The sequence below is a fragment of the Babylonia areolata genome, chromosome 8, assembly GCF_041734735.1.
Source record: "Babylonia areolata isolate BAREFJ2019XMU chromosome 8, ASM4173473v1, whole genome shotgun sequence".
Lineage (NCBI taxonomy): Eukaryota > Metazoa > Mollusca > Gastropoda > Neogastropoda > Buccinidae > Babylonia > Babylonia areolata.
In genome coordinates this window covers 39,495,186-39,567,274 of record NC_134883.1, presented here as the reverse complement: position 1 = coordinate 39,567,274, position 72,089 = coordinate 39,495,186, and the positions used below count along the sequence as shown (strand labels likewise).

General features: G+C 39.6%; 5 protein-coding genes across 5 annotated transcripts in view; 3 read left to right on the top strand and 2 right to left on the bottom strand.

Moving 5' to 3' along the window:
* LOC143284802 (caveolin-1-like) overlaps window positions 1-7,444 on the top strand; it is a 10,456-nt gene extending 3,012 nt beyond the window's left edge. The window contains exons 3-4 of the mRNA XM_076591833.1: window positions 5,412-5,489; window positions 6,950-7,444. Of these exons, the coding sequence (XP_076447948.1) occupies window positions 5,412-5,489; window positions 6,950-7,234 (363 nt within the window). The 3' untranslated portion in view covers window positions 7,235-7,444. The remainder of the gene's footprint in view (window positions 1-5,411; window positions 5,490-6,949) is intronic.
* An 8,313-nt stretch (window positions 7,445-15,757) lies between these two features.
* Window positions 15,758-21,052, top strand: LOC143284801 (protein kish-B-like). The gene is made up of 3 exons (XM_076591832.1): window positions 15,758-15,832; window positions 16,991-17,122; window positions 17,823-21,052. Exons 1-3 carry the CDS (start codon window positions 15,826-15,828, stop codon window positions 17,903-17,905), a joined length of 222 nt encoding a protein of 73 aa, XP_076447947.1. The 5' UTR covers window positions 15,758-15,825; the 3' UTR covers window positions 17,906-21,052.
* A 949-nt stretch (window positions 21,053-22,001) lies between these two features.
* Window positions 22,002-35,607, bottom strand: LOC143284800 (MAP kinase-activated protein kinase 2-like). Its single transcript, XM_076591831.1, has 10 exons — window positions 35,369-35,607; window positions 33,258-33,406; window positions 32,660-32,724; window positions 31,356-31,435; window positions 30,545-30,671; window positions 29,316-29,391; window positions 28,617-28,741; window positions 28,298-28,383; window positions 25,304-25,384; window positions 22,002-24,492 (listed from the first exon to the last, which is right to left on the bottom strand). Exons 1-10 carry the CDS (start codon window positions 35,519-35,521, stop codon window positions 24,337-24,339), a joined length of 1,098 nt encoding a protein of 365 aa, XP_076447946.1. The 5' UTR covers window positions 35,522-35,607; the 3' UTR covers window positions 22,002-24,336.
* Window positions 35,608-41,148: 5,541 nt separating this feature from the next.
* Window positions 41,149-50,710, top strand: LOC143284799 (RNA-binding protein spenito-like). Its single transcript, XM_076591829.1, has one exon. It carries the CDS (start codon window positions 41,296-41,298, stop codon window positions 43,591-43,593), a length of 2,298 nt encoding a protein of 765 aa, XP_076447944.1. The 5' UTR covers window positions 41,149-41,295; the 3' UTR covers window positions 43,594-50,710.
* A 21,154-nt stretch (window positions 50,711-71,864) lies between these two features.
* The window catches only part of LOC143285282 (uncharacterized), a 20,431-nt gene continuing 20,206 nt past the window's right edge, over window positions 71,865-72,089 (bottom strand). The window contains exon 15 of the mRNA XM_076592543.1: window positions 71,865-72,089. This exon is cut by the window's right edge and continues 1,477 nt beyond it. The gene's annotated coding sequence lies outside the window, so the exon portion shown is untranslated.

Here is a 72,089-nt window from a genome sequence, read left to right as displayed (position 1 = left end):
ACAGTGGTCGTTCACTGTACTTTCCTGCAGACGTTCCAACCACCTTAACGTACCCAGAACAATGTTCGTCCGCTATACATTCCTGAAGATCAAGACGTTCGCCCTCCTTGAGGTACCATGGATGATGTTCATTCTGCTGTGTTTTCCTGCAGACCTCCCTGATACCAGGAACAGTTTTCATCCTGCTGTGCATTGCCGTGGATGCTTAACCCTTCATAAGTACCATGAACCATGAACAATGCTTCATTCAGTAACCCAACACTCAGCTTATACCACAGACTGACATTAGTTTACATTTCGGCCAACAGCAAAGTGAGATCTGCATTATAAAAGGTTTCTCCATTGCAAGGGGAAGTCTTTTACAGCTTAGTCTTTTGTGAAGGACTATGACTCTCAAACTAGAAGGCCAAGTTGCACTGGCTCTTAGTGCTGCAGTCTTGGGGGCTAGTTGACCTTTGGGAACCATCCCAACGCCGACTGTCCTAAAACCCTCTTTGCCGAGAGAGTGGAGATGTAACTTGGGCAAGACATGCTCCACTATAATCAAATTCTAGCCCAGATAGTCGGGACAGCAGTTACCTCCTCTGCTGTTCTGGTGGTCATTGTCGAACACGACTGACTATCATACATACATTCCTGTAGATATTTAACCCACTTTGAGGTACGGCCACGGACTGTGTTCATTTACTACACATCCCTGCAGACGTTTCACCGTCACCAAGGTATCACGAATAATGTTCCTTCATTCTACATTCCTGTAGACGTTTCAACCTCCTCAGATGAACGTGAACCGTGCTGTACATTCCTGTAGACTTCACCCTCCTTAAGTACCATGAACAATGTTTATCCACTGTACATTTCGGTATACGTTTCACCCTCCTCAAATTTAACATGAACCATGAACAATGTTTCAAGTCACTTTACATTCCTATGAACAGTTTTTTTGTGTGTGTTTGTTTATAATGATAATAATAATAATAATAATGATAATAATAATAATAATAATAATGTACATTTATATGGCGCCCTTTCTCACTAAGAGCTCAGGGCGCTTTACATGAAAGAAAAATATTACAAGTAACATAAAACATTCATGACCACTCTTTCTCAAAACCCCTCCCCCCACTCACACTCTCCCTTTCCCACTCTACATTCATCCAAAGTGAGCTGACATGGGTGGTGTTGGAGACAAGGAAGCTGAGAGTACTTATAGATAAGTTTAAAAAAGATGTCTTTTGTGATGAGCGAAAAGCAGAAATAGAATCAGATGCACGGATATAATAAGGAAGGTTGTTCCAGATGTGAGGAGCAGCAAAGAAGAAAGAACGTTCACCATAGGTTCTTGTATTGACATGAGGAAGTTTCAAAAGGAAACAGTCAGAGGAAGAGCGGAGATTTCTTGTGGGAGTGTAAACACTGATAAGGTCAGAAAGATAAGTAGGTCCTGCGGAGTGGAAAGCAGAATAGCAGAGACACGCAACTTTGTATTTAATTCTCGCTTCAATGGGGAGCCAATGTAGTTTGTCAGTTATGTTTGTGTGTGTTTGTTTGTTTCTATTGAATCCTTCCGGTACCCATTATACACAGCTGTAGTCAGTGACTGTGCCGTGCTCAAATCCCCCCCTCCCCGTCCTCCCATCTGCCCACTCCCCTCTCTTTGTACTGTTTTTAATACCCTTGTAATTGTACAGTTGTTTTGATGATGACGATGATGATGAGTGATGATGGGGGTGATGAAAATGAGACTTTGGGGGTGGGGGTGGGGTTCCATTTAGGTTCGGGACAACTTGACAAGGCTGTACTCTCGTGAGATATTCGGATGTCAACCAGGCTGAGAGATGCTGACACCTGCAGTGTTGGTCAGGAACTTCGAACAACTCACACTCCCGAAGGCACACCCGTGTGTCAGAAACACACACAACTCTGGGTGGTAGCTGGCCACAGACCGAAAAAAAAAAAAAAAAATGACCCGTCTGTTGGTGTTTGCAAACCCGCGTCCTCTCAGTCGTCAGTTCCGCGACGCCAACCACTTTGCCACGGCGGCTGGCTGGTCCAGATGATTGTTGTTCTTCTTCTTCTTCTGCGTTCGTGGACTGTAACTCCCACGTTCACTCGTATGTACACGATTTGGCCTTTACGTGTATGACCGATTTTACCCCGCCATGTAGGCAGCCATACTCCGCTTTCGGGGGGCCAGAGGGGTGCATGCCGCTGGATATGTTCTTGTTTCCATAACCCACCGAACGCTGACATGGATTACAGGATCTTTAGCGTGCGTATTTGATCTTCTGCTTGCGTATACACACGAAGGGGGTTCAGGCACTAGCAGGTCTGCGCTTATGTTGACCTGGGAGATCGGAAAAATCTCCACCCTTTACCCACCAGGTGCCGTCACCGAGATTCGAACCTGGGACCCTCAGATTGAAAGTCCAACGCTTTAACCACTCGGCTATTGCGCCCCGGCGTCTGATGTTCAAATAATGTTGTTCTCGAGGTGGAGTCAGTGGATTATCATGTTCAGGCTGTGTGCATCGAAAACCCACCTCTCTCTGTCTGTCTGTCTGTCTGTCTCTGTCTGTCTATTTCAAATTAATGATACGGAATCAGATCACCACACATCGAACTGAAAAGACCTGAATGTTATTTCAGTCCTATTTACCCAGTCTGTGCAGTTTATCTGCCCTGTTTGACCGTGCCGGATAGATAGAAAAGAACCGTGGTCTTGGAGAAGGTTAGAGTTGGTTCAGTTTAACATGACAAGACAAGACTCGCAAGGCTTGTTTCTTTCTGGAAATCCAGTAGGGGTACATGAAAATGCTGTATGCTTCATACTAATACAAAATATGAAACTCATTTGGCAGTGTGTTAACAGTTATTGACAACTTGATGGCCACATCAACTGATCGGTTCATAGATAGATTTGGAGGTGGAGGGGGGGGGGGGGATACTGTATGTTTCATATTACTAATACAAAATATGAAACTCATTTGGCAGTGTGTTAACAATCAGTTATTGACAATGGCCACACCAACTCATCAGTTCATGGATAGATTTGGAGGTTGGGGGGAGGGGGGGGGCACCATCAACAAAACCGGCTGAGTAGAAATTCATAGCAACATACGAAATATTTAGTCTGAAAAAAAAAAAATCACAGTATTTGTATTCAACGACCTATTGCGACTCGCCCCCTTTAACAAAAGTCGTGTTGTTCAGTGTTTGGATTTTGGAAGCGGAGAAGAGGCGGAACTCACTTTTATCAGCGTCAACACTTTCTGCCTGCCTTCGCCTGCGTATCACGTGACATCATTAGTGTCTGGGCGTCATGGCTTTACGTGCGCGTTATCTGCAGCACTGCTGCGCTGTGGTCGTCTGGATCACAGACACTCCTCCGATTATGTTGGTGTCCATGTCAGGACGCACAAAGCGCGCTGAGGGACAGGCTGTCGTGTCCTTAATTATCTGCAGTGGTGTCACTAACTGCAGTGTATTACAATTACCTGAAATGGACAACGTGTGATTCATCAGTTGAGGCTTTTTTAGCGCCTCGCTGACCGGATACGCCGGTTGGAACATGAATTTCAGTTCAGTTCAAGGCGGTGTCAAAACCTTGGGACAGATCCATATATCATGCACCACATAGTATGCTGACCTTCGCATAACTGATGATCATGCCTCGATTATGTAAAATATTCTCCGTGCATAAAAATGAAATGAAAGAACTAGACAAAATAAGTAAATAGGTAAATACATTAGAAAGCAGTGACTGAAGAGTATGATTCTGCAGGATAGTGTCTGGAACAGTTGAAACCCAGGTGCTGATTTGTAGACAGCATTCACTGACGTATAGTTTAAAAACATACGTTTGTTCGTTTATTTATTTATAGTCTGTTCATCTAAGATGATGATATTAGACTGAAAATAAATAATATTATTAGTAGTATCATTTGGATTGTTATCATTCCTATCATAATGATGATTGTTATTATTAATTAGAAATCTAAAAAAGATTTTAAAAAAAAAAAACCTCTAAAAATCGATGAAAAATTCCCCAGAGCTCAAAACAAAGTGTAGGAACCCCGGTTGAAGTGTCATGTAAATTCCTAGGGATGGTCGCCGGTACAATGGTTTACCCCAGAGACACAGCACGATGTATATTTACAGTAAGCTCCCACCGAGGTCACCGCGCTATCTGAAGATATTGATCCTGAAATCCAGAGGTAAACTAACAAACCGAAGACACTAAATACATACATGTATCTGAAACACACACACACACACACACACACACACACACACACACACACACACACACATCTATCTATCTATCTATCTGATAGTCAGTCGTGTCCGACAAGGACGATCAGAACAGCAGAGGAGGCAACTATTGTCCCGACTATTTGAGCTAGAATTTGATTATAATGGAGAGTGCCGTGTCTTGCCGAAGTTACATCCCCACTCCGTCTCGGCTAAGAGGGTTTAAGGACAGTCGGTGTTGGGATGGTTCCCAAAGGCCAACTAGCCCCCAAGGCTGCAGCACTAAGAGCCAGTGCAATTTTGCCTTCTAGTTTGAGAGTCGTAGTCCTTCACAGAAGACTAAGCTGTAAAAGATTTCCCATTGCATTGGAGAAACCATTGATAATACAGTTCTCACTTTTGCTGTTGGTCCATCTGCAAACTCATGTCAGTCTTCATCGTTATTCATTGAACTGGTAGGAGTGGAAATCATTCAGTGTACATCCTGACGCTCATCACTCACAACACAGTCTCTCAGTCGACAGTCGCCGCACACAGGAACATGAAAAGACAAAGTTAACGAAAAAGTCAAACAGTAAACTGACCGTTGATTTATTATCAAATGACAGACCCAGTCCAAAACTCACAGCATTCCTGCATGCAGCAAGAGGGATAACACGAACGTTGTGAAACAGTGATCTAGAATGCTAAACCCTACTCCAATTTTGATCATTACAAATAGTGCCACGTATACAACACATACTTGAACAAATATGTACACTGTTTCTGTCTCTGTCTCTCTCTCTTTCTCTCTCTCTCTCTTTCTCAAACACACACTCACACACACACACACACACACACACACACACACACACACACACACACACAGATCATAATTTGATATTTTCCTTATTGTATTGTTGAATCTGTAACTCAGCTGATCATAAAGTTTGGAAAAGTTGATTCACACACACACACACACACACACACACACACACACACGCGCGCGCGCGCGCGCACTCATAGAATGATATCACCGCATATTGATTTTAGTATGTCAAAGTTGAGGTAACTGTTTCCTGTTAACTTCACTTCACTTGCCCGTATCGCCTAATGACTGAATAACCGTGTGTCGATTGATCAAATCATTCATTGATTGATCTTTTTCTGATGTGCAGCTGAATTTCGATGACATCTTTGCCGAGCCGAATACATCTTTCATCTCCGATGATCGTGTTTGGACTTCAAGTTTTAAGGTACAGTTATAACTTTCCTTTCCATCAATAAGACAATATCTATATCGCCATCCTGCAGTGCCCAACTTCGATGTTACCTGCTGTAGTTGTTGTTATTTTGCTGGCTTACGTTACATGACACAAATCTTGCTCTAGGCATATATTGTCGTATTGTATCGTAACGAATCGTATAGTTTCATATCGTATTGTATTGTGTTGTATCGTATCGCTCTTCGTCACAACAAAATTCTCTGTGTGGAATTCGGGCTGCAGTGCAGCGCCACCTCATATATATATATATATATATATATATATATATATATATATATAAGTGGAACTTTTCTTCAGAATTGTGTGTGTCCTTTTACGTGCTGGGCACATGCTACACATGAGACCTCGGTTTATTGTCTCTTCCGAATGACAGAACATACGCATTTAACCGATGATTTGTTGTTAGGATAGTCAACGTTTGTGAGATTTTTGGTATACAAATGCAGGTTCATCTTTGTTGGATGGATTCGGTTGTTGTTGTTGTTGTTTTATGTTGCTGTTGTTTTTGTGTGTGTGTGTTTTAGTTTGTTTCCGTTTTTTTCTGTCTGGGGTTCATGCACAGTTCATACAGTCCTGTCGATCCCCTTCACAACAGTTCATGAACGGTTCATACAGTTCTGTGGATTCCCTTCACAGCAGTTCATGCACAGTTCATATAGTCCTGTCGATCCCCTTCACAACAGTTCATGAACGGTTCATACAGTTCTGTGGATTCCCTTCACAGCAGTTCCAATGGACAGTTCATACAGTTCTGTGGATTCCCTTCACAGCAGTTCCAATGGACAGTTCATACAGTTCTGTGGATTCCCTTCACAGCAGTTCCAATGGACAGTGTGCCAGTCCACGGGGACGAGAGTCCTCGATCCTCTCCCTCAGCCTGGCTCCAGTCACATCATGCCTCGATGTTTTCCCCTGGTTCCCTCCACATCACCTCAGGCGGTAGTCTTGGTACCAGTCTTGCAGATGGAGAATAAAACGAAATCCAGTGTGCAGCTTGTACTTTGAGCACACTTGTCAAGGAACGCAAGACAACACGATTGTCTGTTGCGACAATAATAACAACAAAAATCTTAAATAAATATATATATATATTCATCAACACACGAAGTTACATACAGTCAGGAATAAAATGCATCTTTTTTTTTTCTTTTTTTAAAGATCTAATATAAACAGCCACTAACTGTGTGCAGTGCGACACTAGGCTGACAGACTCCACTTTGGTGAACATCCATTGCTCTTCTGTCATCTTTGGACCGCTCTCTCCAGAGATAGTACGTAACGCCACCATATCTGGGTGTAGGCTACCCACGTGTGCGTTTGTCTGTGTGTGTATACATATGTGCGTTTGTCAGTGTGTGTACGTGTATGCACGTACCTACGCATCTCATGATACGCTCTTCATGCATTGTTCGTTTTGAAATTTGCTGCAGGTGTATCGGTGTACGAACACGGTGTGTTACCGAATCCTGAGTTTTATCTTTGCTGTTCCGGCAACCATTTGCTGGGGGGTGTCCTTTGCCTGCCTGGCCTGCTGTTCCATCTGGTGCTGGCATCCCTGCATCCGCTCCTTGGGCGTCAAGATGCACTATGTGAACGTGTGCTGCTCCCTTTGGGTCAATGCCTGCGTCCGACCTATCGCTGAAGCCTTGTGTGTTTGTTTCAACAACATCAGAGTCAGTCATAAAAACGAAGCTCAGCCTGGGTTCAATATTTAGAACGTTGCACAGGCCTTTATGTTTTGTGTATTACCTATGGTCTTATTACGTAATGTCTGGGGATCATTCAATTCAATTCAATTCAATTCAAAATACTTTATTATCTGCTTCAACCAAAAACAGAAAATTTTCTTTAGGCTCACTTAAAATAAAATGCCCGTCAGCAAAAAAAACAAACTGACACACCCTTCACTTATCACCATGCACACATCAATTATTATGTAAAAAAAAAAAAAAAAAATGTGGCTAAGATACTATTACAGAGTGTAACAACTGTGTGTGTGTGTTGCGTGTGTGCCCGCTTGCGCGCATGCATCGTTTTGTGTGTACGTTTCAATCATTATAAAAAGGAGAATATTCAGTAAGACATTAATAATAACATTTAAAAAGACAAATGCTCATCAACAGATAAAACCGAAAAAACAAATGAGCAACTGGCACACCCTTCCTTGATCACAGCATACATATTAACTATCACGTTAAAAGAAAACATTTAGGTAAGAAAACAAAAATTACATTTTAAGATAAAGTGAAACATTTCAATGATATAATAAGAAAATATTCAGTAAGATAATTATACCATTTAAGAACATGAAATCACAGTTGAAGGGTCAACCGCCACCAAGACAAAAAGCATGTAAAACTCCTTTCCCGCCCCTCTGCGGCAAAAACAATAACTGAGCACGCGCTCACACACGCGCGCGCGCGCGCACACACACACACACACACACACACACACCCCTGCTCGCGCGCACCCACACACTTCTCCCCTCCTCATACTGATAATCAGTTCGGGTGATGATGCTGTCAGTTAGGATTATATCAAACGATAGTGCGATTTCCAGGTATGACCCAACGATTGGAGTTAGAGACAGAGACAATGCCATGGCGCGAGTTATGACCCAACGCTTGGAGTTAGAGACAGAGCCCATCGGCATGGCGGGAGAGGATTAGACGCTGAACTTGTGATCCAGCATCAGCGTTTGAGGCCCCCCGTTTTCAGCATGGTGTTGATTCCTTGGGAAAGACACTTTACTCCGATTTTCCTCACCCCTCCATTGGTTGGATGAGTACATTAGTTCTGTTGGAGAAGGTAAGAGCGGCAGAAGGAGGGTTTGGTTCCCGCGCCTTCCTATGATGCCCAGCCCATGACAAAGTGAGTAATATAACATGTAATGTGCTGCCTATGTAGCCCCCTTAGGCCGTAATAGCCCACTTTAACCATCATTTAGAGCTCAGCACACCATTTAGAACTACAACAGATCGGATGGAGTTACAGCAAATGGTGACGACGACAGAGTTAGAATTACAACACCTGATCAATACGAGTTACAGTCCAGTGTCAGTGTCAGTTAGGCTACAGCAAATGATTAAACGAGTTGACAGTTACAACAGATGCTAATACCAGTTAGAGTTACAGTATCAATGAAAATTAGAAGTTACAGCAGATGATCAAACCAGTAAACAGTTACAGGGGATGATATTCAGCCTGGAACAGCATGGAAACGACTGGCTTATTATGTTGCGTGGTAGTCTGGCTTTCAGACACTTTCGGTGTTCACGTGCATAAATTATGAACGTTTAGGACATGATAATCACAGACCTGTGTTAACTTATGTAATTTGGTGTGTGCTGTCATGACTCGGGTGTTCTTACATGTGGAGGAATGTGTGTCTTGTGTCATCAGTGCGTGTCTCCTTCATGAAAACTTAATCACCAGGAAGGGTTCAATAAAATTTAAAGGGACTTGACAGAGTTATAGAACAGGAAGATGGAATTTTGTGTTTTCGATTTGCACATGCGTGTGATTATATAGAATTGCTTTAATTTTGGTGGTTGAACTTTGACACCTATCTCTGATTCACATTACAAGTGCACGCATGCGTGGCGGCGCATGTGTACCCAGGTACGTATCTCAGTGCATGCGTGCATGCGCGCGTGTTTAGATAGTAGCCTGTGGTTGATGTGTGTGTGCAGGAAATATTACAAGAAATAGAACAGAATAGAACATGTCTTTATTACCAAGTGTACCGGGATCACCAGGAATATTGTGGGGGGGGGGGGGGGGGAGTACATAACAAGATACGAACATAAATCGAAAATCATACACAAACACAGATACAGTAGAAATTAGGATACATACAAGTGCATATCAATATAAAAACTTGTGCATACTCACACACACACACACACACACGCGCGCGCGCGCGCGTGCGCGCGCGTTTGAACAAAAGCTTTTTTGAACAAAAGCTGCATATTACATGTGGATGGGGCTGATGACTAGATCTTTCGGTAGATGGTTGTTGCACAATTCTATTTATCACACTGGATTTGTTCGAGAGACAGGGCATTGACTGCTTTTGGGGAAAAGCTATTGGCGAAGCGATTGGTTTTCGTCCTTATACCTCTGTACCGTCGACCAGAGGGGAGCATCTCGAAAATCCCAAAAGCTGGATGTGATTCGTCCTGGCTGATTGATTTTGCTTTTTTGAGTGTGCGTGTTTGCGTTAACATTAGAAATCTGATGTTTGATATTTAATCTTTTTTCTTTTTGTTTTAGTTTAAAGACATCATTTTCGGAACATTCAGTGTTGAAAGCATTATGAAAAAAAGAGCTGTTGCCTGCTTTCTGTGTCAGATAAAATGTTAAAACTAATACTAATCTCTCAGTAACTGTGTGTTCATCATAGTCACCACGACGACACTGTGTAACTATTTTTCTATGTTGTAGTTCTACCGTGACAGAACTGTTTATGATATTTCTTGTGACCCAAATACACTTGGTAACTGATGAACTGAGACAGTCATTTCTGCTCCATTTTGTTCAGTGTGAATATGTCTTTAGTTTGCTGATTTGCTAATGTATTAAAAACGGATGTCAGTGACATATTTCAGAGGCTACGTTTTTCAGTGAAAAAGAGGATGCAGTTGATATGTGCAGTTTTCGTGTGTGCATTGACATGCGTGCGCACATGTGCGTGCGTGTGTGTGTGTGTGTGTGTGTGTGTTGCGTGGGTAAGTGACATATTTCAGAGTCTACGTTGTTTAGTGAAAAAGAAGATGCAGTTGATATGTACAGTTTTTGTGTGTGTGCACTGACATGCACGCGCACATGTGTGTGTGTATGTGTGTGTGTGTGCGTGCGTGGGTAAGAGGGGTGGGTGGGTGAGTGTGCGCGTGTGCGTTCATGTCTATGTTATATTAAAACGATATCGCAGCATTGTAATGACACTGCATTTTCATGTATTAACCCTTTGCAAAATTCGGCGCTGCGTCCAAGGAAGATCGTCTCGCACTCACAGCAGTAACAAGAAACTGACTCCCATTTACTTTGATGCTGTTCTGCATACATGTCACCATGATCAACAACACAATAATAATTTTTTAGTCAGTTAATGTGCATGTGCTGCTGATGTGCTCGATAATTCAAGTCAAGTTGTCTATGTGGCGCTAGTCAGTGAGTGTGCACTCGCGACCACTGGCGTGTCTGTGTGCCAGTGTGTGTGTGTGTGTGTGTGTCCGGCGTGCCTCTGCCGGGTGTTCGCATGTGTCACGTGTCAGTGTATGCTTGCATGTCAGTACGTATGCGTACGTGCATGTAAGGATAAACATCACACACACACACACACACACACACACACACACACACACACACACACACACACACCGTAACCGTCACGGCAGGCATAAACACACACACGCTCACACACACACACACACACACACACACACACACACACACACAGCTCTCTCTCTCTCTCTCTGACTCGCTCCTGACTCTTGATTGAATGGATCTACATGCCGTGCAGTTGAAGTCTCATCACTGAATTACCAACGCCGTGAGTGTGTGTGTGTGCGCGCGCGCGCGTGTGTGTGTTATAAATTCTACTGATGTGTGAGATGTTCAACAGAACAGGTTTAAAGATTAGCGTGGTTTTATTATATGCATTTTATAATTCAGTAGTTATTTCTGTTGTATAATCCCGGCTGTTCCCCAGCACCACCCCTTCAATCTCCCTCCCCCTTTCTCCACCTGTGTCAATGTGTGTGTGTGTGTGTGTGTGCGTGTGTGTGTGTGTGTGCGTGTGTGTGTGCGTGCGTGCGTGCGTGTGCGTATGCGTGCGTGCGTGTGTGTGCGTGTGCGTGTGTGTGTGTGTGTGTGTGTGTGTGTGTCTGTGTCTATGAATCAACTTTTCCAAACTTTATCAACTGAGTTGCAGATTCAACAATACAATACATTCTTACTGACCTCATTCAACACATCAGTCTCAGTGAACAGACTCAGCTTCTCTTAGTACCAGCACGGCCAGCATGACAAGGAGATGCAACTGATCTCTGTACAGTGCCAGCAGGGCCCACTGAGCCACGTGCTTGGTCCTAACACTTTTCTCTTTTATTGACTCGAATCGAAGCTTGCAATTCTTTTTAATTGTTTGTTTTACATTACATTGAAATTATTCTGTCACAGTTAAGCAGTCCACTGATAAATGTGTCATCTTGTACCTATCAGAGTTGATTTCTTTTATGCCAGACTGAGGACAACACTCTCATTACCATGGGTTCCTTTTCAGTGCGCCAAGTGCGTGCTGCATACGTGACCTCAGCTGGTTTATCATCTCATCCGAAAGACTAGACGCTCAGTTTGATTTTCCAGCCGCGTTGGCGTCTTAACCATTCTGCCACCTTCCTCCAGTGCACGACCAGTCTAGGCAAGGGGATGCAATTACAAACATGTGGGGCCGAACCACATGCTTGTGTTGTTATTTCCCTTCTCTGATACAATACTGGTATGTTTTACTGGTAATTATTGATACAATAGTGTATTTACTCAATAACAATATTCAAAATAAAAATGTCTGCATTAAAAAAAAATTCAGTTAGTGCTTCATTTAAGTATCTCTTTTTTATATTAAATTAATTGAAGTAAATTGATATGATTAAATGAGAAAGTGGTAATTGCTTTGTACTGTAATTGTATATTAATGTTCGGTGACGTAAGCGCATACATTATTTTGGAATATTTATTGACGTAAGGGGGATTAATTAACCTCCTTCTGTAACAAAACCTAGCGAAAGAAATCACAATTTATAAGTTGAAAACCTGTACTACTTCCCCGATCATGATGACAAAAAAAGCAACTATTCATTCTGACTGACTTATGTTGGTTCATGTCGGTGCAATAACACAGGACAGCTGTCTTTAACATTTTTTATTTATATTTTGTTTTACCTTTGACTGAAGAATTTCTGTCGTTAAGGAATCCAAAACGGTATTTTCTGCATTCTGCCTTTTCTCTCTGTGTGTATCTGTATGTGTTCAACTTTCCTTTCCAAACTCTTTCGAACTGCAGAATAACTCATACTATTACCTTTGACACACCCGACAACGTCCTCAGATTTTCTCAATGCACGACAAGACAAGGGGACGCAATTATCTACATGTAGGAACCACATGCTTGTTTTGTTGCCTCCCTTCGCTAACAGACTATTGGGAGTTTTTGCAGTGTTACGATTATGTATCTAATCGATATAACTATTCAGAGCAAAAATGTTGAAATAAAGTAAAGCAATTCAGTGCTGCCGTTTTCATCATATCAAAATATTTGATAGATTGGATAGTGGACTGGAGCCTGGGTACTCTGATGCACGAGTAGAGGTGTCAAAATGAGACTGCAGATTGGTGGATCAGTATGCGTGTGGCTGTGTGTCAGTGTCTGTGTGTGTGTGTAAACGGACAAATTTCATTGTTATTATTTGTAATTATCTGCCTTCTATGTACGTTTCTTTTCATTTCTTTGTCATTTGTTTACTTATTGTATTATTTTCATTTTGTTTTATGTTCAGGCCGCTGAACTTGAGGAGATCAGTGAAATAGTACAAGACCATAGCTATATGGTGTCAGAAGACCTCACAACTCCCGTCCTCAATAACGAACCCATTCATATCAGATCAGTCTCAGAAGGACTCTCAGTCACTTTCAAACTGTATTATGTTGAAGTTATGTGGGCAATGGGCAGGTGCTTGCGCATGCCCAGTGCAAGCCGCGCGGGGAACCGCCGCCGGGCTGGACTGACGACCCCGCCCTGTGATTCTGGAGCAGGGGTGGATCGAGTGATTCTAGACCGACTGTTCTATTACAACTCTCTGCCGTTGGGCGCGTTAAGACACGTGCCCATAATCACCCCTCGGGGAGTACTAGTTTCAGTTCAGAACGGGGAGTGATTCCGGGACATCAGTTACACTGGGTTACCAAGGGCCGCACCTTCCGCGCGGCCGGTAAAAGCAGAACTCGGCCGTGGCCAACAGATTGGAGAGGGGTGGACCCCGCCAAGCTACCAATGCTCTTGTCACACCACATGAAGACTGATGTCAATCAACGTGAATTTCATATCGGATCAGTTAGCCGTCGCCCAACTCAGTGGTCACTGACCACCTCCGAGTCGGTCCGTCTCCGCGCATCAGGGTGGAGGTGGAACTGATGCAACTGTGACAAGCAGCCTACATGTCAGGAACAACATCACGATCGGCACATGGAATGTTAAAACACTAAAAGGCCCTGGGCCGATGATAGAAGAACTAGTCCATGCAATGGATTACCAATGGAACATCGTGGGTCTCTGTGAGGTACACTCGGGAAAAACTGTGGAGAAGCTACGACTCAGGAAGACCACAAACTTTGCTTCAGTGGACGACAGGACAAAATACTCATGGCGTCGCCACACGCTTGAAGACAACCCCATTCAACGCAAGTTACCATCAACCAGGCTTGTGCACCAACAAGCGATTATGACGACGAGGCTGTCAGTGGAAGATTTCTACGAACAAGTGCAAGAAGTTTTGGGTCAAACTCCCAAGAAAGACATCGTTGTTGTACAAGGGGACTGGAACGCCAAGGGAGTAGGAAAGATGCTTACAACAACTGTAAACTGAGGCGCTTGCGGACTGTCCTGCAATGTCAAATCAAACACCAGGCCTTAGGTGCCTGGAATTTGCCAAATACAACGACCTTGTTATGGCCAACACGATCCGCCTGCACTGTGACAAAGCATCCAGAAGGTGGACTTGGCACCACCCAGATGGACAGCACCACAACCAAACAGACTACATCATGGTCAAAAAGCATTTCCAATCAAATGTGAGCACTGCCAAGACAATTGAGAACTTTCACATGAGCTGATGTCGGAAGTGATGACCTTGTGATGACTGGTGATATTCTGCCTCTCAGTCCAGATTATAAAAAAAACAGGGCCGCACAAGAACCAGGTTCGACCCCAACAGATCAAAGGATCCTAAAGTAGCACTGCCATCAGTCCAAGCTATGATAGGAAGTAGACTGATTTGCTCCCCTCACTGACCATCATCTTCGACGTTGACACTGACACATACATGGATATGTACATCAGTCGACACCTTCAACACTGCAGTGACCGAAACAGCCAGTGACCGAGTTTCTAGGCAAACATATCGACCAGCAAAGAAGTCCCGGGTCACAGCAGATGTCCTGGACACTGAGATGTGATAAAAAATAAAATAAAAAAAGGGAACCGTGAAGAAGTTGAAGAATGCGGTAGACGAGGCGAAACAGAAGAGAGCTAGCTGTCAACCAGGAGACAAAGAAAAGCATGAAAAGGGCAGAAGAGAAATGGGTCGAAGAGCAGTGCTGAGATGTTGAAGGCAGCCTGAAAGCCAACAACAACAAAAACGGGTACAAGCTTGTGAAAGATCTGACAAGCACCACTGAAACAATGGCGTTTCACAATAATCCAAGACAAAGCAGGGAACGGTCTGACGGAGGAGCAGGATATCATGAATATTGAATAAACAGGCACTTATTCAAAGTCAAAGGCATACAACATAAAGACATTTACTCAGTGACTGCAGAAAACGCCGTTTCCGCGCCGTGATCACCTTGCACCGTGATACATGTAAATACCAACTTGGTACGGGGGTAGAGATCAGTGGGGGAGGGGGGAGGGCTATTGATGAATTCTTAAGTCAGTCCTTACTTTTCCTAAGTTTCCCGGCGCGGCAATGTACCCTAACTGACCCGGGGGCTTATTTTGATTACTCAGTAATTGCGGCGACTCGGATCAGTTTCCGAACTCAGCGATTTCCCGGCGATAACTGATGCAGCCACCTTACCCGCATGAATTGAGATGTTGTATGTGACGCATTTTCAATGATTTTCTGTTTCTTTTTCTTCTTCTTCCCCCCCCCCCCCCCCCCCCCCCCATCATGATACAGATGCAGTCGCGGCACCGGCCGCTCAGTGCAGTAACTATATGTTCCGAAGTCGATTAATTCGGCAGTGTCCAGAAATGCCCCGGCTTTCAACTGGAGAGAACGCTCTTTGACTGGTACGTAAGACGGACAGACAGACGGACGGTAGTGAGAGAGAGAGAGAGAGAGAGAGAGAGAGAGAGAGATCGGTGCGTCTTTGTGTGTGTGTGTGTGTGTGTGTGTGTGTGAGGGGGAGGTGGAGGGGGGAATTTTTGCCAAACCGATAGGTTTCTGTTTAAAGATGTTTTTACTTTTTCCGGTTGCTGACGACGCGACAGGCAGTATTCATACACATTCATATTTTCAACAAAATGAATGGTATGCTCACTCTCTCCCTCCCTCTCTCTCTCTCTCTCTCTGGGCCATGACCCATCATAAATAAGCCATTCATTCTCTCTTTGTCTCTGGGCCATGGTCCATCATAAAAATCTCTCTCTCTCTCTCTCAGGGCCATAGCCCATCATGAATAAACCATTAAATCATTTATTCTCTCTCTCTCTCTCTCTCTCTCTCTCTCTCTCATTCTCTCATCACATCTGTCATTGCTCAGTGTCAGTGGGACAGGGTCAGATTGTCAAGTGGCTATTTTGCTAATCAAATGCCTTCTTATTGTAAACTTTTGATATTTCTGATAGTTATTCATACATAATTTATATTACAGAGTAAATGTACATCATTGTTTTCACAGAACCAAAATTATATTTTTGGTTGGCAGGACTTTATTCAAAATAATATCATGAATATGATAATCAAATAAACACAATTGCACAATTTACATGTTGACATGGTGACTTCTTTACCATGTTGTATATTTGTAGGCTGCAAATCCCATGTTCACTTGTAATAGTTGTATACATGTGTGAGTGTGATTTTATGTGCTTGACTGTATTTACCCCACAGTGTTGGCAGACATGCTTTGTTTTGTTGGTGTGCATACTAGGTAGAGTATGTTCTTTGCTTCTTGTTTCTAACACTGACATGGACTATAGGATTTTTAATGTGCACATTTTATATTCTGCACATGTATACATACATGTATCTACACACGAATGGGGTTCAGGTACTTAGCAGGCATGCTGATCTTGTTGATCTGGGAGATCATAAAACACCTTTAACCTGCCAGGCACTGTTAGCAGGACTGATCCCAGGACCCTCAGATTGAAAGCTCAGTGCTTTGACTGCTCAGCTGTTGAGCTCATCTGACATGTTGGAAGTTCAGTAAGGTCTTGTAGCCTGGTGCCATGTTGAGTTGTTCACTGGTTACACATTCTTGTTTTGAACAGTACTGATCAGCAAGTGTGTGTGTGTGTGTGTGTGTGTGTGTGTGTGTGTGTGCGCGCGCGCGTGCACGCGTGTGTGTTGTTGTTGTTGTTGTTGTTGCTATCATTAAAATTGTCATTCTTATTAGTGTTGCTGCTGTTGTTATTTTGCTGGGACATAACATTCTTTGGTAATATTCTGTCCTGTCCTCTGCAGCCTACTCATTTGAAGGGATACTGATCTTCAGTCTCCTTGTCATCTGCACAAGCTCCTACATGAGGAGAGTGCCAAGACTGAAGCAGTGGTTTCTGACAGAGAGGAAAGGTCTCTTTGGAGTCTTCTATAAAGGTATTTTTGTTGATAACTTTATTTATTTACATGGCAGAAGCAAACTCGTAGCACATTATAAATCCAACACCCAAGAATCAAATCAATTTATTATTGTACAAAGAGACACATAGAAAGTTTTGTTGAAAAGCTTGAAAAGGAAAATCTGTTCATGAGTAATATATATCAAGTGAACCACACATATCAAGACCTCAGTGTTCAGCAAATAAAGAAGAGAATGTTCAAGTCAAGCCAAAGACTGACCATGTAAGGAATCTGTTTGCTGTTCTGAAGAATTTGTGGGGAAAAAAAGTATATCTACTAGAAGATGTATTTTTATGTTGTATATGTCTGGTCTAAACCTAATAATGTCAGTGCATGTTTCATGTATGCTTATCTTTGTGTATGGGGTATATGTACCTTAATTGTGTACATAAATGATTGTATGCACATGTGTGCGTGTGTGTGTGCATGTGTGTGTGTGTGTGTGCATGCACATGTGTGTTTGCGTATGTGCATATGTTTGTGTGTGTGTGTGTTTGAGTGTGGATAGAGAAATGGAGAGAGAGATGAAAGCTAGTTTGGCAGTAATTTTCCAGTTTAACAAATACACTAAACCAGTTTGTGTAAATCATTTTAACCGCTCACTTGAAAAAGACCGTTGCTGATGCTCGTTAAGTTATTGTTAGCCACAGTCACAGTTTACATCCATGTGTTGCAGCCTCAGTGATTGGCACACGACTGCCCCTGCCAGTGGCTCTTGCCTGTACCTGTATGGGGATGTATGTTCTGCTGATCAGATGATCCATGAACTGTAGGGCAGTCTTAGCAGCCTGCCTGTGCACAAAACAGATCTGACTCTTGAGATGCTATTGCGATCCTCTGGGCCTGTGATTATTATGTGTTCATAAACACATTGTGTGGTGATCTGCCCTTGGGTTTTCTTTTCTTATGTGTTCTTGGACACAGTGTGTGGTGGTCACCGCTTAGGTGGTGGTTTTTCTTTTTCTTATGTGTGTATAGACATAATGTGTGGTTGTCACTGCTTTTTTTTTCTCTCTGATAAATGTGTTTTTAGACACATTGTATGGTGGTAACTGCTTGGGTGTTTTTTTCTAATGTGTTCATAGACACTTTGTGGTAGCCACCATTTGTGTTTTTTTCCTGTGTTTATATAGACACATTGAGGGGTGGTCACCGCTTGGGGGGTGTATTTTTGTTGGTGTTTTTCTTCTTTACCTTCTATGCGCATTTTTCATCTTATTCTGATTTGATTTATTTGTTTGTTGATTTTTTATGATGGGTATTTGTAGACTCCTAAGGCTTGACCAGCGCATTGGGTCTGTTAGGTTAGGAAATTGTTCCTTTTTTTTTCTAAAGATGATGTGGTGTAGATATTTATGAATCAGTCTGCATGCTTTTTGAGGCCTCCTTGAAACTGGAACTGAAATTGTGTTCAGTCATTAGTTTGTCATATTTGATCAACATGAGCTTGGCTGCTATCTGCTTGCTTTCTTTCCTTTTCTGGTGGTCTAGAAAAGGAAGTTAGTATTTGTGATGCATCACACAAAACCCCCTGCTGAAGTGAACATTTATCATTTTTGACATTTTCATACTTTCAGAAAGTTTTAGAAACACAGATTAACTTACAATAAAACAGAATTGATCTATCTATCATAGGTTTTTGTCCTGTATTTTTTCATAGTTGGTAAACCTGAAAAGAACAAATGAAGAAATAAGCTCATGGAAAAAAACAATCATTTGCCCGCTTGTAACTTTAGAACAAGAATCATTTAAAACATGTATGTTGTGTCAAATGATTCAGACTTACATAAACTATAAATTTCTATTTGAAAAAAAGCACAGGAAAATTCATATTTTCTGTTTGTTCTCAAAAGAAGTCAAGAATAGCGAGTGGAGGAGTGACATCATGCCATGAAAGAGCAGTCAACGGTGACAGTGAAAGTTCAAATGAGAGACAAAGGCTACTTTTGTGTTTGAACAAAAAATATTTTTGATAATGCTGATGAATCTTTTGAACTTCGGCTTTAGATCCCAGATCAAAATAATTGTTTACTAACTTCAGTCATCAAGTGTAATGCCACATCATCAGCTGATGTAATTTCAGAAAAGACCTTGAGTAAAAAAAAAAAAAATGCACTGAACATTGCAACTAAAGCGACAAATGTGTGCAGCAGTTCCAACAGCGCATGCACCTGAAAACACCAAAAATACAGTTTCAGGCAGTTTTATGTTAAAATACTTACGGACCACAAAGGTAAGACTTCAAAGACGTGAAATTTGTAAAACTTCTTTAATTATTTTGACCCAAATGACATGTTTTTGTGTATAGCTAAGAAAGCTGGCTGTTACTTTAGCTGGGTTTTTATGTGCTGTGTCACATTTGTTTACAAAGCATCATTGAGATTTTTTTTCTATATTGGAACTGTTGAAGAATTTTCATGAAGCAGCAATGAACCAAGTGAAAAAAAAAAGAAAGGTAAAATTGTGCAGTCTAAAGTAAGTGTGGATGTAAGAAGGCATCCCAAAGCAGTGCAGTGGATTACTGACATGTTGAAAGGAAGTGAATGATGTGAATTATTGTACGTATAAATGTTTCCATTTGGAGAATGACTTCAAGATGCACAGTACCATCCAAATTCCTTCCCGTCTGCAGATGCCAGGGCTCTTTCAGTACAAACAGTATCCCCACCTTCTGGAAATTATGTGCTGGAAATTTCCTCTTTTATGTCACTCTCTTTGTTTCTAGCCTTTTCTTTTTATAATCTCTTTAAGTAAATTTAAAAAAGAAAAAAAAAAGACCATGCATAAAGCAAATGTCAGTATGTGGAAGAGAAACTTTTGTCTTTTAACACCATCATTTCTGCATGATTGTATTCCCTTTAAACCTGTGTGGAAAAGGTGTCAAACTTGGTTTTAGCTTTTTGACAGCGTCTGTGCAGATTATGAATCATGCCAAATTATTACATGCTTAACTTTTGGTAACAGTGTTTGGTGCTTGGCAAAATCATATTTGTTAACTTGTTTTGAATTTGTGGTGAAAAATAAGAGGCATGAAATTGATAGGAAATTTTGATGTAACATGACACAAGCATGAAAGGGGTTGTGTGGATGTGTGACTTTTTACTGAACAAGAGAAGTATGTGCTGATATCTTCTTATCACACGTCTTCCAGCTAACTGTTTGTGATAAGATGCTGTTTTTCTAATATCTTTTTTACGCATATTCTTGTTGACTTATTGAATATTTTGATATAATGTGTATTATTTAGTCTCTTTGCATTTGTTGTACATATCAGGGGTTGGGTTTTTTTATTACAAACAAGCTGGAGTGTGTTATAGTAATACCAATATATATTTTTTATCATATATAATTTGATGAAATAATATGGCATATTTGATATATGACATCAAAACAAAGATTCACTTACAAAAATCACATTTGTCAACAAAAAGGAAAGACTGAATATGATTACCACTATCCACCCTCACCAAATTTTTGCTGAGAGAGTGATGCCCCTTTGCCTCCCTCTCCACCTGAAACTTACAGTTAACAATGTAATTGGATGTGTGAAAGAAAAAAAATGGGGGGTAGCAGGAGGAGGGGGTGGGTGGTAAATCTTAATATGCATGGTTTTGAATAGTATGCCAATGATTGTGAAATGCAATGTAAATGTAACATCAGTGGCCAAGTGATACTTCATGTTAAACAAACTGCACAAGCACATGTATTGCACATAATGGGATGCAGTGGACTTTTGGAAAGGGGGGGGGGGGGGGTGTTATTGCAAGGGGTCATTTAGTAGATATCTTGTGAAGACGGAAGAGAAATGTTAAGGGTGCATCATTAATAGATGCAAATGGGAGTATGCATACTTTGGTTTACAAATATATGAATTGGTTTATAGATATGTGAATTACAAGTGGGGAAGGAAGGTGTATGTGTTGAATGTGATGATCATGTTGAATGGATGATGCAAGTATTCATAGGGGTGCATGCTGCATGTCTGGCTTTGTGTTAAACTTCATGTGTAGTTGAGGACAAAAGGAATGAAAGAGAAATATATAAATGATTAAGAACAAAGCGAAAAAAAAGACAACAAAAACAAAAGTAAAAGAAAGACGGCAGAATTTAGACATGCTCTCACTCTTCTCAGAGAAGGGCCTGAATTTCAGGGTGAAAGTATTTGTGAGAAGCCCATGGATTTATCATGCAGACATCAGGGACTTCTAGGTGCCTCCATTTTTGTTGTTGTTGGTTATGCAGTTCATGGCCGTAACATCTGGAATGGTAATCGATTTTATGTTTTTCGGTTACAAATACAGCTAATTATGGAAGATAAATTTGAAACTAGTACATTTCTTCTCTTGTATTTAGTGATAGGTGATGGGGAGTACTACAACAGGTTCTGCAGACAGGTTCTTGTGTCCAAGTCAGGGGAAACTCTAACATATTCCTTTTCTTCTTTTTTTCCCGAATGTTTTGGCAGTTACAATAATTTGAAAGCGAATACATTTCATGCAAAAAGAATGTAGAAAATAGAGAACAATTACACAGAGAAAAAGGAGATTATACAGTTATATTGTTGGACAATCATAATGTCAAAAAAAAAAAAAAAAAAGAATAATGCCGTCCACAGTGCAAGTTTAGAAAATTAAGCTTTCTTCTTCTTTCATGGACAGAATTATGAAGTATTGATATTTTATGAAATACTTTCTTCACAGTCTATTAAAAAAAAAAAAATCAGGATATAATTTTTCATGCCAGTAGAAAACAAAATCAAAAGTACAAACTGTCAGTTTGTTTAGCAACTGTAATACATTTTTGAAATTCAGATAACTGTTCACTCAACCACATAAAGTTCACACGCACATATACATATCTCTTCTCAATTCATTTATTATATTCAAGACATCATGATTTCATTGATATAAAAATAGCAGTTCAAACAGCTGGAACATGTGTAGGCCACATCAAAGGTACCCCTCAAGATCTCCCTTTCTCTCAGTGTAAATCCCATTTTGGGAGCAAGAGAATGATGGGCACCTTTTAATATAAGATTAGAATTTGATTTAAAATCATTTAAAACTTTCATTTGATACTGATAATAATTGTACTTTAATATAGCGCATAATTTCTTCATCATCTCAAAGCAAATTACAATAACAAAACATACACATGACAGCCACAAACCACACAAAAACACTCACCTACACTATTTTCATGTCAACAACGATAAAATCTGTATAAATCCAGCAAAACATTGTTCATAAGTTTACTGTTCTGACATATAAAAAACCTGAAAAAACAACAACAAAGAACTAAATTTTCATAGCAAAATACCACACAAATACTCCTAATTTTATTTTTATGGAAAAGCAAGGTAATATTCCAATACGAGGTCAACAACACTTTCGTGATAACCGCATAATTCAACAATATAAATATATATATGTACATGAACTGGAAAATCATAGTCAGCACAATGTTTATAAATGGCTGCATGAATTTTGTGCTTTTTTATGACACTCTTCAACAGTCCCTCATGTTTGTGTGGGTGGAAGGAAACAAGAGACACACTCGCTCACCGCAAAATGTACTAAAAATCAAAGAAATTTCTCTTTCTGAATACATCATAGAACTGTATCCAGATAGATCCTGGAACAACACCATCATCAGACAATAATCTTTGTATACTTTTAACATAGTTTTTAAACTTAACACAGTAATTTATATGTACAACTATATTTACCTAAGATTAACAAGCAGATATATTGCTTTCATCAACAAACAAAAAAATGTTCCAAAAAATTGCAAACAAAATCATGATGAAATGACCCTTTCATATTTCCATGTGAGAAGAATATTTTTCTCTCATTCTCACTATAAAATAAAATAAAACATCCATTCTGTTTCAATAAAATATAAAGACTAAAAAAATTATCACACTCACACAGGTGATGATATGTACATTTCCCAGCCTCACACATCAAAATTTAATTCTCTCTCTCTCTCTCTCTCACACACACACACACACACACAGTCCAATATCACACACAGTGAAAAGGCATGAAGCTAAAGAATGAAAACACACACACACACACACATTTTGATGGTTCCAAACTGTATTAGCTGACAAGAAAACATCTATCATAAGGCAAGAAATTCTTTGATAAAAAAAAAAAAATACAACTGCAAAAATGTATACTTGTAATACAAAAGTAAACATTTACAACAGTAAAAATGTATACTTGTAATTCAAAAGTAAACATTTACAACTAAAAATGTATACTTGTCATGCAAAGTTGTTATATCATTCTTAGTTCCATCTCTATTTGGAACACATCCAAACTTGGGAACTAAAGAAAGCTGTGAATCAACATTAGATTAAAACAAAAAAATATACACAATTCCTCATCAAAGATATTCACATCTGAAGCAACAGACCCCCGCCAAAGATGCAACTGGGGACTTAAGGCATGAAACCAGGGACAGTTCTTGTGTGTTACTGGTTCAAAGCTCAAACAAGAGGCATACATACATATCATGGACTTTACAGGGGAATTTTGATTTCTATTATCCATGTTTAATCTGAGTACACAGACCTTTGTCAAACAGTAAACATACAAACTCCTGTAAGTCTTTGGCTCAGAACGAAAAAAGAAGTGATTGGAGATATGCTTTTTTATGAAGTAAACAAGAGTGCCTTTCTCTTCATTCCTACACAACAATTTGTTATGCATTTCCTGAAAACTTAGTACCATCTACCAAAGCTATTTCAAACTTTAAGCTCTGTTATCATCCTGCTTCTGTGCCAAAACAACAAAAACACCCCAAGGTTATGTTGATGGATGTTCCGCACTCTATGCTAAGCTCAACAAGCTGCCAGAACAAATGTTTCCAAAAACACAGTTCATTTCCCTAGTCAGTCTTTCCACACACACACACATCACAGCAGTATTCAGCGATTTATCACCACAATACAGAAACTGGTACACTCCACAATGCCAGGCTGCAAAGGACTTCAGTGCAATGCCCAACAGTTTCTCAGGTAATGGCCGTCAGTTTCCATCCTTCGAGAAAAAGAAGCATGCACACGGAACACACCTTCAGCCTGGTGCCAGCAGCGGCAAACATCTCTAACACACAGACGGGCGGCTGAAGAGCCAACAAGGAAGACAGCAGTTGCAGGCAGACAGGTTCTCCTCCTCATCCTACTGCATGGGCACTGCTCCAGCGTCTTGCCTGCCAGCATGTTCTCGGCGCTGTCGTTTCTTGAGGAGGGCGTTGTTGGACTGGCCAAGGTTTTTGATGCTCATCACCTGGTCATAGTCCACCCGCATGGTGGCTAGGGCGTTGGTCATCTCCTCCTGGGAAGGTCACAAACATGCATGGTCAGTTTGACAGTCAGGTTTCAGAAAAGGTGTTTAATGATGAAAATATTGTGTACTGATGCTGGAGATCATGGGTGGGGGTGACATTTTTGGAACATTGAAAAGGTTGCCACATAAAACTAAGTGTGTGTTTTGCTTCCAAAGTAAAGGGTTATAAAGAAACAACAACAACAAAAAAAAACAAAAAACAACAATCGCCAATACAGAAATCTATACGATTTAAAAATACTCCTGTCCATGGAAGATATATGCACTTGCACACAGTCTGCCATACAGACCTAACAGTGCTTCACTTCCAAACCAGTATCAAGCATCAGACACCCACACAGCTGTCAAAACACACACTCTTTGATAAAGTTCTTTAGAAAAGTATCAAGTACTATTAACCATGCTTCATGGAAAACCTACCACTGATTCCTACATCTGTCATTACACAACTCAGCTGCGTCACAGAACACAGGTCCTGACACAACTGACATGACATCCACACCCCTGCTGAACAACTCTCACCTACATGACTCAACGCTCTTTATTACCTTTGTGCCATTATATGGGCTTGCAGTGTGTATGAATGGGCATATATATAATGCCTGTGTATGTATATAGTGCCAATGTATGTGAACCCATCACTCATAACCCTGTCAATGTTCATGTCATCCACAGACATCTACACAACTATCACTGCAGCTAAAATATATTTTTTAAATACTTACTGCCATATTACACTCTTATATTCAGCAAAAAAAATCCCCATCCCCATCCCAGCTTTCCCCTCAACAACACTCACCTGCACATCCATCCACGTGTCTTCCTCTTCTCTCAACACCTGGGCCGACATCAGCGGTGTCTGGGGAACCAGTGTGTTGTCCTGGAACAGTCAGCAAACAAACCACAGTCACTATATGTACACACAGTATACATCTGTGCTTTTTTTGCTTTTTTTTAAAAGACTGGTTCTAGTTTTTCAGGATTCATTTTACATATACTGACATGATAATGATGCCAAAACTGATAACAAAACATACATATATCAGGCTATCCATGTATTCTATTCTATTCTATTTACTTTCTGTCACAACAGATTTCTCTGTGTGAAATTCCGGCTGCTCTCCATGCAGTGCAGCACTCACCCCCTTCTTTTCTTTTTTTCTTTTTTCTGTATGTAACTGTATTTGTTTTACTATCAAAGTGGATTTTTCCATAGAAATTTGCCTGGGACAACCCTTCTGTTGCCAAGGGTTCTTTTATATACACAAAGAGCATGCTGCAAATGGGACCTTGGTTTATCATCTCAACCAACTGACTAGCACCCACACTACAAAACAAAGGTCTAGTTGAGGGGGCAGTCAAAATGCCCATCCACACATGGGACTCAAGCCCATGGACACTCACTTCCTAATCAGGCACAGAATCACTGGCCGCTGCTCCACTCCTCTGTGTCAACAAACATCTGTACAATTTATACGGACACTGTGTACACAGCTCCCGAAAATGTCTCTTGGTCATCTTCCCTCCCTGTTTATAATTTATCTAACATGAATAAAAGGATACAGAAATTTCTCCAAGTGGAATGGACACCACCAGGAAGAAAGCACTTGGCACAGAGATTAATGTATGATCCTGTGATCTGTAATCATGAGTTCAGTGCCACTTCACTCCAGACGAGTTCTATATATCCTTTTCATTATCTCATGTCTTTTATTCCTATACTGTTGATCCGGTTATTTCCTGGGGAAAAAGTGTGAAGGCAGTAATAAAACTTAAAGAAATTATTCTTTCAACCGTTTATCATTCTAACTTTTAACATTTTATTCTTGACAGGTAAAATCTGTATCACAATCAGTCAGCATCTGACAATATAAGCAACAAATCAGAAGGTCAAGTATGTAATTCAAACAAAAAATAATATGTAATAAAACCCACACAAGTTAAACACTTTGTACCCCAAGTACTGATCTATCTGTAACACCTGGTTGCTTCCCTCGGATCAAGTATGGATATTTTTATATTGCAGTTTCACTTTCTCAGTCACTTGTATTATCACTCAGTGCTTTCAGTTTGTTAGTTTTAGCCTCTACCTTGTCCTGCCAGTGTTTTTGATGATGCTGTATGTGTTTTGTGTATGAAGTATGACTCTTGTGGAGCTTGTCCAGAGAAACTGCAACTCTGGGGTATAAAGTGTTTTTTTTTTTCTTAAAGGCCAACCCAATCACTTCTACCTGTGTTCCTGGTCTTGGTTGTAAGGCAAAATTCAACCGAAGGTGTATCCACTTTGCAAGACTCTTAAAAAATGGGAAGAGGGAAAGCAAGCCCTTGAAGAAAGCACTGGGCGAGCACAACTGCAACAGATGATCCCAAAATGCTATGGAAAAACAAGCTAAGCTCTGATCAGTGCGTTTGTGAAAAGACATCTGTGCAAGCTTCCAATTATTGTGCGCAGGTTGTGAGGCGTTGCAGTGCAAACTCTTCACATGACAGGTCTGGTAATGTCATCTTTGTTCAGTTTATGAGCAGTGACTGCCATTCTGAAAGCATAAACTGAGAAAACTGAGAAAGTCACACAGGTACATGATGGGGCTGGAAGTGTTATTTCTGTTAGACCTGAGGGCTGTGTTTACCATTAAGAAAACAGGCACACACATACATGACAGCTCTGATGTTGTTTTTTGTTGTTGCTGTTGTTGTTGATTTGAGAGCCATAGTTACCATTCAGAAAACAGTCACAGATTTAAATGACAAGTCTGATAATGTCATCTTTGTTAGGTTTGAAAACCATGGTTATCATTCAGAAAACAGAAGGGCACAGATATCTATATATGAGAGGTCTGAAAATGTCACCTTTATCACTGCCTGAACCCCCTTTGTGTGTATACACATGCAGATCAAAAACACACGTTAAAGATCCTGCAATCCATGTCAGCGTTTGGTGGGTTATGGAAACAAGAACATACCCAGCATGCACTCCCGAAAGTGGGGTACAGCTGCCTACAAGGCAGCTTAATAAACAAAATAGTCATACACCTCTACAATGTTACATGTCTGTCTGAGTGTGTAGGTGTGCGTGCTTGAAATCTGATTGAATGACACACGAAACGAATGATGAGCACCCAATGGCAGCCGTCAGTCAGCTACCCATGCAGGCAGCCTATTGTGCAAACGTCCCCGAGTTAGTAAAGCGCTTAGAGCTTGGTCTCCCACCAAGGATAGGCGTTATATAAACATCCATATCAAATCAAAACAAATCAAGAGATATGATCACCATTCAGAAAACAGAAAGGCACAGACTTACATGATATGTCTAATAATGTTGTCTTTGTCAGTTTGTTAAGGATACCATTACTAATCAGAAAACAGAAAGGCATACATGTACAACGAGAGACATGGTAATGTAATCTTTATTAGGTTTGAGAGTATTAATTACAGTTAAAAAAACAGAAAGGCACAGACTTAATGATATGTCTGGTAATGTCGGCTTTGTCAAATTTGAGAACAGTAATGATCATTAAAAAAAATAATGATACAAAACCACAGAAATGTCCATGTCTTAGTCCACACAAGCAATCATTCCAAGTAACACACACACACACACACTCACACACACACACTCACATAAGAAAGCAAACACACTCACACATACAAGAACACATACTGTGCATGCACACATGTACACACACACACACACACACACACACATGCACAAACACAAACAACACTCCCCCCGCAAAAAACAGAAACCCCCCCCCAAAAAAACAAAAACAAAAAAAACTCAAGCTGTACTTACCCCAACCCACTTGCTGGCCATGACCTGTTTGATGTCCAGTCTTTTGTCAGGGTCAGTGCACAGCATGCCACGAATCAGGTCTTTGGCTGCAACATGTCAGCATGGAACTTAACCTTGTGTTATTAGCATTATCCAGTCTTGAGTTGAAACATACATGTTCCAACAATATTCAAACAAAACGTCCTTCTCCACCCAGACCTTCTTTGTGTGTGTGTGCATGCAGCAATGAATGTGTGTGTGTGTGTGTGTGTGTGCACGCGCGTGTGTGTGTGTGTGTGTGAGTACGACTGTATGTGTGTGACAAGATACAGACACGAACCTTCTTGTGACACCCTGCTCCACTCTGGCTTGGGGAACTCATACTGGCCATTGCGAATTCTCTTCTTCATGCCTGGAGAAATGGCAGCACCACAGTTGCTGTAGAATGGTGGGTATCCACACAGGCTGTTCAAACAAACCCACAACATAACAAAGATATAAAATAACCATGCAATGTTTGAAAGGAAATTAAATGCACTTTCACAAATAATGGACGTTGTGTAGCTAAGGTCTCTGAAACACATATGCACATACACACAAACACACACACACATACATAAAGAATGTATGCATTACTGCACTATGTATGTACACGGTGTATGCACAGATGTACATTTGGTGTGTGCATGCATGGTGCACAAGTGTGTGCGTGTGTGTGTGTGTGTGTGTGTGTGTGTAAAAAAAACCCCATAAAGCAATGTCTTCTTGGTGTATTAAAATGGGACAGACTTGCAGGAATTCAATTACTATGTAATATCCAAAGCAGGGTAAGCAGACAGACAACAGAAATGACACAATAGTAATTAGCATAGTGGCAAATGAATACACACAGCAACTTAAAAATGTGCATAACATGAGACAGATGCACCGAACAAACTTGACATGATGACTCAGAAACATTGAAAGAAATGATGATGCTTGTGTGCAGCTGAAAGCGGAAGTCAAAGTTCTGACTGCCCAAAACAGGCAAGACACTTACAGGATGTACATGATGACCCCCAGGGACCAGATGTCACAGGACTTGTCGTATTTCTCTGGACCCAACACTTCAGGTGCTGCACACACACACACACACACACACACACACACACACACATACACACACATACACATTGTATAACTTGTCTTTACACTTCATACAGAAATTTCCACCTCACTCTTACAGGCTTGTTTTTTTAACAATGTGCCAAAATTAATCAGCTACGATTTATGATTTTGATTTTATCACTGTTGCTTATCGCCAAACACACCGGGCCACATTTGGGCTAAAAACACTGTCAATATCAATCCTGTAGAACAAAAAAAATAAAAAATGAAAAAATAAAAACAACATAACAACTCTCAAATGAAAATTAGGCATAAGTATAGATACATTCATGGACAAAAACCAAGGACAAGCTTCTGACATTGACTATTCCATCAATTTTTTTACCAGAGGATTAGAAAAAATAAAAGTAACCTATATATAATCCACAGAATTATCATTCACACACACACACACACACACACGCACACACACACGCACACACACATATACACACATATATATATACATATATATAACAGGCATACAAAATAAAAAGAATTATGAGCAGGAAACTCATACACCCGCAGTGCAAAATAGAGTACAAGATAATAAGAACGTCAAACAATCAAGTCCAGCAAAACACCACCAATATTCAAGGCTTTCAAGAGCAAAATATAAGTGAATGGACCAGCAAGGCAGAAAATAAGAAAGGAAATGCTCACAGAACAAAAACTAAAAGATCAGAAAAAACAACAACAAAAAAACAGAGAGCTAGAGCGACAGAAAAGAGGAAATGTTTAACAGAATTTCCAGAAAGTGAGGACACTCTTTACGCTGAAAGTGCCTTCCGACATCCCCACAGGGGAACATGGTCATAAGACCAACACTGCACATACATATATAACAGGCATACAAAATAAACATGAACATGGTCATAAGACCAACACTGCACATACAATTTTTCCTCCTATTCTTTTACAGTGAATACAATGTAAATTTTCACTGAAGATTTCTAATACACAATGCACACCATAAAAGTGAATGTTACCCTACTTCACTTAATACCTGCCGCTTCAGCAGTCCATCTGCTTCTTTTTTCTTTCTTTTTTTTATACTGTTGATTTTCTTTGTTGTTGTTGTGGATGGTCATTAAAACTAGCAGCTGCTGCAATTGTACATACCAACATAGTAAGGGGTGTAGCACGGGGTCTGGAGAGGTTTATAGGCGTTGACTTCCTTGGCAAATCCAAAGTCGGTCAACTTCAGGACTGCTTTAGGTGATTTGTCAGTGAACAACAGGTTTTCTGGCTGAAAAAACAAAAGACAAAAATTTTTTTTTTTTTTTAAAACAGCACATCTGGCTTTCCCAATATATAATACTACTGAAGAAAAAATATTTATATGGTGGGTAGCTAGGTACTGTTGTAGAATATTTAATACCGAGGTGCTGGAACAAGCATATGCATCTAGATTCATATCCAATTCGCAAGTTAGCAACTTCACACACACACACACACACACACACACACACACACACACACACACACACACACACACACGTCAACACATTCTGCTCTTGCTACACCTTCTTACATCCAGAAAGTGGAAAGTATGAATAAAAAAAAATGTATCCTTTAAAATGGACCTGTGACTTTATTACACATTTATTTATTTGTAAATAACCAAAAATACATGGTGAAACAATTTTTTGTGAGTAGAGTGAAATCAGATGCACAGACACCAAAAACCACACACAGTGGTGTGCATGTAAATGCAGAGATAACATTTTAGTCATCTGAGTGAAATTTACAACATACTGACAGCCCTGTCATAATATTTTTTTCAAATCACGAAATGTTTCAGTGTTGCTGTTTCATTACATTCTTAACAAGAATGTTACAGTCATATTCAATTCTCTGGTACAAACAAATAAGCCTTATCACCAGTTAATTATCATATCAATAAAGATCAACAATGTGTGAATGGCCATACCTTCAAATCCCTATGTGCGATGTCCATGGAATGCAAAAGGTCTATGGCTTTCACAATGCCAGTGATGATTGCTGCTGCCTCTGAAATCAAAACATGCAAATTTGGATGATTACTTGCAGTGCATACCCATTATGTGGTCAGGCAATAACTGGAACTAACAGTAACAGATAAGTCAGATCTTTTCCTCTCTCTCCCTCTCTCTGCCCTGTTGCTTTTGTTATAAACAAACAGTTCAACATCAATAAAGAAGTAAAATTCAGGTGTTCACTTAAAAGCCAAAAATGTTCTTAATAAAACAATTCAAAAACAGTGTATCAGTACATAATAATATACTATTCTATTTTATATTACAACATTGTTTTGAACCCTATTTAACCCTTTATATATAGAGAGAGAAAACATCACAGATATGAACAAGGACATTGTGGTAAGATTGGTAAACAGTAAACTTCTGATCCAGTGTTTACCATTGGTCAGACTTCAAGGCCTGATTTCAGCACAGTGTTGTGTCCTCGGAAAAGACATTTTACTCCAATCCTTCACACTTCAACCAGATATGAATGGGTGCCTGACTATGATAGGGAAGGTTAACCCTTTCAATGCCAAGCCTATTTTACACTCACTGACATTTATTTGCTAAGGGATGCTTTGATGATTTGTTCACATAAGGAAATAATTTGTTTTAAATTCTATAAGGCAAAACTACTAAAATAAAGTATATATATAGAGATAACCTCTAAGTTTCTGAAAGGAAAATAAATAAGTAAATCAGATTTGAATGTTTTAAACTCTGAAAGGTCTTTATACTTTCTGACTGAAAAGACTGAAGCAGTGATTAGTTTATATTGTTCTTTTTTACCCTTTACTTGAAGCAGATGCTTACAGTGGTGATAGCCTTGAGATGGCCTTAGTAGTCGGCGAGGCTCTAAGCACCATAATTTGATACGATTTGAACACACTATCCAATCATGACAATTTCACACAATGAAATGTGGCAGATGAAAATGTCCATTCATAGGCACGTTTTAGCACACCAGAAGGAGACAGAAATCTCCGTCCTTGGGCACTCAAGGAGTTAAAGTGATGGAAGGAAAGGACTGGGTCCCACCTTCCCATGCCAAGCCCTAAACCCAGTGAGTGTGAAATCACTGACCCTATGGCTGTAAAACGCTATGGGACCTTTAACCTTTTAAAAATAAAAGACATCATCTCATTACATTTTGCCAGTTTTAAAGGAAAAAAAACGATGCTAAATGTACTAACATGGTTCTGGACAAAAGAGCATTTCCACCCAGACTTCTTACCTCGTTCAGTGAATGGTGTGTCTGCTCTCTCCTGTATCCTGGAGAAGAGTTCACCCCCTTCCATACTGAAACAAAGCCACAACTGATAATTCTTTATATAAATATATATATATATATATATTATATCAATATGTGTGTGTGTGTGTGTGTTAACAAGGTGTATTTGCACATGATTCACACAATGTTGAATGTAAATTGTAAAAATGCAATGTATATATGTGTGGCTAACTTGATTGTCAACTGCTGTCCACCTGATTCCACTATCTGAACATTTTAAGTGGAAGTTTGTTTACCCACTAAAATTACTTCATTATGAAAGTTAACATAAATACACCATCAACAATTTAATTGGAAGCCATGATATAATACAATAAGTTAGCTATCACATATTCAATAATGATCCTATGCAATAAAATAACTCATGAAGTTGAAAAGATCTGATGATTTTATCTTTTTTCTTTAAAAATGGCTTTTATCTTGACTCCTAAAATGTGTGTGTGTGTGCGTGTGTTTGTGTCTGTGTGTCTGTGTGCATCGATCTTATTCAAAAAGTCAAATGCGACAAAAAAATTTCAAAATCAAAAGAAAGGCAGCTCACCATTCCATAATGACTAGTAAACATCTCTGGCCTGAGTGGTTGTTCTCATACACATCATGGATGTTCACAATGTGCTGGTTGCTGGGGTGGTGGCAGGCTCTCCAATGAAGGTCAACTTCTCGTCTTGCCTTTGGCACATCTTTCAGAATCTGCAAAAGTTTTCAGAAAAAAAAAATTTAAATTGAGTTTTCAATCAAAAACTTTTTTCATATTCCATATTTCCATGATTTATGAACATCAATTATCATTTTGACTGGTGCTGTTGAGAGTTCCTTTATCATACAACATGTTCTACAATAAATCTCATTTTGATAATTCATTATTTATACCTTGCCTTCCTTTAAATCTTATCTCAAGACTTTCCTCTTCCAGCATCATTTCCTATAGACCCTCTCTCATACAGTACAGTAGTTAGTTGATTGTGTAGACCTGTATATATTTGTAACGCTGTATTGTGTGTGCATCAAATGTATGGATATTGGATGGATGGATACATGTATGTATTATATGTACAAGTTTGTATGCACAAATATATGTTTATTGTGCATGATTAAGTTGAGGACAGAGTGTGTTTTGTATACAGTGTGTGTGTGGACTGTGAAGCTCTTTGTGCAATGAGGAAAGTGCTGATAAATGTCCAGTAATTATTATTATTATTATATAGGCCACACTCTCTTGAATTAGTTCAAATGTAAACACAAGACACATCAGTGAAGTGATCGTGTGTGTGTGTGTGTGTGTGTGTGTGTGTGTACATGCATGCTGATGTGGAATCTGCTGATGCATGTTTGTGTGTGTGTGTGTGTGTGTGTGTGTGTGTGTGTGTGTGTGTGTGTGTGTGTGTGTGTGTGTGTGTGTGTGTGTGTGATAAGAGAAAGGCAGACAGGCAGGCAGACAATCAGGCACTGACTCAGTGACTGGCTTATGATAATGCTGAGGAAATTGTACCATTTTGTGGAATACACTGAATCCTTAGCTGGAAAGCTGTTATTTAATTTATAAATTTTTGTTGTATGAAAAATAAATCAGTAAAATACCCATCACCCATCCCATCCCAGCTGAAAATGGGCACTACCCCTATAAGTGACAGTACCTAAAACTGTAAAAAAAAAAAAAAAATTTAAAGACATAGAAACAAATAAATAAAATAAACAAACAAATGAAGAAATAAAATAATATTTTAAAAAAGTATAACAACAGATTCAGAGTGATGATTGATGGTCATGGAATTCAATCAATGAGTATTTTGCTTCGCTCTGTGTGTGTGTGGAGGGGGTGGCACCGGCACAGCTCCAGCCCATCTTTTACCACTTCTTTCATCCAAGAAACCTACACTAAGAATTATATATATATATATATATATATATATATATATATATATATATATATATATATATATATTACTTAATTCCTTTTTTCTTTGGTGGTTCACAGAAAGAAAAAAAAAGGGTGGGGTGGGGGAGTCAGTTATTAGCATCTGGCAGCCACTATAACTGTGACAAACTTGACACAAAAGTGCCAATAATATTGGCCTCCGCAGCTGTCTGTGCAAGGTATTTCAGTCCCAAATTGTTCTTAGGAGGAATCCTGCTTGTCTACACTGTGTCCTAAAAACAGATCTGGGACAGCTGTTCTGGGTGGGCTGGTCGATGTCGCTAGGGTGGGGGGATGATCTTCCGCCTCTGGGTGGGCACGTTAACTTTGTCATGCTGCAGTAGTCATACAGCATGGCCAGGCTTGCCTTCTGTCGTCGCTGTTGGGGGGAGTGGGCCATTTGAGCTGGTCAATCATGTCGGAGACGCTCGACGTGTTCCAATAGCGCCTCATAACAAATCTGAAGAAAATTCGAGTACTGGACGGACAAATGACTCTTTATGTCCATTCCCTCTGTGTGTGTGTGTGTGTGTGTGTGCGTGTGTGTGTGTTGCGCCTAACTTCTAGTTCTACGCGGGTGAATGGGTATGCGGTTTTAAATATTCAGACACCCGTACAGTGACCCAAAGTAAAATCAAAACACGAACAGAAACACACTGCAGATATCTTTACCAATACCCGGAAACTTATTAAAAATACTACCATTAGTTGTAACAGTACTGAAAACTTCAACTTGCCTTCAAAGCATACTTTTGTCCCGAGGTTCTCGAGAAACATTCCAACACTTTTCCGCTGATACCCAAACCTAACACACTACCCGTTAGTCTGTAGTCGTCTGAAATCGGGTGTCTCTTTGGCATAAGAGGTTTAGATTGGACAGGAATGCTCATTCTGGACGGTAACAAATGACGGTTTTTTTAACACAAACGAAATATATCTTCCGGACTACGAGGAGTATTGGGAAACCGGACACGAACATGTGACGTAAACGGAACTGACGAAATTAGTTATTTATAGAACATGAAAGCGGGTATTGTGAAAGAAAAATCTGAACACAGCCGGCGGTGGGGAATGTCAGTGGGTCATTGCACAATGACGTTCAGATATTGCTGTGTACCCATTTCATGGTGTACCGAGCCATCCTGAGGCTCACCGCGTGACCGCTTGAAGCGACCGTCCCTCGCGCGTAGCCATTATTAGCCCAACTTCAGTGAGCGAGAAAGCGAAAGTGAGAACATGCCGTGTTGTCACCGGCTGTCAAAAATTGCTCCAGACAACCTTCGAAGGAAGAAAGAGAGGAAGGAATATCAGCTCATCGGAAAGAGAATGACCCTTTCTGTTTCATTACTTGTTTATTTCTACAATGTCCTTGTATAGTGAAAGAAAACATGGGTTTTTTCCCCCTCTTCTTCTTATTGTGTGTAACTGTAATGTGTGTGTGTGTGTGTGCACTTTAATGTTCACGTGGGTATAACCGTTTTAAGGGTGATTAGAAAAAAAATCACTTATTCTAAATTGAAATACACCTGCACCCATCGTGAACACAGCACAGGCCTCCAATGAAGGGTGGTGCAGGATTGTTCCAAGGGCGGGTGCCAGTGGAGACAGTGCTTCTCTAGGTCCTACCAAGCACCTACGGGTGTTTCTCTTTCTTCTTTGCCTGGACTAGACTGACCCTGGAGAAAGGTCCAGCGACGGCGAGGAAAGACCCACTGACCACAGGGAAAGTCCTGTTGCCAGTGGGAAAGACTACAACTTGGGATTCTCTCTTGAGGGCACATAAGCCCGTGTATGGCCTGTCTGGAGTGACACTGTTTTCATCTGTCTGCGGGCAGGGGCGGTTTGGTCTGTGGGGTGTGCTCAGCAGCTGGAGGGTGGTGTCTTTTGCCGGTGTGCTCTGCAGTCATGAAATAGTGGCTGGTACATCCATGGGGATACTTCTTTTAAGGCTGTCGCGAGCTGCATCCTAGGGTCTCTTTTGCCTCTGTTCGGGAGCAGTTATGCCCCTTGAATTCTTAATGGAGTGTCCTGTGCGTGCCTGCACACATCCAAGGGCAGGCCTCCAAGGGTGGTGCTGGATCGTTCCAAGGGCGGGTGGAGGCAGTGCTTCTCTGGGCCTTCCCCAGCACCTACGGGTGTTTCTCTTTCTTCGTTGTGCATTGCAAGAAATATGCGGTGTTTACATTAAACATTCTTGGCCTGCGCGCAGTGTGTTTGTGTGGGGGTGGTGGGGTCTCTGTCTGTGTCTGTGTGTGTCTGTGTCTGCATGAATGCCATGTTTTGTGTACATATTTGTGCTCATTGTACAAGGAAATGTGTATGCAGGGATGCACTCGCAATTTCTTGAGCTGATGTTTTCTTCATAATTCTCTGCCACTTTCTCTGTGACTTTCAGAATACTTCACAAACAACATGAACGACTGAAACAATGGCTTGTGAAAATGCGGAGAGAGAGAAAGAGAGAGAGGGGGGGAGGGAGACAGAGAACGGAGAGAGAGAGGGAGACAGAGAGAGAGAGAGAATAATTGACCGTTGAATTATTCGACTGGTTGTGTTCAGCAGTTATATGTTTCACTGTGGAAAAGAGAAACGAGAAAAGCATTGATACTTTAAAAATGTAATCTTCTGTATCCATTCAGGACATTTTAATTATTGAAGCGTGTGTGTGTGTGTGTGTGTGTGTGTGTGTGTGTGTCAGTGTCACGGTGTGTGTGTGTGTGTGTGTGTCGTGTGTGTGTGTGTGTGTGTGTGTGTGTGTGTATCTCAATGATAACTATGTGGAAAGGATTAATTGTGTGCTTCTTGTATATTTTAGCACTACTTCTATGCACGGTATGATACTGGTAATTTTATATTCTGTCCAGCCCATTCTCCACTTGTCTCCTTTCTTCCACAAGTCTTCAGTTCACTCTGTTTCTGTCTCTCTTTCTCTCACTAAATATATATATATATATATATATAATATATATATATATATATATGTGTGTGTGTGTGTGTGTGTGTGTGTGTGTGTGTGTGTGTGTGTGTGTGTGTGTATTTTTAATTTTTTTGAAGTGTTTAACCTTTGCATGGAATGTGTGTGTGTGTCTGTGTGTGAGAGTGTGTGTGTGTATGTGTGTGTGTCAGTGTTTGTGTGTGTGCACGGTGTCACGTGTGTATGTGTGTGTGTGTGTCCAAAAACACCCCATAGGGTAAATATAGGCACGTGCCTGTCTCCACTTCCCCGTCCGATAGGGGGAGTGAGTTTGGGTACATACATAAACTTACTCGGCGCCCGGGAGTAAATTTTAAGACACCATAGTAGTGAGCCAGAATCACACCAGGGGAGTGAAAACAGAACAGGGGTGGATTGATTCTGAACATGCCTGAATTCACTCCCCCCCCCCGCCCCCATGCACCCCACACAACCCCACCCCCTATTTGATACACCCTTCTTGTGCAAAGGGTGTTTCAGTCCAGGTTGGAGGAGTGATTCTGGTGCTATGCCCCCTCCTTCACCACACACACCATTTTATGATCAGAGAAGGGAAGAAATTCTGGTCATACGATCACATACACTCTCCTCCAAATGTTAAGTTCACAAAAGAGGGGGTGGGGAGGAGGGGGGGGGGGGATTCTGGCCATGCCCGTTTAGACCCCAACCACCCCCAGTTTTCTTCTGTGCGGAGAAGAGAAGCGAAGAAATTCTCAGGGCCTTCAACGGTAACTCTTCACGCATGTGAGTTAGTGTGTGTGTGTGTGTGTGTGTGTGTGTGTGTGTGTGTGTGTGTGTGTGTGTGTGTGTGTGAAATTTTGTTTAAAGAATGAGATTACAATATAACATCCTTAGAACGAAATACTAATGATAAGATTGAGCGACTGAACTTGACTAATTAACAAAGATTTGAATCGGTAATATTTTGCATTGATAATCAATATGATGTAATGTGATTAGCAACATATAAACATGGGAAAAAGATATTAATCAATTGTATGATTTTTAAAGGCATATGGTTGGGGCGTGGGGTTATGCGTGTTTGCATGGATTGTTCATGTTTTCGCCATTCTCAGTTTTATTGTTCACACACACACACACACACACACAGAGAGAGAGAGAGAGAGAGAGAGAGAGAGAGAGAGAGAGAGAGAGAGAGTGGCACACGTTAGCAAACTCTCACACACACAGACACAAACAAAATGACACCGCCCACACAGTGAATCATTCACACTAACACTAACACATGCACTAACACACTAGACACATTGACACACCACTCAGAAACACACACACACATACACACACACACACACACACACACACACACACACACACACACACACACACACACACACACACACACACACACACACACACACACAAGCCACTGATCTAAATTTTGTATAGATCCGAGTCAGTGCATACAAGCACACACACTGACAGCACTTTGGTCATTTATCAAAAAACATATTTTTTGCACCACAGAGGCCAGTATACCAAAAAGAAAGGTATGTGGTGCCCAAAGTAACACCACAATGGATGAACAAATCATTGTTGAAAAAGAAAAGAAAAAAAAATACAATGCTTATAAAAAAAAATGTTAACCACTCAATTCTCAATTATAAAGATGGTTCGGATTATCAGCTTTAATGTAAACTGCGCAATCAGCGTAGAAAGAAGATAAGGAAAGCTAAACGGGAACACGAAAAGAAAATAGCTCAAAATTGTAAAAGCAACCCAAAGTGTTTTTGGAAATAGAGGAAAATTGAACATGACCACAGGCATCAGACCCCTGGAGTGAGAACTGAGATGGGAGTGTGGCAGAGACTGACAAAGAAAAAGCAGATGCCCTTAACAACTTGTTTTTTTTCTTCTAGTGTTTTCATAAGGGAAGACACAAATAATGTTCCCCATTTAGAGCTATCTGCCTCAACATCAGATGTACGGTATTACATTAAATGATATTCAGTCATAAAAACTCCGGCCAAAAGCAGTTGAAAATAAGCTTCAGAATCTTAACCCTAATAATGGGCAGCCGGCGGATCTGACAGCACTCAAGAGTTTTGAAAGAAGCTCATAAAGAATTATCAGTTCTGTTATCTCTTTTATTCAACTTAAATCATTAGAAAAAGGCAGCCGGGTTACACCAAGATTGGAAAAAAACAAATGTAACTGCCATATATCTATCTATCTATCTATCTATCTATCTATATATATATATAAGAAAATAACTCTTCAGCAGGAAATTACAGAACAGTTAAGTCTTACATGTGTTCTGTGCAAAGTTTTAGTCATTTATTAGAGATGCCATTGTAGACCATATGACCAACAAAGTGACTTATTTTCTAAATGCCAACATGGCATTCAGTAAGACCAGGACGTTCTTATGTTACACAGTTATCAGAGGTGATGAATGATTTTACAGAAATGTCAGACAGTGGTGAAACATTTGATTTATATATATATATGGACTTCAGGGATTAAGACTTTTGACTCTGTTCCACTGACATAAGCGTCTCATTGCAAAGATGCAAATCATATGGAATAACCGGAGGTGTATTAGCCGGCATGGGTGTCTTTCCGAGTCAGTGGCCTGAAAAGATGAGGAATAGGCTATGAACAGAACTTAAATAGTTGAAATTGTGTACTGACGTGCCTGTGCCGTGTGGAGGTTCGTCACTGAGCCGCGCTGTACTTTATATGCGGTATTCTCAGTCTGCGTCAAAGGAGATAAAAACACCCCCAAAACGCACAGGGCGGCAGATTTATGGTGCACGTAGATTCGACAATTGTTGGCCGTGACTGAAAGCACATATGGCAGGTAAATTGCAGATATTGGAACGAACATCGTCATCAAAGGAATAACCCGCAGCAACTGACATTGTATACCCACTGTAATTTGTGCATGTACCACGCAGTTCATATTATGCGCTAAACTGTTGCTGACGGCTGCAAAGCCTTCATCAAAAGCATGATGACAGGTGTAAGCATGCAGCTGGAAAGAATTAAATGAACTAAAAAAGACAATGAAATAGTCACCGACTCTCTACGTGATCATGCCTACACACATATGCAATGAAATATACTGTATAACCTATTTCGTTGAATGATGCGAGGGAGGTGTGTGTGTGCCAGAGAGAAACCGAGAACATTGAACACTGAAATGTTTAATGTCCTTAGCTGTAAAGCTCTAGTGACATAGTTGGTGCACATCAGAACAAAAATGGTGCAAAACAGATAAAATGGAACAGATAGGAAAAACACAACTGAAGCAAAATAAACTACTAATGGAAAAGCAACAGAGAGAGAGAGAGAGATTGCGTGTGTGAGTGTGGTTGATGGGAATGTGCGCGTCTGTGACGTTTTCTTTGACAACAACGGTCTACTTTCTGCTTGCGTTGTATTCATACGCAAATTTGTTGATGCATTCGCGCAAGTAGCTAGATCATTAATTACATCCCTTTTACCTCCTACAAATAGCCTTTTGTATTATATGTCATTATAAAATTAGCTTAAACAGAAATCCTAAAGCTGCTGGTTAATATTGATTTATTATTGGTAGAATATAGAGAGTATCCAAAATCTTATTTGAACAGCTTCCTGTCGGGAAGATGGCGGCGCATTTATTGGGCTAAGTTACCGGTTTTGATCATTATATTTATTTTCATCTTTGCTAGATTCATAACAATGAAGCGTCAAGATAGAGAAGCGTCTCCTCGAGACAATAAGCGTTCTAGATCGTCAGGGTATGGCCCACCAGATCATGGAATGGGGAGGGACAGATTGAGTCCAGATTTTGATCGCAGAAGTGCACGCAAGTTTATTAGCGAAGGGTCTAGGGAGGGTAAACCTTTTCGGGGTTATGATGATTTAGAACCTTCCCGCAAACATTTTAGAGATGACAGATTGCAAGAACAAAGTTTCATGCCACCGATGCGCAGCACTGGGACTACAGAAAATGACAATGATTACAGATCTTTGTGCATTACAAACATTCCAAGTAAGGTTTCAGATGCAGAACTCAAAGACACCTTAGCGCATGAATTTTGGAAATTCGGGGAAATGAACGTGAAAGTGACATTCTCTGGGGATCAGAGAGTAGCTTATTTGAATTTTAGATACCCTGAGGATGCCAGATCAGCAAAGCACAAAGGGAGAAACGATTTGTTTGACAGACCTTTTCGGATTGAACCAGTCTATAACAAGAGGCGAAGTGGTAGCCCAAGTGAATTCAGTAACAGAGACCACTTTTCTTTTCATAACCGTCGAAATTCCCCACCACCATACAGGCCACCCCCAATGCCTCCAGACATATCAAGGAGCCCCATTGTGGGTGGAAGACAAGTCCCACTGCCAAGCATGGCGGCAAGAGTCCCACCATTTCCACCAGAACGTGCCCTGGTGATGTTCACCAGTCCTCCAATGCATGATAATGAGGGAAGAAGAAATGATAAGTTTCCATACCATCTGGACCACATTGATCCAGAGTTTGATGACAAAGCCACAAGGACTCTGTTTGTTGGAAATCTAGATGTAAACATCTCAGATATGGAGCTAAGGCACATTTTTGAAAAGTATGGTTTTGTTGAAGACATTGATATCAAAAGGCCACAGAAAGGGCAGGGAAATGCATATGCATTCATTAAGTTTGTCAACTTGGACTGTGCGCATAGATCAAAAGTTGAAATGTCTGGCAAATACATTGGAAAGTTTCAGTGTAAGATTGGCTATGGCAAGGTAACACCAACGACATGTCTGTGGGTTGGTGGGATTGGTCCATGGGTTTCAAGAGAAACACTGGAACAAGAATTTGATCGGTTTGGTGCAATTCAAAGGATTGAGTGGCCTTCTGGAAAGAGCTTTGCATATGTGTTATATGATAGTATTGATGCTGCTAAAGCAGCTTGTCAGGAAATGCGTGGTTGTCCCTTAGGTGGGCCTGATCGTCGATTGCGTGTAGACTTTGCTGACATTGCTCACATCAGCAACCCAGTGTTTCATGGAGGACCTCCTCCCAGACCATACATTGTCCCTGAACGAGAGTTTGACAGAGGGGTCACGTGGAGAAGCCCTGGTGGAAATGGGCAGGTGGACCGTGGGACTACTCGCAGGGAAGAATGGTTTGCAGATAGAGAACCACAGGCTTATCGACACAGAGCAGATGTACCTAATATGGAAGGCCGACGTGGTCGTGAAGAGTGGCCCAGTTATCCTGACGAAAGTGAAAGACGACGTCGACCTCGTTCTCCAGGTGACTACGGGGGTGGACCACCCTATGAAAGAAGAAGTCGTTCACCTGACAGGCGAGATTTTCAACATGACCGTGGTGCTAGAGATGATATGCGTGGTGGTGGTGGTCGTGGTGAAGTGGGGGATAGGGATGGGGGGCGGCGGGAAGAAAAGAGTAGAAGTGATACAGGTGACCCAGACTTAGTTGACCATATCCGAAGCCTGAGTGATCTTGCAAAGAACTTACCAGTGGCATGGAACGGAGCTCTCATATTGAAAAACAGTGCTTTTGCTGCCCGCATGCATGTTGTCAGCGGTGACGTGACCATTGTGGACACACTGATGAGGGACCCCACCACCACAGAGGCACCAGTTCTTCGTATCACCCAGCGCCTCCGCCTTGACCAACCCAAGCTGGAAGATGTAGGACGACGTATTTCCAGTGCTGGTCGACATGGTCACTGCATTCTTTTGGCCATGCCTTCAACCTTGCAGAACTATGACGAACATGTGGGTGTGGCCCAGCAACGCCCGTTGAAGAATTTAGTTTCTTACTTGAAGCAGAAAGAAGCAGCCGGTGTTATTTCTTTGCCACCCAACCCCACTTCTGACAAAAACGTGGGTGTGCTGCATGCCTTTCCTCCATGTCAGTTTGGTTACAACTTCCTTCTCAAACGCTCACCAAAACTGCCATCAGAATTTACTTCAGTGAAAGAGGAATATTTGGTGGTTGTGGTGGTGGTTGGGGCCAACTAGGCATTGTTTGAAGCAGAGTGATGTGAGAAGAGAGACTCAAAAACTTACTCGCATCTTTACACTTTGTTTAACACTTCACTTCTTTACACTCAGTTTAACAATTTGAACATTTCTTATTTTGATCTTTTCAGATGTTTGCAATGGACATTGCTTTATTGTTTGTTGGTTTTTGGTGTATTACTTTGAACAATCTTGTTTTGTCATGCACTTTGTGGAAATTTTACGGAAATATTGTGGACTTGTAACATGTTTCTATATTTTGGTGAACTGTGTTTTTGTAAATCATGCCAGAAAAAAGTCTTCAGCTCTTTAAGATTTGTTTTCAAGCAGATTTTAGAATATAAGCAATTTCACATTATTATGTAAATAGCTGTTCTTGAATGATGAATATTTGTCTTATCAGAGACAACATCAGATTTTATTTCTCATGTGGGCATTTAAAACAAACACAGGACATAGTACATTGAATGAAACTCTGTGAACATTAGACACAGTAAATTGAATGAAACAATACAAACATTAGACACATCTATGGATTATGTTTTCAGTGGTTTAATATTTGAGCATGATGATTCCCAATTGCTCCTTACCTCCCTGCTATAAATGGATGATGATGTGACCAAGACTGAAGAAAGAATGACTGAGTGAGTTACAGTAAGAGGCAGACTTGACAGCAGATGTGATTTGGGCTGTATTTATGAGAAATGCAGAGGTTTAATAGTTAACTTGAAACCTGTATAGTGTATTTCATGTTGAACATGAGTAAATTTGAATTGCTGAGGGTAGAGAATACAATAGCAACGAAGTAGTAATTTTTGTACAGTATTAGGGGGAAAAAGCTGCTGCAGCAAGGTTAATCTAAAACTAGATTCTCTATCACAGTGTGTATGTTAGTATTTATTTCATTGGTGTCAAATTATAGATGAGTATCTTAAGGATTTTTTGTTGTTATGTTGGTTTTGTTTGTTTCACAATGAAGATTGTTGCAGGGCCAGAATCTTGTTATGAATTATACATGTACATATTTTTTATATGCACATATTTTATTCACAAACTATATGTTCAAACATACGCGTGCACACGCACCCACACGCGCGCGCGCGCACACACACACACACACACAGGGCTTAGCCTTCCCAAATAGTTGATTCCACAGGGGAGGCAAATTCAAAGGCCTGCCATGTAAATTATACTTAAAACCTTGAGTTGCTTTACACATGTGCACACACAAATGATAAACACAAGTTCACACACGGGCGCACGCACACATCTACATGCCTAACACACACATTCTCTCTACCCCCTCCACCCCCCTCTCTCTTTCTCTTTCACACACACACACACATACACACACACACACCTGATCAAAGAATGTGAACAAGGAAAAGCTGTAGAAAAAAATTAGAAAAAGTAATCTTTATTTCATCTATTTTGATCTTTTTTTGTGTGTGTTTTGATGTCACTTCAGTTTAAGCATATATATGTGTTGTTATTTTATCTGTGTGAGACTTTGTATATATTGGAAAACATGATTGTAGTTTAAAGATATTTTTCACCACTGATGTTTTCCAGCAACCAACTACAGTTATGTTTAGCTTTTTCAGATCATGAAGAAGAACCTTCCCTTGACTGACTTGGCCCTGAGATGGCCGCTGTGGTTGGCTGGGTTGTAAAAAGCAAATGATTCAATGAATGATGAAATTGTTCCGTTTGTGTCACATTGTATAATTTCATTTTGGATGACTGCAATCAGGCAGAAGTGTAACAAGTATGTGTTTCTGTGTGTGTGCATACACACCAAGATTTCTTGTTAAATGCTGGATTTATTACATGTCTTGGAATTGTTGATCAATTGCATCATGGTCCATTGGTAGTCATAGATTTGTCATTTTTACACCCAGTATTTAAATTGTTCAAGACAACAACCTCTGTCTATTTCATATTTTGTTTGACCAAAAACACACAGCTACATGATGCCTCAAGTTTTGAAAAAGTTTGAAACTTCTTGTTGACCTTTACCAAAAGTTTTTCGATTTCAAAGTAACAAGAAAGTAGTGGTTTATTTATTTGTTGTAGCAGAGACCAGGTGTATGACCTTTCTACATCGCCTTAATTTAAGGTTAAGGTTAGCAGGACTTGTCAAAAGAAAAAAGAAAAAGAAAAAAAGTTATGTGGCTTGACCATCATGTTATTTGTTTATGAAGGCATCATTGTATACTAGACATGATTTCTTACATGTTTATCCGCATCTGCCAAAATAATCTTGTAAATCTCATTCGCCTACGCATGTATGTTGTATTGTTCTTCCTAATTAAAAAAAAAAAGTCATAAAATGTATATCAATTTATCAGTGTTTATCAGTATCATTACAATTTATTTGTTATGTGCTGAGAATAATTGTGTGTTTCAAATTCATTAAAAGGTAAGTATTGTGTCACTGAATCCATTATGGCTCTCCAATTTTATGTTGTTCTGATGAAAGCAGTTGCAAAACTGATTGTTCAGTGTTTAATATTGTGGAGATTTTACCATGAGGTTTGAAAATTGCCACTTTTAAAAGACAACTTGAAATGGGGCTTTTGTTGTCATTTTATTTTCCCCTTTTTGTGGTTTTTTCCTTTTTATTTTATAGCTATTCAATCAGATTGTTGTCTGTGGGTGTATGAGACCGAATAGTGCAGTCAAATGAGCTAAGTATGGTGGATATGCTTCTCCCGTGGGGATGCCGGGAGTCTTTCAGCATAAATAGATCCCCACCTTCTGGAACTTTTGTGCTAGAAATTTCCTCTTTTCTATCACTCTCTTTGTTTCTGCCCTTTTTCTTTCTTCACTGTGGTCTCCTTTTCTGCCTTCTCAGTCCATTCCCCTTTCTTTTTTCAAGCAAGCCTTGACACTTTTTGCTCTTTTCTGCAGCCTATGACGTACTATCTGTGCTGTTTTGCTCTGGTGATTAGGTAGTGAGATGTCAATACTGGGATTGGCGCTAGTTGCTCGTTCTGCAGTGTTTATTTGCATATATGGCCTTTTTATGTATTTTTTGTTTGGGTTTGAAGTATTGGGGTTTTTTTTGTGTTTTTTACGATTTTTTGTAATCTGGGGATGATAAATTAAGCGGATGGGCTGTCGTCCTCAGCATGGCCTTGCCGTAAGGAGCTAAATGGTTGGGATACTGTGTCATGAACTGTGTTTTATGGGTTTGTCTTAGTATTTTTTTTGTAAATGTGACAATTTTGTGTTGACACGGTTTAGCATTTGTATGGTTTGACAGTCCTGATATGGCCCTGTGTGGCCGGCTGGACTGTAAGCAATAAGAATAAGAATATGGTGGATATGCTATTTATAGTATAGTCAAATTCACTTTTTTTCTTTTGTGACTCTTTCACTGCCTTGAATCTACTTTTTAGAATTAATTTTTATTTTATTTTATAGCGTTGAGAACCTTGAAGTAGCTCAGACTCTGAATTTGTACTGTGCTCTTTTGGCTCATGCGTATAAACAAAGTGAGTCTCAACAACAACCCCATTTTTAAACATCAGTCATTGGTGGCCAACATGCACTGACTTAACTTAAAAAAAGAAAAGTTGATTAAAATCGAATGTTATAGAAAGGAGGAAAAAAAAGTACAAAAGGATGGATGAGAGGGGAGGTGTGTGTGTGTGTTATTATCAGGATGAAAAATAACACATTACGTATGAATATAGTCCAGTCAAAACAAAATTTATCCAGTACACTGAATATCAGTTGTTTCAGGGAGCCATCCTTGAGAGAGAGATGATTGCTTCATGAAGTTCCAGTAAAACGGCATTTTTTACTGTGGTTAGCAAACCATAGCTTATCGACCTGTTACAGTGTCAGACTCATTGCATCAAAAGCAGCCGATTATGGTTAAACAACCAGCAGAGAAAAATACTACTTTTTCTTACAGATTGTTATTGAGTCATATATTAAGATTAAGCCTTCAACCCCCCACACCCAATGAAATGTACAGATGGATTTGACTATTCATTGTGCTACTTTCACATGATAGATTTCTACACAATATGAAAACTTCTTGGATAACAGTAGATGTCTTGGATAGAGCGTATGGGTAGCTTTGACATTACACTGTTGTTTCCTTTTTAAACTTGCCATGCATGCAGGTATACACACACTCAGGTTTATCACCTTGTCTGAAAAAAAACAACAAATGCATGAATCGGAATCCCAGTTGTAGTGGAGGGAGGAGGGGAGACAACTGGAAATGGGGTCAGGGTAAGTGGAAGCGAGCTAAATCTTGGCCCATATTAGGGCTTTGGGGGCAAAATTGGGAACTTTGATGTTTTGTTGTCGTTGAAGTCCACCACTGCACCAATAAGCAGCATGGAATTTGTTGTGTGTTTTTTTGGGGGGGGGTTATAGGTTTAAGGGATGTGCACATATACATGTCAAAGAAAACAGTGAAAAATGTTTGACCAGCACTGTTTGAACTCGGAACATGCTGCCACATGCTTTGTCCACAGAAGTGGTAACCTGATTTTGTTGTTGTTGTGTATGCTAAGGCAGTATGGTTGAAAACAAATGAGTTGAACAAAGTTAAATGGAAACATTACTGCAGATGTGTTATGAAGAGAAATTTATAAATGGATGGCTATCATATGATTGCGTGTGTGTGTTTGTGTGGTCAGATCAAAGTTTATTAATTCCTTGCCAGATATTACATGCACCTAGATTTTTGGCTGGACATCTGCATACATGTATGTTCTCTGAAAAAAAAAGTGATTTTTAACTGTTTTATGTATATGTTTTGATGTTTTCATTATAGACTGATCAAGACAAAAAGAGCACTTTTTTCCAGATCAAATTAACACTCATTTTTTATGATTCATTACTTATTTACTGATCACAGTTAGGAAGGATTTGTCCTTGTATAAATGTAAGTAAACTCCGAGAGAAATTTGTTCAGATGTATTTGTTGGACAGGTAATTTGGCTTTCAGAGTGAAGCACTTAACACAGTGCTAAAAACAGTTTCTGTGAATCTCTGTACATAATTTTGATGTTAGAGATATGATTAAGTTATTTGCTTTATTTGTCACCTTTCCCTTATAGTATACTGTATTTTGATTTCCCATTCACTTCCATGCCTGTTGTGAGTTCTTGTATTGGTATTTGTATTTATTTTTATCACAACAGATTTTTCTGTGTGGGCGTTCTTGGTAGATGCACAGATTCATGGGTGGTGGTGGTGGTGGTTGCTGTCTACCCTTCCTGAGGAGACAATCGGTCTGGCTCCTGAGCTGACTGATTATTGTTGTCTGCAGGAGTTGTACTTGCTGGAGTCTCGTGTGTGTGTTGAATCAGGACAGGCATTTCTGGACACCACCAAATTGCCTTAGCAGCAGTGCAGGGTGTCATCTAGTGGGTGGCCTCTTGATGACATTAATAGCTCCCTGTAGTAGTGCTGTAGAGACTGACAGACTGAAGCTGTGTGGTGGAGATTAAGGGATGAATACTGAATAGTGAGGGTATTGCCACGGGGATGGCAGACAATGGGGCAGCAAAAAAAAAAAAAGAAAAAGAAAAAAAAAAGTAAATGAAAAACCAAAACATCGTGTTCAGTCCCTTTCCGTTGGTTTGCTCTTTATCTGTCTTAACTATGATAAATGTGTCCTGTTATGATCATTGTAAACATTTGGCTCATTTCTTGTGAAAAAAAAATGAAAAAAAAGAGAGAGAGAGAGAAAGTATGTTACTCATGGAATGTATATAGTAATTGCTTTTTTAAATGTCTCATAAAACGTATACATCTGTTCACACACATGAAAGATATGTGCCTGTCTGCAGTGATGCACACATGCACACTCACATGCACATGTATACAGATATCAGTTTGCACATGCAAAGGAAAGTGAACATACAATTACTGATATTCACACACTTCATGATGAACATCCTTACATGCACGTCTGTTCATACACAGACACCTACAAAAAATACCTGTACGGACATACTAACATAATTACGATTTTTTGTGGGCATATTGCATTGGTTATTTGATGACATTGTTTTTTGTTGGTTTTTGTGTGTGTGTTGTTGTTGAAATTTCGTAGTTGTAGAACCTGAGAATTTGGTATTGTTAGCGGTTGATGAACTTGTATGTGCGACGATATGGAAATGAAGAGGGTTTTAACCGATTAATTGTAATATGATATCAGTTGTAATGCACATCATCTTAAAACTTCATTAGTATATTTAAACTAAAGACAGAGAGGGGGGGGACTTTTTTTATGCATGAGATAAACATTTACTTTGTGTCTGAAAGTTGTGTTGAGTTTAATATTTGTGAGTAATTGATTTACTTTGATATGTTCTGATCTTTCTTTGAGCTGTTAGAGGTGATAGCCACTGTTCTTTACACTGGAAAGTCAAGATAGATTGATTCATACTGTTCCAAGACTGTTCCAAGAAGAGTAAGCAAACCAGTCAAATCTTTGGACAAAAAATGCATTAAAAACAAAACAAAATTATGGCAGCTATCCTGGAATTGGAACCATCTGACATAAAAAACGGTCTGGATTCTTTACTGAACAGCCATCACAGACTGATCAAGCTTCACGATGTGAACCCTGCACCATTGGGCACATTCCATTGTTTTGTGTGTTGGAGACAGATGATGGGAAATTCATAAAACCGTGAATTTTTTTCATTTAAAAGTGTGGTGTTTTTTTGTTTGTTTTTTTAAGAGAGTAGAGAAATCAGGTTTTCTGTATGAAGTAGATATGAAGACTGCTTTTACCAGTATTATACATGCATCTCTCTCTCTCTCTCTTTCCCCATCTCTCTCCCTCCACATCTCCTTATGTTATCTGTGTGTTTGTGTCTGAATTATTCTCCATAAGAAAAAATAAAAAGTACTATGTTTTAAAGATATATGATGTTTCCACATTAATTCATAACAAAGCTACTTTAAAAAGTGTTCAGTGTTTTGCTGCCTTGGAACCTAGACATTTCCATTACCTTATGACAGTAACTGCTCTAGGAGTGGGGAAGAGTTTCTTCAGAGTGATGTGGAAATCATTTTTATACTGGTGAAATCTGCTGATGTCTTGATTCCTGTTACCTCATCTGCCATGATTTAACCCCCCCTCCCCCCACCCCCACCCCCAGGCCCCCCGCACCCAAAAAAACAACAACCACCCCAAAACACCTTCTGAAGAGAAAAGAAGGCACAAGAAGCAGTTTGATGCAAAATGTTTCTGTATGGAATCGAGAGATTTATGTTGAATTTGTTTTTGGTTTTGTTTCAAGGCTGTTGGTGAAAGTTTTGTTTTTTTTAAATTTATTTTATTTTATTTTTTAAAAATATTTCATTTAACACAGAAATTTCTTGTAGTAGAGTATAAGTTTTCAGTAATGTCTGAGGCCTTTTCCCTTCAAAGCAAAATTTTCTGTATTTGTTGCTTTTCTAAGATTTAAAAAAAAAAGAAAAAAAGTTCAGAATCCAGTATCCCTACCTTCTCACCTTGGAATGAAACTTGATAGACTTTTTTCCCCACTTTCATATAAATTCACATGATTGATATTTTTGATGTTCTTCAGTTCTCACTTTTCTCCTTCAGTTTAGTAAGCTATTTGATTTCTGTCATTAAGTGTTAGGAAGGGATGGGGAGGCACCATGGCAGACTCTTTATTCTTATGACATGTGAGTATATATTTATGTATGTGTGTGCTGGTTGACTATTGTTTATGTATATTATACAAAAAATGTTTATGCGCTTTGCTTATGGGTTCTGTCATGTAGTCTTTTGGATCAGAATGTGGAAGCAAGTTGGTTATACATGACTTTAATATGTCAACATTTATTCACCCACCCCCTCCACCTCCCTTACTTTTCCTGAGTGTTATCTACTGTGACAGTACAAAAATCTGATGTATACAACAGTATGCAGACATTCATATTTATCCATGCGTAAAGATGTGTGTACATAAAGTTATTGCAACAACAGAAAATATAGGTGTGGAGAATATTGTGTATTTCCTGGTAGAGTGGAGAAAGCAGAGGGCAGCAGTGTGAACAGCTGACAACCTCTGGAGCCTGAAATATGTCACAAAGTCACTTGGAAGTTCCATAGACTGGCTTGTGAACTTTCTTCTTAAATGTTGACAGATTTATTATTTCACTTTGTCAAGCCAGTTGTTGCGAATGTATAATGTACATGTTTATGCGGTGGTGACATTGTTTATTTTACGTATCTATAGACAATCGTTGTTTCTTTTTGGTATCGGTGTACATACAGTGGAATATGTATTATTATGATATTGTGAATGTTGTAGTCTAGTGAAATAAGATGGCATATCTTAATCAGTCATCAGTATGGAGATAACCATTGTTGCTTTGTTCTTTTTTGTAGCTGATCTGTTTCTTCCCCCAATGTCATTCCCTTCCCCCCTCTCCCCTGCCCACTCATCCTTCACCCATTCCCTTCCTTTTCAATCTGAAGCATCTGTTGTGGCGTTATACACCAGTTGGCATGATGTTTTGGTGGGTGCTGCCTTCAGCCCAGCCTACTGACCATGAAAAGAGCAATGTGAATGCTAAAGGGCATTCATGTTCCCTCAAAGTGGCTCTTCAGGTGCTGAAGGGCATGACGGTTTTCATCCCAGAGAAGAGTGCAGAGCAGAGCATAGCGGTGAATGTAGTGCAGGGTTTGGGAAGCTCTGTGCAGGTCTACCGCTGATTAGCCTGGAACTGTTTGCCCTGGAGTTGTGTGTGACATTACTGCCAAGGGGTTGATGTTATGAGCAGAGCAGTCTCCCCATGTTTGTGTTTCCTTGTCAGTGGGCCACCAGGCTGTGATTCCTTCACATGCACTTGTGTTTTTATCCTGAGTGTGGTGGGTGGTGGGTGTGTGAGACATTCACAGCATGCAGAACAGCATGAAGTGAAGGCAGAGGGAGGAGCAGGACAGTCCTGGGGGACATGGCAGACACCTGTGGCGTTGACATCATCTCATACCAGACCTGTGGTGTAAAAAGTCATCGCATGCCAGACGTCTACGTTGACTCTTGTCTATGGTGCTGACCTGAAGGAGAGCAAGTGGGGTGCCCTGCTGAACAAGTGCCACAGTCCCCTCAGGAAAGGCTTGCCTTGGAACTGGAAGGTAAGTTTTGTGCCTGTAGAATCATGGTGATTTTACAGCCCTTTAATCTTTCTCTCTCTCTCTCTCTCTCTCTCTCTCTCTCTCTCTTTTTCTCTGTGTGTGTGTGTGTTCTGAAAGCTAAATGATTACAAAACTTAGCTCTCCTCTCATCCTCCCCCCATCCCCACACTTCTGTCTCTTTCCAACAATAAACCACTGCTGTTTTAAAAATAAACATTTCCAGTTGTGCACTATTGGTGTTTGGCTTATGAGATGGGAAGAAGGGGGCTCTCTGCAAAATGGAGTAACAGTTTGTAAGCATGAATAGATTGCTTGAGGTACTCCTTGCTCGAGGTACTCCTTTTAAGGACATATTAGTTGCATTATAATATAATATTGACACCCACTTCAGGTGGTATGTTGACTGGAATCGTCTTGGGAAAGTGGGTGATGGCTATGTGATATAACACTGACACCACCAGAATGACTACATATAAAGATCGGCAGTTATGATGCCAGTTATGTCTGTGGTTCAAAGTTGCAACATTTTGACTGCGAGCTTGGTGCTAATTCCAAATAAAATTCTGTTTGATATATATATATATATTATATATGCTCCATACTGCTCAGTGCTCATACTGATGGCTTAGTTGTTTTCACTTGTTTTCAGAATTGTCTCATATTTCAACATGTTTGAGGTCTTCAGGTAAATGGCCTGTTGGCCTGTTGTGTGAATATTGTGATTAATTGATCATCCATCATGTCATTGTTTGAATAATAGAAAATGACAAAACAGAGTTTTCCCAACTATTTGGTATTTTACTCTTTATTTGCCACTTCATCTCCCCACCACCTCCCTCCCCCATCTCTCTCTCTCTTACACATTCTTACAAATACACACACACACACACACACACACACACACACAAATCCTTTCATGTATCTCTATATCCAGTATATGTATATGCCATTCACTGTATTTCGATATGATTTTTTTTCTTTTCAGTCCACTATCAGACAGCGTATCCTGTGTACATAATGGGCATTGATTGAGCTTCACCCTTTCCCCCCCTGCAGTGTTGCCTTACAATCGGGCCAGGCAAGGAAGACCGCCGTTATCATCTTGTGTGAAAGTTCCTTTATAAACGTCAGTATCCACTCTGTCTTAGTTAAATGCTCACCTTTTCTCTCGTCTTCTAGTCGTTTTCTGCATCATTATTTGATTCTGGAAACAATATTGTTCTTGTGAAAATGGCTAAAATGAAATCAGACAAATGAAAAAAGAAAGAGCTGTCCAATTGATCTTGTATGTTTATGCAAGCTTATTGATGTTATATATAGCAACATTTTCCATCTTTATGAAAACACACAGAAAAAAGTGTTGTTTGAAAATTTCATTGTGCATGTCTGTGGAAAAAAAATATTTGGCATGACATTGTTATTGTTGTCTTAACACTGGTAAGCACTTTGGTATGAATGAGGATATAGACTAGGCGAGGTATAGTCTTTAAAAAAAATTTTTTTTAATGTATGTCAGCAAGCTATCTCTTGTAGTTTCTGAATGATCCTACAAGCAAGCTTAGACACTGACATTTAGAAATATATGAATTGAGTCATGCTAGAAATGATCATGGCTTTCTATTAATTTTCAAAGGACCAAAATCGTGCACAACATGAAGATTTTGTGAGAATTTATTCACACTTTTGGAAATCATATAACATGTGTTGTGGCTTTGTGTGAAAAATTTTTTTTTAGAACTGAATTTTTGGAAAGTCCTGATTGATAACATGGTGTTTCAGACGTGATTTCACTCACTGTTTCATAGTAAAATTATTTAGCAACATTAACTGATCAAGAGAGAATAATGTATTTTTTTTTTCAGACTGGAAAATGGCTAGTCTTTCTTGAATAGCAACAGGAGTATAACTGATCTACTGTATCAGTCATCATGTTGTAAGCCATGAGATGTTTAATTTGTGATTTATATTTTCCTAGATTCCCATCCTTTATTACAGAAAAATTATTTATCAGTATTACACAGTATTTTTTGGTAATTTATTTACTTATTTATTTTTTACTATTTCAGTCTGTGTCATTTTTCTTCTTCTTTTTTTTTGTTGTTGTTGTTGTTTAATGTTTTTATGGGTGTGACTGATTTCAAAGCGATAAATAGCAAATAATGGTTGAAGGAAGACCAGAATGAAAATCACAGTATCGATAGGTCTGATTTAGCATGACTGATCATCACAACTGTCCAAATTGTGTGTGCGTTTGTGTGCAGTCCCACCAGAGAAGCCAGTACTCTGATGTCTTGGGAATCCATTCTTGCCACATTTGATTGATAACGGATGACCATCTTCATTCCCTTCACTCCAGTTTCAGCTTGTTGTTATCGCCATCGTCAACGTTGTGTTGTGTGAGAAGTGACAGACAAGAAGAGCTGGGTGGTTGGGGAAGTCGCACTGTTCCCATGACTGGGGGGATAACCCTGTTATAAGAATTGTTAGTGTGGTGTTTTCCGTTGGTGGCTTTTTTTTGATTCTTTTTTTTTTGTGTGTGTGTGTGAACAAGGTGGTTTTTTTTTATGACTTTTGTAGTGCTGAATAAAAGTGTGCGGAGAGACTGTGTGCATTATTAGGAGAGAAGCAGATGTAGGTCTGTGTGATCACAGGGGTGACATGGTTTGTTTGATTTCTGTGTGAAGTACAGTGCAACATCGGACACTGCTGGTTTGAGGTTTCATCAATGCAGAGTTTACAACACAATGTTTGACAGCCCTTTTTTCTGGTGTTTTTTTTTTCTTGTTTGATAATCTGAGCCCTGTGTTTATTCTGCACCTTATTTCCAACATGCAGTATCACCCAAAGTGACAAAGAATAGCAAGATCATTGGAATAACCAAAGCTCCATCCTAGTCATCATACTCATGATATGGTAACCCCTCAAGTTTGTGCATCTTTGGAGGCCAGTATGTCTGGCTTTGACTCTTTACTGGAGTCACACAGAATCTCATGAAGTAACTGCTTAACACTGAAAGTACTGAGTGAGTAACTCATGTTTTCGTTGTACAACTGGAAATGCAGCAGCAATGTGACAACAAATTTTTAACATTTTCCACTTGATTTTTTTTTTTTTTTTCACTTTGAATCATACTGCAGATACATACATGTGCTGTGAAAATGAAATCGATTCAAGTGAACCTTTAGAATTTTTTTCAAAGTTTCTTTTGATGGCAAATCTGTTTCACTTTTTTTCCGTAACTGGGAGAAGGAGTCTCCAGTGAAGTTCTATAAAATCTAGAAGATGGATCAGTTTCATACAACTTGGAGGTCCAAATATCTAAAAGTTTCTTGCTTCATGATTTGACTGCACACATCTGAAGCAATGTGAGAATTTTATACAAAGTATGATTCAAAGTACATATATATTTTATCAAAGTCGGCATTAGGATCATGAAAGTCTTGAGAGCTGTGGTTATGACAAATAAATTCTGTGCTCTAAGATGTGCCATTAGCATAGGAGATTTCATTGTGCATTGTAAGAGGTATAATGTTTGTGGCAACAGTGTAAGGAAGCTGTTGTGAAGCGAGACATGGACAGTGAACTGTGTAAGATTTGCTTGACAACAGGTACAGAGACTTTCAGTAGTTCCTTCCAGAATTGTGCATCTTAATGTGTACTTAGCAGAGTTGTGTCCTCCTGGATTTCCATGACAGTCATTTCCACTTCTGGTTTTTTTGTGTCTTTTTTTTTAATGTTTAGGAGTTTTGTGTTCTAAATGCTTACCTGGCATTCTGATGCTCAGTGAAAAGTGAAATCTGGTGGTGTTTTTTTTTTATAATTTTTTTTAAAGTCATTTGAGTTGGCTTTGGTGTGTGGAAAGTGAAAACAAAATTCAACTTTTGTGAACAAAAGTCATCGGAAATCTTGATTTTTAACCCCCGATTTGGTGTGTGAATTTGTTTTCTGTGTTTTGTGCTTTGTGATGGTCATGGTTTGGTTGTTTTTTTTGTTTTTTTTTGCATCCTGAACGTTCAGTTATGCATGATTTCTTCAGTGTGGATAAGGAGAATGTTGACGTATGTGAATGGCAGAATTGATTTCTCAGTGAACAACCAAGGTGGAAGATTTTTATTTCACGTGTTGCATGGTCAACATTGATGGTATTGATGTGTTTATATTCACCTGGCTTCTCATAGGTGGTTGCTTCTTAGAACACATCAGCAAAAAGACCAGAAAAATGTGTTTGTCATCAGTGGTGCAGTTTGAAAAGTCTGCATTACTGCCAAAGGTGTGGTGTTTCCCGGTTTACATCTTTGGATCAGCCAGCCTAAATGAGGGCACCAAACATTGTTGTGATTTGTGTTTGTACTCCCCAGTGACTGTATTGTTTATGTCGTAGAATGCAGCCAATAAACCTTGTGTAAGCTTCTACCATTGAGTCATTTACAGTGTGTCTTGTGATCAGTGTGGCCTTCGGTTCGCGTCAGTGTCTCCAGCCGGTGGCAAAAAAAGCAGCTTTGCACGGGTGATCTCTGAAGCGTCCAGTCTCATGGTGTAGAAATGAAGCAGAATACGAAACGTGTTCGCCACTGTGTCCTGCATTGTGTGCTTTGCCTTTATTTTGGGATGATAAACAAGTTGGATTAGTGGTCACTGAATGAATTGTGAAGTAGTGTGCCCAGTCTGCACACCACTGCCACATTTATGTGGTGCACTTGATCTCATAAGACGAGAGGCACTCTGAAAGGACCTGTGATCTGTGCTTGTGGGATGGGGGGAGGGGATGAGACGGGGTGGAACCAAAAAATTGTAAAAAAGAAGTAGTGTGAATATTTTATTTTTTACAAAGTTTTGATGAAAAAAAGGCTTATTTTTCTTCATCTTCGTTTGTGGGCTGCAACTTTCACGTTCACTTGTATGTACACTTGTGGGCTTTTACGTGCATGACCGTTTTTACCCCACCATGTTGGCAGCCATACTCCGTTTTTTGGGGTAATGCTCGTTTCAAACAATCCTTATTATAAACGTGCCATCTCTGAAATATGTGTTGAAATAACACAAAATAAAAGTGAATACCGTCCATTAACGTTACTGAATTTTAGTAAATTTGTTTCCAGTGTTTATTGAAAAATCTGTCGTTCAGACAGCAAAAGACAAATCTTTGAGGATTCACAATTGTCAGCAGCGGGTTAGGGGTGTGCCTGTGTGAAAACAAAGTAGATTTGCACAATGTTTCCTGTGAAGGCAGACTGCATATTGAGATAAGTATGGTCATAGTGCACCTGGTTTCACAGACCTTTTTTTTTTCTTTTTTTTTTAGTTGGTATTAAGGGGAGGGCAAACTGGCAACACATACACCCAATTTGTAGTTCAAAGCTTCTGCAAGAAAACATTTTCCAAAACAACTGACAGACCAGTGTTCAGTGATGCTGCAAAACGTTTGTGAAGTGTCTGAATTACTTTTTTTTTTCTTCTTTTTTTTTCTCTTTTTTTTTTCTCTTTTTTTTTTTTTCTTCTTTCCCCCCTCACCCCCACCCCCATTTATCTCAGTGTATTTTTACAGATGGGTTACAGTGGTTGTGTTTTTACATACACTTGTCTTCCACACACACAAAACCAGTGGGTCCAAAGCTGCTAAAAATATGCTGGGGCCAAACATCTGATTGTGAAACAGTTTCATTGTGACCGTTTCATCTTCTGAAATCAAAATGTGTGTACATATGATTAGACATACCTAGGTGTGTCACCAATGGTGAGGTGAAGTGAGAGACCAAACTTGTGATTAATCACCGACACACACACACACACACACACATTCACACACACACACACACACACACACACACACTGATTCACACCACACACACACACACATACACATCCACACACACACATACACATGCACGCACAAATACATTTTTTTTTTTTTGCGATTTGGGGAATGTGCAATATGGGAAATGTTCGCTCACCAAGTGCTCCAAAAAAAAAAAAAAAAAGTTGACGGATCAGTATTTTGTTATTTGTCCAAAGTGCTATTCAGAACATACTGAACGTTAATTGTTATTTTTCTTCCCACATTGAAAGAGTGACAGTGACTGTTTAACTTACATGACCACACGACTGCCAGGAAAAGTGCTAGTAAAGGTCAGTGTCTTGACCAATGGTCACTAACAGTAGTCACTCTTAGTCATTCATGGATAAAGAAAATTTCTGTAAAAATATTAACAAGGCTTTGAAAGACTATTTTCAATGTGAATGGAGAGAAGACTTCAGCTGAGTAATCAGTTTATAAATTCAGAAATTCTTAACAGAAATTCTTAACACATTTTTTTAAACAGAGAGAAATGTGTTTACTAAACACCTGTGTTATTAGTTTCTTCAAATTTAGATGCAATAATCTCAAGTTTCAGGTTGAACTGGGGAGGCAAATTTCAGACCTGCAGTGCAATATGTCAGTCACTAGTGACAAATTTCATTTCATTATGAAATGTCCCAAATTGTTACATACAAAATAAATTTGTCAGAAATCTAGAGTCTCTTCAATTTGTGTATTTCATTAAATGACAGTAAAAATGTACTTTAAAAAAATAGCATTAAAATAATACAATTTAGGAATATTTGATTTTGTTCAACAACCTTTTCTTCGCTATTTGCATATGTTCACAAGTTGGGCATGTTGTTAGTTGCAATCTTCCACAATCCTGTAGGATTAAAGGATTGTTCAAACTGGACCTAAAAAAGGCTAAGTTACAGGTCTGTTTGCCGTGACCGTTGGTAAGTTAGAGGAAGAAGGAGAGGTAAACTGTCAACTGTATCACACTGTTTTTGTTTTTTTCAGATTCAGCCTCACCTGTCCTGTTAGAATGGAGGGGCAGTCTTGTTAAGGAAGAAGAAAAAAATCAACAACAAAAAAAAAGAAGTTATGCTTGATCATGTTAATGAATGCAGCAATCCCTGTGGGATATGTCACCGTCATGTGCGACTCCTTTATCATGAAGTTTATGTCACATACATTCATAAAACGTGCCATTTTCTTGATCTCTTTCTTATAAACCATGGGTGGGAATATTTCTGTATTGTACAGATTTCTGTATTGGCATATTAGTGATTGTTTAAAAAAAAATTTTAACTTTATTTTGCTTTATCCCCCTTCATCTTAGTTTTATGCATTTGGTTAAACGGCTTCTGCACCAAGCCCTAAACTTTTCAGAATTACAACAACACCAAACATAAAGGTCACTCCTACCCATGCTCTCAAACTGACAGAAAAGATACACAGCAAAAAGCTCTCCCTCTCTCTCTTTCTCTGTGTGTGTGTGTGTGTAATTAGTGTGTGTGCATGTATATATTTATTTTTCAAGAAAAAATATAATTATTTCACCATTTTCTTTTTCTTTTTAATTTTTTTAATCCAACCAATCAGTTGCAAGATGATTGTGGATCTTGGTGGAAGGGAAATAACAATAAAATTTTTTACCTGATGAAAAAGGTCAATAATATAATTATTATAAGCATAAATGAAGCTCCAGGTTAATCTTGAAAATTATGTGTTGGTATAGAATGAGTTCAACATCTTCAGATTGAATAAGTCGGGCAGACTTTTATTGTGAGTGTCTTAGTTTTCTGTTAATCACTATTGAAATAGAATGTTCATATGAAATAATTTGCTCAGTAAAATCATTTCCAGATTACAGTTTAAAAATCTTCCCCAGGCGCGTTAAGTGTGGAAAAAAAGAGGCATATTATATATTCCCCACAGTGATGTGGTTATTGTTCTTCCTTTTGACAGTGTTCTCTTTACTCTTTTTACAGACTTAATGGTTCAAACAGACTTTTAAAAGTTTGTAGTTTCAGTTGTGCCTTTTATAAACATCAAATTATTATTATTATTAGTTTTATTGTTCGCCTAGGTTTGTAGTTTTATCAGGCTGTCCTTTCTGAAAAAAAAAAGCAACAAAACATTAAATTTGTTAGTGATTGATAAATAACAGCTGTAAAAGAATTATGTCTGTCAGTGATTAATAAATAACAGCGGTGAATTGTTCCATCTTGATTTGAATTTTGAAAGTAAAATAATAATTTAAATAAAGGGGGGGAAAAAAGACCCTCAAGTGATCTTTCCGACAGAAAATTTTAATTGTCTCATATGCAGCAGACGATGGTTAATTCAAGGGGCATAACTCCATAATCCAGCACTTGAAAACGCGTCTTCATCTGTAATCCTGACTCAGATGGTTTTGATTTTAGATCTTTGGGGTATGAAACGTTTTGAATTGTGTGTGTGTGTGTGTGTGTGTAAGAGAGAGAGAGGGCAGTAGGCATATGCATTTTTATGTGCGCAATGTGCATGCATGTATGTGAGGGCTCGCGAATGTGTGTGTGTGAGGAAGAGAAACATAGTTCATTAAACATATCAAAGTTTTATTTTTGTTCTTTCATCTCTCTCCACTATCCTAAAAGCATGATTATATCCCCTGTTCAAAATTTCAGTTTACAGTGGCAAGTTCATAATTTGCAGGAAACAAATAACATCCTGGGTTTTGCCTGATTTATCATCACATATGCACTGGATCTGGACACATCCTTATAAAATGCCACCACCAGATGCCCTTCCAAGAGTAATCCTCCGCTTGACACCTGATAGAAAAAGAGTGTAAGGAAGAGTAAGGGAGATGGGGTGCAGAATGGTTGAAGAAGACCAGAAGGAGAAAAGCTATTCCTGAAGGAAGCTAGCCAAGACAGCACAAGATCGGCAGCAGTGATGGCCAGAATGCTTGAAGAGGGTTCAGTGGAGTGGAGGTCAGAAATTAAATGTCTTCCCCACATTTACTGCTCAGAGCTCGGCATGGGTGGTCTGGCCACTGTGAGTAAGTGAGTGTGTGTGTGTGTGTGTATTCATGAGTGTCAGTGAGAGAGAGAGAGAAAGGGTGTGTATGTATGCATTTGTGAGTGTGTGTGTTTACGAGTGTAGGTGAGAGAGAGAGAGTGTGTGTGTATGCATTTGTGAGTGTGTGTGTGTTCATGAGTAGGTGAGAGAGAGAGAGTGTGTGTGTGTGAAAATACGCATTTGTGAGTGCGTGTTTTATGTGTGTCATAGTGTGTATGTGTGTGTGGCTATTAGTATCATTGTGTTTGTTTTTGTGCATGTGTGTGTTGCTTGTTGCTTGTCCTTGCCTGGAAGTAAATGTAATGCAAGAAATTGCTTCAGAATGTGAATACGTTCCAGATAGTTCCACACAATCTCTGCAATGTCTGATATCGGGGATGCTACAGTTCCTTCAGCATGTTTGTTTTTCTCTCTTCACAGGACTGATTCTCTTGGCAGGATCCAGAGCACTGGCTGGTTGTCAGAACTTGTGAACGACTTCATTTATGTGTGTATGTGGGTGTATATTAATGAGTGCATGCAAGTCTGAATGATGTGACCACCATTTGACACATTTCAGATGGTTCCACAGACTCCAGTGCAAAAGGAGAAAGCATTGATGAGTTAACACAAGTTATTTCACAGGCTGCAGTGACCAAATCAAGACACAATTTAGCAGTGACTTCATTTCTTCACTTTACATTGTTTCAAAGTATCAGGTCTGAAAAAGAATATGCTGAATTAAATCTGATCAATGTTGTGTTGCATTTCCTGATGAATGTGTTATTCAGCATTAACTTAGTTGAATGTTGTTTCCCAGCGTATTCAGACTGATGTCCAATTACATGGCAGAATTTTGCTTCTCCTTGCAAATGTTTGCATTAATGTGACTTCCTTTCCAGGCAGAAGAAATATCTATTTTAACAAAAAATGATGAAATTACTGCTATTAATCAGCATATCAATATTTAAGATACAGAGGTACATTTTTTGTGAAAAATGAATTAATAATATGTAACAGTAGAATACTTTTGAAACATATATTGCTTCTTTACTATCTTATACCCTTCTCAGAGGGGGCATTCTTATTTCAATCAGAATGTGTGGAAAGAGTGGATTTCTATCAAAAGTGAAAAAAATGTTAGAATTGATCACGGACACTCAGACATGTATACATACAAATAACTGGAACACAGGGTTATTTTATACTCATGTTGTGTGTAAACACACACATGATCCAAAATGCCAAAAGTATGTTGATTGTTTGTCCTCTAGGGTGGCAATGTACAAAAATGTATCAGGTCAGGTCAGGTCAGCGATGTCACGAAATGTTTGTGTACAATGTTTTTTTCTCCATGCAGCAGCGTATACAGTTGTGTTTGGTTCCTCTACTGTCAGCAGTGTCATACAATGTCTGTTTACTGTGTGTTTTTCTCTGTCAGCAGTGTCATACAATGTCTGTTTACTGTGTGTTTTTCTCTGTCAGCAGTGTCATACAATGTCTGTTTACTGTGTTTCTCTGTCAGCAGTGTCATACAATGTCTGTTTACTGTGTTTCTCTGTCAGCAGTGTCATACAATGTCTGTTTACTGTGTTTCTCTGTCAGCAGTGTCATACAATGTCTGTTTACTGTGTGTTTTTCCCTGTCAGCAGTGTCATACAATGTCTGTTTACTGTGTGTTTTTCCCTGTCAGCAGTGTCATACAATGTCTGTTTACTGTCTATTTTTCCCTGTCAGCAGTGTCATACAATGTCTGTTTACTGTGTTTCTCTGTCAGCAGTGTCATACAATGTCTGTTTACTGTGTGTTTTTCCCTGTCAGCAGTGTCATACAATGTCTGTTTACTGTCTATTTTTCCCTGTCAGTATTGTCATACAATGTCTGTTTACTGTGTTTCTCTGTCAGCAGTGTCATACAATGTCTGTTTACTGTCTATTTTTCCCTGTCAGCAGTGTCATACAATGTCTGTTTACTGTGTTTCTCTGTCAGCAGTGTCATACAATGTCTGTTTACTGTCTATTTTTCCCTGTCAGCAGTGTCATACAATGTCTGTTTACTGTGTGTTTTTCCCTGTCAGCAGTGTCATACAATGTCTGTTTACTGTGTTTCTCTGTCAGCAGTGTCATACAATGTCTGTTTACTGTGTTTCTCTGTCAGCAGTGTCATACAATGTCTGTTTACTGTGTGTTTCTCTGTCAGCAGTGTCATACAATGTCTGTTTACTGTGTGTTTCTCTGTCAGCAGTGTCATACAATGTCTGTTTACTGTGTTTCTCTGTCAGCAGTGTCATACAATGTCTGTTTACTGTGTGTTTCTCTGTCAGCAGTGTCATACAATGTCTGTTTACTGTGTGTTTCTCTGTCAGCAGTGTCATACAATGTCTGTTTACTGTTTTTCCATGTCAGCAGTGTCATACAATGTCTGTTTACTGTTTTTCCATGTCAGCAGTGTCATACAATGTCTGTTTACTGTCAATTTTTCCCTGTCGGCAGTGTCATACAATGTCTGTTTACTGTGTGTTTTTCCCTGCAGCAGAGTACAAGTGCATTATGATCATTCCATCTGTGTGCCTCATTGCAGCACTGTCAGTGTCCATGGTAACTCCCTATACAGATTATTGTTTATTTCTTAGTATACCTGGTCTACAAAGCTTTTGTTGTCCTCTACTTTCAATCTCTCCTTTTTGTTCATTTTTGCTTTGCCTTAACATTCTGATTTCTTCTTTCATCATAATTTTCAGGACTTCCTGCTGTTTTCAAAAGGTACACCTGATTCCCAGAAGATAAGCATGATTTGGGGCTGTTATTTCTGTTCTTTTTATTGTTATCTGAGTAATATGATAACATGTGTCATATACTTTTTTGTTTCATTTTACAGCCTCCAGTAAAAAAAAAAAAAAAAAAAAAAAAAAACAAAAAACCACACAGGGGTTTCGTGCCGGGAGGGAAGGGTGTCCTCTGAGCTTATTATTTATCAAGATATGTGTGTGTGTGTGTGACAAAGATAACGGAATTCTGTGTTGCTAGAAAAGAAAAGCTTTTCTACCATATGTATTTTTGTTTATCCCTCTCGATGTTTATTCATTGGATTCAGTCCAGGTTGAAGGAGTGACCAAAATCCCGGACAGCATTTCCACTGCTGCCCTTGACCTTTACGTCTGTCAATGCGGACTTCGAACTTTATCAGTTTATGCATTAAAAAAACCCTGTTATAAATGTAAAGCACTTTTAAACAAAATCATTTGATTAGGTGCTATATACATAAACTTATTATAATTATTATTATTATTATTGTATACACATGCCTTTTTTTAGCCCAGCAATTCTTTCAGCCGATTATACCTCAGGACCCTGATAGGTATAGAACAAACCTTAAAATCTATAAACAATGTAGATGAATGAGTAAGTATATAAATCATATATTTTTTATGTGTTACAAGCTTAAAATCTGTGAACAACATGATAAATAAATAATACATTTTTTAGAAAGAAATCTTAAACTCTATAAACAAAATAAATAATATATGTTGTGATAATTTGTTTTCCTGTTGTTGTTTCTCTTGATCACTATTTTAAGTGTTTTTTTTTTTTTCTTCTTGCAAATTTGATTTTAAAAGACAAAACAAAAAAAAAAAAAAAAAAATCCCAGCCTCTTTTGGAATTGGCAGTAATTTTAAAGTAAATAAATAATAGATATAATCACAGCAGAGGACAAAAAAAGAAGAAAAAAAAAAAGCACAAAAGGTTTGTGTGCATGTATGTGTTAGTTCTTTACGTTGTCTTTTTTAGCTGTAAATAATAGGAGACTCATGTTGAAAAATGCACTCTGCATGCGTGTGTGTGTGTGTGTGTGTGTGTGTGTGTGTACACATGCATACAAATTGTGTGCACAATATGTGTGTACGTGTGTTTGCACAATGTGTGTTTGTGTGTGTGTTCACACTGTGTGTGCACATTGTATGTGTGTATGTGCATAATGTGTGTGTGTGTGTGTGTGTGTGTGTGTGCACAATGTCATGAATGTGTGTGTGTATGTTTGTGTGAAAATGGTGTCTAGGATCTCCAACTATCCAGAACTCCAGAAATTTTCCCCGCATTCCATCATGCTTTATGCATCCCTGAACCTTTGCCATAATTCAATGTCTTCTGTATCACCAAAATCATTTGTGCATACCCATGAGATTCCTTGTGTTGGAGAGGCGTCCTTTATTTATTTCGTTCTTTATTCATTTATCTTTGTCTATTTCTCTGGAAACTGCAGCCTCTTTGGATGGGAGAGGTGAAGGTGTTCACAGTATTGTGGCCTAGATCAGAGCTACAGCATAAATCAGTGCAGCAGTGCACATCAGAATAATATGCAGTTTTATGGCAAAGCATTTCTGTTTTACACACTGCATCGATATGATAATCACTTGCAGTATTCATGTGTTTGCTTTCTTCTCATTTACTATTTCCATTTACTATGTGGATCATTCAGCTACTTCTACTATTTTCCATTCTCCACTTTTTGCTCATCCAACCCCTATCACCATCTATGCGACTTTTTAGTTGTAACTTGAGGAGGTGTGCAAGTCAAGAGACGAGCAAGTCAACATCCACTGTTGGAGTTGATTTCCTTTCAAAAAACACACAAAAACTCTGGATAATATAGCTCATCCTTCTGGTGAATTTTCAGGACATTCCAGAGGCTAACAGGAATTACTCAAGAAGTGAACTGTCTTCAAGAACTGAAAGTACTGACTGTATATCAGACTCCTCAAGGATAATAATGTTAGATTCATGTCTTTAAAAAATGTCTTGTGAATGAGGCAGTTGTTAGGAAGTGATCACTTCCAAGACATTTAGTTTCTTAATTTCTGACACATATACATGTCTGGTGATAAAAAATTTTACATCCATTTTCATTGATTAATTACATCAAAATAGAAAGAACAGAATACACAAGCGTGTGGTGTTTATGTGTAGGACAACACTATATAGTTGAAACGTATCACAGTGAACACATGCATGTGTCATGGGAACCCAAAATCTTCATGCTTCTCAATTCCCTGAAAATGAACACACATATTTCATATCTGACAAAAAATAGTTGCAGTGAATATTTGAAACGTGACACATGCACAAAGTAAGACTGAGTAGCAAAGCTTGTCAAACTGATTTATTTTCTGATTTATAAATGTTTGCAAAAATACACAGAAAAACATGTACAATCATTTGTAAAATACACGAAAAACAAACACAAATAATGTTTAAAAACTCCATCACTGGTCAGTATATTATCACAATGGCAGCTTTGGTATTTGTTTGAATGAATTGCATATAAAATGTAGGACGGAAATTTATACATGTAAATTTTTTGGCCAAAATAGCACAATGACAGTTCAACAGTTGTTCTTGTGACTGGTAATGGAAGCAACTCTGGATTTTCCAACACAGTTTATAACACCACACTCAAATCACACAATGCTCTCAGACTTCTTAGTTGTCAAGAAAAATGAAAAAAGTAACAGAACTTTCACTAAAACAATCCAACTTTGAAATAATGAAAACTGCTTGAGATATTTCAATTTTTATTCAAGCATTTGTGAAGTAACTGAAACTGCTCTCACTCAAAAAAAAAAAAAAAAAAAAAAAAAAAAAAAAAAAAAGTGGCTGAACAACAGAGCTGTTGAGAAAACATTTGGGTGAAATGTTAGCTTTTCTATTCGTGAACTCAAACAACTCTGCATTTATTTCTTTAAAATCAATAATAACAAAAGAGGGGAGGGAGACAAGAGAGTGGGTGGGGATGAGGACAAAGGATGGTCAGAGGGGGGTGGACAATGGGAGAGAGGGAGAGAGAAGACTAACCTGTAGTGAGGGGAGCTAGGTCTGCTGCAGACTGACTATGGAGAGAATTCCTCTGTTGGGAAACCATGTGCTTCACCCTCAGGGAGCTGGGGGGCATGGGGGTTGGGTTGGGGGGCCTTGTGGGGTGGGGTGGGGGGGTCATGAAGAGGAACAACAGCATGGTACTAACTGCCAAACCACAGGCCCCTCACAACAAAAGCTGTGTTCCCAGCTGGCAAGGGAAACAAAGTCCAATGGCCGCCAGTGCAGGGTTACTGCAGATGGTGTGGAAATATAAAGGGTTACTTAAAATGAAAGAAAATATCACAAGGAAATGGACTGCTTAGAATGGGAAGACACTTTTGCAAGGATAGTGGTTACTTCAGATTGGAAGAAAATATTGGAAGAGTTCAGAAGGGAAGAAACAATTACAAGGAAAGGGGTTCACTAAGACTGGAAGAACATGCCTCAAAAAAGTACCAATAAGATGTAACAGTCTGTGTAATTCAGTCTGGGGTTTCTGAAACATACAAGGAAGATTGGCAGTAATGGAAGTGCGCAGGAGAGAGGATGGTCAGCCGACAATCATCACACACAACGAATACTGCTGCATCCTGACACGGGCAGGGGACGCAACAAGAACTGTCGCTATCAGACACGGCCTCTGACTTGGACCCTGCTAATGATGATCTGACAGAAACGAGCTGCAGTGTCAGCACCTGTATGCTCCATGTCTGCTCTGACTGGAGGCCTCACTGTGGTTCTCGGCTTCTGAAGCACTGCACTGCGAAGTGGTGGTGTCACAGCATCACACCATGCTGACATTTATCAGTGATGGTTAAGGTTCAAGCTCTCATGGCCTTTTATTGCCATCAAGGCAGTAAATTCGTATTCACTGTGTCTAGGGCTTAGCATTGGAGAGCAGGGGGCCAATACTCTCCTTTTGTCACTTTCACTTTCCCCAGCATGAAGTCAGGTACCCATTTACACCAGAGTGGAGTAAGGAAAATCAGAGTATAGTACCTTTCCCAAGGACACAGCACCATGCTGAAACAGGGCCTCAAACCCTGATCACTGGTGATCACTGGATCTGAAGTCCAACACCCAACAGAGTTTGCCATGGGTCCCAGTTTTGTCTTGAATCCTCCCGTCTACACCACTTGGTTGAGACACAGCATGACAAGTACTTTGTGGATGAAGCCATCCCAGAATGTCATCATCACGCTGGGAAGCTGCCGATGGGATTCGACATGAAAGAATGAGCTACTGCATTATCAAGTGATTGAAAAGACAGTATCATTATCAAGTGATTAGTAAGACATCATCATTATCAATTTATTGAAAAGACTACATCATTATCAAGTGATTGGAAAGACTACACCTTCAAGAGATTCGAAAGACTACATCATTATCAAGTGACTGGAAAGTCTACACTGATATCAAGTGATTGGAAAGACTACACCATCAAGAGATTCGAAAGACTACATCATTATCAAGTGACTGGAAAGACTACACTGATATCAAGTGATTGGAAAGACTACACCATCAAGAGATTGGAAAGACTACATCATCGTCAAGTGATTGGAAAGACTACACCATAATCAAGTGATTAGTAAGACTACATCATTATCAAGTGATTGGAAAGACTACATCAATATCAAGTGATTAGTAAGACTATGTCATTGTCAAGCGATTAGGTAAATAGTAAGACTGATTTTTGATGAGGTTTTGCCACTTGATTTTTCAATGAGGATTTTTGCCACCCACTTGTAATTCCAGCTCCCCATCACAGGCCAGAAGCCCCGGAAGACAACGTCACCACACCAGTTTTAGTTTCAAGCAGGCAGCAAAGCGTGCAGACTGATCCACACACAAGACACCACACCTGCAGGGGGCAGGAAGGAACTGCAAATGCCTGACCTCTGCAACGCTCTGGTTTGTCAGGCATTCTAGGACAGCATCTGCCACCTTCAGTAAGCTCTGGTCGTCAGTATGCTGCAGTCAGAGAACAGCACGGGCCCAGGTCTTTCATCCACAGGACCAGCATGGATGTCAACAAGATGTCAATTCTCTCCCTGCCAACGTGACTCCATTACTGCTCTGGCTACAGGGTGAGTATAGTGCAGCTAGGGCTCAAGGCCCACCATGTTAAAACGCTGCCATGACTGCATGACTGGCTACAGTCGGCACACTACAGACAGTTTTCAACACAAACTGCTCCATGAACTTGGGACAAGAACAAAAGTTGTGCCACTAAAGGATCTCCAGTTTCACAACAGCTGCAGCTTCTGATGTGAAGTGATCTGTACCCTTTCTTTGCACAATAAAATCACATGAAATTAACTTCATTTTTGTATGTGTGGTTTTTTTTTGAATGCTTGTTGAAATGCAGTTCTTTTCGTTTGAAATGTGAATATCTATTACATCTGTGCATGTACAAGATATTACACTATGTATTTTACATGGATATTCAGATGTATTCATAAGATATTGGTTTGTGTGAGTAAGTCTAAGAGCAAAAGATAGAATAATTATTATAATCTCTGCTGCATTGAAGCTGTCTTTAGTGTCACAGATGATCAATGGGAGACTGCCAGTCCACTGCAATGGCAAGAGTTCAGTAACCAAATATACACACATACACACACACACACAACACACGGCACACATGCACACACACACACACAATGTACTTTACAGTCTTGAGCAAAAATGTAGCAATCTTTCATGAGCAATCTTATCTTCTTTCTTTCTCTCTCATTCTTGGCAACATTGATATTACACTGATCTGAGGTACCAAGTTATGTGCATTAAAAGAAAATAAATGATAAAAGGAATGTAATTTATGTATTAAACATATTTCAACCACAGATTTTTCAAAATTCTTATCCTTGCAAACTGTTCACAGCACAGAGGCCAACCATACAGGCCACACAAAACAGCACAAATTACTATCACATAATGAAGCAAACATACAGGGTGAATCCATGATTAGTGCACATGGTTATCAAATGGCAACAAATGAACATACCAGATACCAGTAGCACATAATCATTATCAAATTAACAAGAAAAACATGGATGATTGTTGAAATAACTGGGGGCCCTGTAAATGCACACATTCTCTGAGTCGCGGGAGAGAAAAGGTCCAATCCTTTCTCTGTTCAAAATAACGATTCAGTAAACATCCCGGGTCCAGAGGTTTTGATCAGAAAACAACAACAATTAACCCCAATATCATTAGGTTTTGATCAGAAAACAACAACAATTAACCCCAATATTATTAGGTTATGATCAGAAAACAATTAACCCCAATATCATTTCAAAAAGAATACGGAGTTCAAAAGATCCCCCCCCCCCCCCCCCGAAAAAAACAACAACAAAAAAAACAAACACACACACAAAAAACCTCTTGTACAGAAACAGATATTTCCAAAACAACATACTCATTTACAATTTATTAGAGATGAATAAACATTTTTTTACATGCATGACCATTTTTATCTTGCCATATAGGAAGCCATACTCTGTTTTTGAAGATACTGACAAGCTTCAATTCACTCCCTGTGGAGGAGGGGAAGGGAGGGTTGGGAGCAGGGAGGGGAATAATCTTCGATCCATACAGTCAGTGAACGGTCACAGGGACCAGTTACAAACACTTAACTCACACACAGTCAGTGAACGGTCACAGGGACCAGTTACAAACACTTAACACACACAAACAGTCAGTGAACGGTCACAGGGACCAGTTACAAACACTTAACACACAAACAGTCAGTGAACAGTCACAGGGACCAGTTACAAACACTTAACACACACAAACAGTCAGTGAACGGTCACAGGACCAGTTACAAACACTTAACACACAAACAGTCAGTGAACGGTCACAGGGACCAGTTACAAACACTTAACACACACAAACAGTCAGTGAACGGTCACAGGGACCAGTTACAAACACTTAACACACACAAACAGTCAGTGAACGGTCACAGGGACCAGTTACAAACACTTAACACACAAACAGTGAACGGTCACAGGACCAGTTACAAACACTTAACACACACAAACAGTCAGTGAACAGTCACAGGACCAGTTACAAACACTTAACACACACAGTCAGTGAACAGTCACAGGGACCAGTTACAAACACTTAACTCGCACAGTCAGTGAACGGTCACAGGGACCAGTTACAAACACTTAACACACAGTCAGTGAACGGTCACAGGGACCAGTTACAAACACTTAACACACAAACAGTCAGTGAACGGTCACAGGGACCAGTTACAAACACTTAACACACACAAACAGTGAACAGTGACAGGGACCAGTTACAAACACTTAACACACACAAACAGTCAGTGAACGGTCACAGGGACCAGTTACAAACACTTAACACACAGTCAGTGAACGGTCACAGGGACCAGTTACAAACACTTAACACACAAACAGTCAGTGAACGGTCACAGGGACCAGTTACAAACACTTAACACACAGTCAGTGAACGGTCACAGGGACCAGTTACAAACACTTAACACACAGTCAGTGAACGGTCACAGGGACCAGTTACAAACACTTAACACACAAACAGTCAGTGAACGGTCACAGGGACCAGTTACAAACACTTAACACACACAGTCAGTGAACGGTCACAGGGACCAGTTACAAACACTTAACACACACAA

Coding starts and splice junctions, on each gene's coding strand:
- LOC143284799 (XM_076591829.1), top strand. CDS start 41,296: ATGAAGCGTCAAGATAGAGAAGCGTCTCCTCGAGACAATAAGCGTTCT.
- LOC143284800 (XM_076591831.1), bottom strand. CDS start 35,521: ATGAGCATTCCTGTCCAATCTAAACCTCTTATGCCAAAGAGACACCCG. Junction 31,436..32,659: donor CACACCATTCACTGAACGAG/GTAAGAAGTCTG, acceptor TTTTGATTTCAG/AGGCAGCAGCAATCATCACT. Junction 29,392..30,544: donor CTACACCCCTTACTATGTTG/GTATGTACAATT, acceptor GTGTGTGTGCAG/CACCTGAAGTGTTGGGTCCA.
- LOC143284801 (XM_076591832.1), top strand. Junction 17,123..17,822: donor CTTTGGAGTCTTCTATAAAG/GTATTTTTGTTG, acceptor CATGTGTTGCAG/CCTCAGTGATTGGCACACGA.